This window comes from Homalodisca vitripennis, unplaced genomic scaffold (genome assembly GCF_021130785.1).
Source record: "Homalodisca vitripennis isolate AUS2020 unplaced genomic scaffold, UT_GWSS_2.1 ScUCBcl_177;HRSCAF=1512, whole genome shotgun sequence".
In the NCBI taxonomy this organism is placed as follows: Eukaryota; Metazoa; Arthropoda; class Insecta; order Hemiptera; family Cicadellidae; genus Homalodisca; species Homalodisca vitripennis.
In genome coordinates, this window is record NW_025776321.1 from 218084 (window position 1) to 290172 (window position 72089).

The window sequence follows — 72089 nt, forward strand, 5'->3', positions numbered from 1 at the left end:
TGCACAAAATGTTGAACTGTGTCATTGTTCTTTTTTTTAATGTATACTTGCAACGAAATCGACAAAGCAATAATTCTATTAGGGGTCAATTAGAATGTTTATGGGTGAAGAATTAGATACAATACGTAAAAATTTTTTTTTTAAGAATTAAAGACCGTGAATTGACTCGAAAATTAAATAAAATAAATGTAATTTTATTTGAATACCAGTTAAAAAATTCAATTTTAATACAACTGTATTTATAGTAGTTAGCAGCACTCGGAAAATACCAGGAATGCGTTGATTGCAGTCAAAGATATTTAATTTTATTCAATTAGTTTGTAAATGAATTGCCGCTTGAAATCCAATCTCGGTAAAGCGTCCACTTTCCACTCTTGCCAAAGCGTGTCGTAACTAGCTGGCCACTTCAATTTAGGCCTATGGCGCTTAGTTATTTTTGAACACTTCCAACCCAACTGCATAAAGCAAATTGGTGAATGATATTAAACACTGAAATTTATTTAGTCCAGAAAGTGTGTGTTTTATATCTCTTTATTTACATGTTCTAAATTTACTCTAGAAACATTTCAACTAGATTGATTAGCTTCATAAACAAATTTATCTATGGTTTCATATTGCCAATTTCTTTATACTGCTGATCACACATATAGTCTGCTATAACTACGGATGTAAAATTAAATGTAAGTAACAATAACTTTGCAGACAAACCTATGTCATTGAGTATTCAAAGACCTATGAAACTAGAGAACTATCTAGTCTCACATATATCTGGACTACCATTTACCTTATGACAGCAACATTAATAGAATCCTTTCTGGCAACAAGAGGAACCCAGAAACTAGTTTAATTTCTCTATAAAATTTCTACCAAAAGGACCTTTCTACATAGTTGGACAGACACAGGGAGAACGACACAATTGTAATGTCAACGTTCAATGAAATTAAGTGGTTTTACAAGACAATAGGTGATTAGTGTGACTATTTAAATAACATTATTTACTTCAATACTTGAACGCATTGGAAGTTGCACGTCATGACATCAGTGAACTTATTTATGACGTGAGTAACATTATGTTTCGAGATCTGAATAATTAATAGCTAACCTAACATATAACACCAGTCTAGTTTATAAAAAATAAATCATACCAGAGCATTCTGACGCAATTATCAATCCATTCACGCTCCAATTATAAAAGTGTATCACCTACTATAAATAAAACAGCACATTAATTAATGAAACCGAACCAAATAAAACAGGTCACAATTGAGAAGGGACCTATGACGCAGAACTGATCAAAGAAGCTAATAGTATATGGCGAAGTATTTTTAACACTATATGTATTTATAACTCGTTTCGAAATTTGCAATACGGTCTCTTTTTCAGGTGAACGACTAACCTAACACATAACGTAAAAAATGGACACATAGCAGCAAAAATATAGCTGGATTGGGTTATTTTTTACTATTGATTAATTCGATATGAGCTTCTTAAAACTATACTGTGTCACTTTATTAGTTTTTTACACCTTTTTATGTTTAAAGTACCTTAAGTCTTCTTACAACAAATAACTATATCACTAGTTAACTTAAGATGTCCACTAAAAAATGAATTTAAACATAAATATGTATTTACTCATACAAAATGTAATAATTTTGTTTTAAGGAATCAAAGCTGTTTATTTCTTTAAAAGGGGAGATGTACGCCCATAAGCCCGTAATGTTAAACATATGCTAATATATAACCCATTATCTCAGAAGGTATCAGAGTTAAAAAATTGAAATTTTTACCCTACAATAAACATAGTATTATAAAGACACCCTACTAGTTTCATTGAATTCCATTAACTTTTTGGCATTATTTTAATTTTTTTAATATTTGAAAAATTTTTTGCTTATAATTTTGGATTACTATTTAAAAATAATTTTTTATTGTTGAGCTAGAAGTCTAAATCTAGTAGGGGTAGTGTAAACAGACATTCTTAATAACCTATAAAAATTTTAAATGAATTGGCCTTCTACTTTCTGAGATAATGGGACTTTTGTGTAAAAAAAAAAATAGATCTTCGGGAAATCGCGAAAACATGATAAACATATATTTACTTACATTTAAAAACATTCCAGCTTCGTAATTCTGACCCTTTTCCTTCTCAGCATCGAGGAGTTTCTTCCTGATCATCCTGGTCCTTTTTCTGGCTAGCTTTGTCTTCTCTTCTCATGCTATATCTGATTTTATCATCCGATCTCGATCAATTTCACTAAGGCAGTTTGCACAATTTTTGCCAATTTTGAACCCAAGCCCTTTTAAGACTGCTAATCTCTCCTGATTGCCCTCATTAAAAGTAATAACTGCATCATATGTGCCTAACTTTAGAGTTTGTAGTCCTACAAAGTTATTTTTTGGGACTCTGGACCAGAGAACAGAATTGAAGCTTTCATTAATATTTTGAGTGCGGCTGTGCAGACTAACAACTCTAACAACTCAGTTTTTGCCAGGTCCCTGAATATAGGTTTTATCAGATCAATTATGGGCTGGTCCAGTGAATTTTTATGTTCATATGTTTTAGCATCCCGAATGGCTTGCTTATACCTACATCATGATATGTCGCAAAGCAGCTGATGCTATGGGTTGTCGTCCGTGGACGCTGTATGCAAGAAAATTGCCAAGAAAAAATATAAATTTTATATTATTTAGGATCCGTATATGCATGTACTATATATCATTTTAATCAGAACAAACTAAGCAATACAAAAAAACATTATAAAAATAATAAAAAAATTTAATTTTCGGGCGTAAATCTCCCCGAACAAAGCAAAGTCTGCTTTGGGTATTTATCCAAATATGTATATTTGTAGAATTTCATGTTAAGGTAAATATAAATTTGATGTTAAATGTCAGTTTAACATAATACCATATAATTTATTTTATAATTCAGAAATAAAACAAAACTTTTTTTACAGGAAAGGAAGTGAAATCCCAATAAAATATTTATGAGTAAGACCGAAATTTGTACTTTATTTTATTATACAACCTGATTCTGACTAAGAATAAAACGCTCTCCGTGGAACAGACTGCATTCAGTTCCAAACTTAGGTTATACATCCTTAACTATTTTTTAAATAATTAAATCGGTGCTATATAACCTTGCTATAAACCACCTTCTGCATCCTTATATGTGTTAAAATTCAATACCTACTGTATAGCACAAATTTGATAAGTATAGCATAAATACAGTAAGTAATAAACAATATTTTATTTACTTAAAGAAACCGATACAGTCAGCCTTAGGAATCATCGCTGTAATCCAAATGAAACAAATTAATGGATGAAGTACGACGCAATGTGAAGGGAATTTATTTTTACTTTTTTACCGTCCAATATTTTCACTGTATTAAAATTATATTTTATTTTGTGATAGAGAACATTTCATATGTTAATGACACAAAATTATTAATTTGTTAGTAATATTAATATTTTTTCGCTCAATCCCAGCGAACTTACGAGAATCATACATAATAAAATTAACTATTTGCAACTGTTTTCCTTTACATATTATCATATTTAGAATCAACGTATCGTAAAAAGGTACAGAAAATATTAATTATATATATATACAAGTAGATATGAATGTGAGGGTCCTAGCTCACTTTTGGGACAGTCAGAAAATCAACGTAAAATACTGTTTAAAGGACAATAAACTAATCTGTAACTCACGAATGAAAAATTAACCGAATCTATAGCTGTTTTACTGTTCATTGTAGGCTTCTAATTTCTAAGCTGTTTTAATGAAAAAATCCAGAAATCTCAATGAAAAATCTATAAACGGAAATAATGAAATTTGCTAACATTCGCTCAACAGAAAATAAGACGATTTTTACTGAATTTCTCTAATATCGTTCTTAATCACATCATAGGCTAAAAATTTCTCAGAAACCACAACCACATAACAAATCGCGTTTGTAACAGCTTTTTGAAAATCCATATTGATAATTATATCGTTCTTTGAACTAGAAATATTTGTCAAACTCTTTGTTGTATCAATGACATAAATGGGTCTATTTGCTATAAATTCTTTGGGGTTGTAATACATTTCCATATTTTTGTAGTAAACTTTCTTAAAATCTTGATACATCTGATACATGATTCTGAAAAGACCTCCAGAAATGTTTAAATTTTGTAATTCATCTGGATAATAAGAACCGTTCAATTTTACTCTGATATTTTTTACATCCAAACTATCAAACTTTGAAGGATTTTTTTCTTGATTATTCTGTCTATCTGTTTGAAAACCGATGATAACGAACTTGGGATTGAAGATATTTCTATAAATATTTGTGATATCGAACGAATAAGTTGTTCCGGAAATACCTTTTTGTTCAATACATTGCCAATCTAGAAAATTAAACATAATGTTTTGAGATTTTATAATTTCATCAATCAACTGAATTTTACTCGTGGTTTTGTAATCAATCATCGGAACTCTAATGAAAAACTCGTTAATTGTAATTTTGCCATCAACAGGCATAACATTTCCAGTTGCAGTCTTCAGAATCACATCATCGTCTTCAGCTCTTATGAAACTAATGTAAAATCCACCTTTATAGATTGGAAAATTTACATTTTCAAAGAATCCTAAGCCGAAATGTGCTAAATCACCGACCGCTTCAAATTGTCCAAATTTAAAAGTTGATTCAAAACTGTTTGAAAATACATCACTTTTGGAATAACAAATAGTTCCTTTAATTGTGCTTAATTGGCCACAGTTTTCGACTTCTTCTATCAATTTATTGTGTTTTCTTACTTCAATCTTAGAAAATAAAAACGGTATAAAATTATCGATTAATCTAACATTATCAGTTCCAAGATATGCTTGACCATCTTGTTTTGTTAAAGTTCCAGAAATATAAAACTGGAAGTTAGACGAGCAAAAGTTATCTCCAAAATCAATATTAAACTCAGTTCTTTTATTCGGTTCATTCAAATGTTGTTTACTAATTGGATAGAAATTTTTAAACTCCGCCCTTTCAATATCACTAGCATATTTTCTGTAGTCCGCCATTTAATAAGAGAAAATTTAGAAATTTTAAACATCGTGTATCATTTTTTCATCGATCTAATGTACGTTTTTATAAGAAAAGATATAAATTTTAGTAAAATAATTAAAAAGATTAGAGTCATTTTTAATGATCTACTTCGTCATATTCAGGATTCTCTTCCTTAAATTTTGCGATCTCGGTCACATATTTCAATAAAATCTGCACAGGATAGTAACCGCTATCTATAATATTGTTCCAATCAACTGTATCTTTATTTTCATCCAAAAACTTTATACTCAAGTGTTGATAGAGACAAAGAACAGACATATGATCTTTTAATTGATAATGTATATTTTCTTGAATGAACTCTGGGGACAGAGTTTGATATTTTGCAATGTTATACCAATTCAATTTGTTTACGTATAATCTCATCATATCTTCGGATAATTCATATTTTTGAGAAATATCATCCCAATGTTCTTTTTTTCAAATCTCTTTCGTGTTGCATTATAAAAAGATCGAAAGCACTGTAGTGTCCCGCCATCTCTATTTATTAGGGAAAAATTTCAAGTTTTTATAAATTGGCTCTTTTTAGCGTTACATTCAGCACATTTTCCAGAAATTCTCTTAACTCCGTTAATGTTTGCATAGTATTTTATATCGTTTGTGGCAGTTTTCTCTTTGCACCTCACACAGTATATGAGCGCCATTTATATAAGGAAATTTTATCATGAATAAAACCCTACGCGAATACCTATTTCAGTAAGATCTTCCTCCATATTATTAAGTTTTTCTTCTAATTTTTGAAATTTGACAGCATAAGAATCATTGTATTCAACAAATTTATGACCAATATTCTCAAAAGTTTTCGTGGCATCTAAACTAAACTTATCAAAAGACTCTTTAAAATTAGTAAGTTTTTCATTAATTTCACCAACATCGTCTACTGATCTTCTATTTCTGGCTTCTAACTTGTCATAGACTTCTGTTGTAAAATCTTTAACATGCTGTTTATGATTCTCATAATTTTGTTTTAGTTCATTAAACATTTTAATAGGATCTTCTAATTGAATCATTACAACAACATCAAATGGATTAATTCCTTTACTAACGCTGCTAATTCTTTTTCCTTTAAAATCTAAGGCATTTTTAACATTCGGATCATGTAAATCAACAATATCGATGTTTTCTGATAATTTTAGAGGTTTTAAAATTTGTTCTTTAACAACAACATCGTGTTTGTCAATACCAGGTCGAACACCGACAATTCTTTTCTTATTAGCCAAACTAACATAATTCTTTTCAACTTTGATCGCACCATCAAAACACCATCTTTAAATTCTTTTTTCAATGTTTTTATTTTATCAGCAACTTCACTTGAACTCATAAAATTTGCAAGTTTGTTATCATATTCTGCTTTAAAATCTTCAATCTCGACAGCAAACATATCTGAATCTGGAAGGTTTTGTAATACATTTTCTAACTTGTTATCAAACTCATTTCTCAAACTATCAAAATTCAAACTATTATCTACATTTTGAATAATTTGTGTTCCAAATACGTCAAAAATATTTTGTGAATCCATATTTATTAAGCAATAATTTGTTAACAACTTCTTTAAAATCTTTACCAGTACTCAGTTCATTCAAAACAAAAACACATAAATGACCACAAATTGGGGGATCTTTATAGTCTTGAATCTGAGAATCATTGTAGTAGACGCTTGATTTTTTCAAATATTTAATCAATTCTATAGGTGGTTTGTCCTCAATTCTTCCATACGAATCAAAATAACATGTATTCTTATCATTTTTATAATAACAAACCCAATGCGTTCCACTTCCCATAATCGAGTCTAAATTCACAATTCCACATTCAAATTTCTTAACTTTTTCAGGTAATGTATCTCTCATGAAGATTCCTCTAAAATGTTTAATGTTTTTGCAGATTCCTTCCAATTCTCCGAATGTTAAAGGTTCAAATTTTTTTTCCGATGTTTGATTTCACGTAATTCAAAGTTTTTTCATCTAATCCAGATCCTGTAACATCTTCCAACTCTTTATCTAACCAATTTAAAATGTTTCGAACAATAGGAATCACATCCTTTTTAACGATTGGAGCAGCTTTACGAACATAAGGAACAACATTTTTAACAACTGGAATATTTTCTCCAAAATCTAATAAATCTTTCAAAAGTCCACCATTTTTGAGTTCTTTCAACTGATTATAAGAAAATTCTATTCTGGTTCCTTTATTGTTTTTCTTATGTTTTTCGAGTTTATTGTATTGTCTATTTGTTAAAAATATCTTATCTTCGCCATTTTTTAGTTGATCTATTTTAAATTAAATACTAACGGGTATTTTCTTCTTAAAAGCGGATTTTATTTTTTCTTTCTGATTTTTGCTGAAATTTACATTCACCTCCATTTATATAGTTAAAATTTCAAGTTCTCTTCGATTCCCATTCCTAGTTTTCTCTTCAAAAACATTGCTCCAGCTGTTGGAAGCGCAACAAATCTTTCACCTAAACTAGCATCTTTTGATAAAAATCTATCCATTGCTTTATCTTGCAAAACTTTATCTGCTATATGTCTGGAATTTGTGTCTCTATGTTTTGCATAAAAAATATCGTGTTCCATAGCAGCTTGATCTAATTTATTCACACCAGGATCTCCTCTTTTTAGTCTTTTTTCGAGTTTTGTGCCAGGCCCCAGATACTGATAAGTTGGTACGTGTAATTCAAAAGGTAAATTGTTGATAAAATCATTCAAAAGTCCACTACCCTCAATCATAGATGAACTTATTGCCGGCAAAACTCGTTTTAAATATTTAATTCCATCAGGTTTTTCAATCATTTCGTCAAGTTTGTTCGAAATAAAATCTTTAATCGCTTTCTTTTCGTTCAAAAAATTGTTGTTTCCAGCCTTTTCTTGAGCATAAATATAATTAATAATTCCATCGAGTTTTGTCAAATCGTCGATATATCTGTACTCAATCTTATTATCATTGTATTTTCTTACACCTGATCCTTCGATTCGTTTTTCCCAAATTGGTTTAATTAAATTGAGATATTTTTTACCTTTACTTGACTTTGGTTTCTTAGTTTATGGATCATTATTTTTGTAAATTGAGTCAGATTCCCATAAAATTTCTGTATACTTTTTCAAATCTTCTTCAGAATATAAATTATCTTTTGGAACATCAGTGCCTGTTAATAATCTCCATAAACCTTGAGTTCCTTCATATGTTTTTTCATTAATAATGATATCATTATGCTCAAAATTCACGGGCAAATTTCCAATCATAAAACTTTTCTTTTTTCTGTCCCAATACAAACCAAATTTATCATCCTTTGCTAAGGAAGAAATTTTTTACCAATTTCACCAATTATTATATCCGTTGTTCCAGGACTTATTGGTTCAACTATGGTAGAGTCTTCAATGATTCGAGGTCTAAATGGTGTTGAAGATGGTAATTTTGGCAATTCAAACTCAGATTCTGGTATCGAAATATCAGCAAATTGTCGTACAACTGGAACCAAATTCATTAAATTTTGATTATCGCTTAAAACATTTTCAATTTTACCCTCAACATTTTTTATTGCAGATGTTACAGGTTGATTAATTTTTTGAATAAGTTCTTGTTCTTCTTCATCCATTCGAATCTGTTCTTTAAATTCTTTGATTAATTTCTTTTCGATTTGATCAAGTTTTTTCGCTTCTTCAGAAGTTACGTTCGCCATTTATTTAGGAAAATTTTGAAACGTAAACGTGGAACGTGGAAACGTGAACACGAAACGTAAAACGTGAACGTGGAACGTGAAACACGAACGTGAAACACGAACGTGAAACGTAAACACGAACGTAAAACATGAACGTGAAACGTAAACACGAACGTGGAACGTAAAACGTGAACACGAAACGTAAAACGTGAACGTGGAACGTGAAACACGAACGTGAAACACGAACGTGAAACGTAAACACGAACGTAAAACATGAACGTGAAACGTAAACACGAACGTGGAACGTAAAACGTGAACACGGAACGTAAAACGTGAACGTGGAACGTGAAACACGAACGTGAAACACGAACGTGAAACATGAACATGAACGTGAAACACGAACGTGAAACATGAACGTGAAACACGAACGTGAAACACGAACGTAAACAGATTTACCGTTTTTCTGTTATTTTCATAATGTAAATAAAAAGTAAAGATAATGTAAAAATAATTGTAACAAATATTTTATCGAGACCACTGAGCAGCATTTATGTTAGAAAATTTATTCAAATATTTTCCATTTTTAGGCTTCAAAGTTAGATTAATAGTTAAAAATCCATAGTCTTCTTTCCAAATTTTATCACACAATTCATTAAAGTGGTTAAAACTCATATCAGATCCAACATAATTGTTGTAAATCTTTCTCGAATAGTGATCGTCTTGCTTAAAAACACACAACATATTCAAATTATTTCTAATAACTTGTTTATCAACCTTTGAAAAGCATTGGGAAAGATAGATACAAGATATGTTTTTGTGACGAGACATAAATAAATAAATAAATAAATAAGGACTTATACATTACGAAATATTCCTTAATAATGTCCTGATTTTCCAAAATACAATCATCAAAAACGATTAACGAATTGGGTTTACATTCGCTTAACGGAACTATGTCCTCAGAAGCATTATAAAAATGTGATATTTTTTTGTTTAAGTTTTTCTCAATATTTTCAAATCTTTCTTGTAATTTTTTATAGGCGTCTTGTTCTAAAGATTTACTAAAGACGTACAAATTGGAATAAGGAATCAACCTATTGTAGATGAAATTCAACAATAAAGTTGTTTTTCCACATCCACTTGAACCAACAATTAACAATCTGATTGGTTGATCTTTCTTATTTTCTTCAAACGTTTGAAGTTTTATCTGATCTTTTTGCTTTAAAAATTTCTCCATTTAAATAGAAGATTTTCATCTTGAAGCAACGCTTGCGAAAATTAAGCTGTTCAAGTTGACTTCAGAAAGCTCTAAATTAGTTTTAAACTTGGAACATCCTATACACTTAGAGGAAGAATCAAATTATTTTATCGGTTTAAGCGGTTTTTATTCTGACAATTTTGTAATAAATATTAGTGAAAGTTCTCCTTATTGCATAGGATTTAGTGAGAAGAACATAACAAAATACTATGGTTTAAACAAAGGATATTATACTTTCGATCAAATAAAAAATTCCCTTAAAAATTATCTGAAAACATTCAAACAATCAGATAAATCTTTAAACTTTGACGAAAACAAGTTTGAAATGCAAAAAAATTATCTCTCTAATAAAATTCAAATAAAATCACCAGTAAGAATAATGTTTTCAGCAATTATTGTAGATTTGTTAGGGTTTGTTCAAGAAACTATTGAGCCAAATCAGGTATATTTAGGAAATAAAACGCCAAAATTTAGACCGTTCGATGTAATTGAAGTGCACTGCAATCTCGTTGAACCTAGTTTTGAAAATCATACCGAACATTTACACAAAGAATCTGAAATTTTGTACACATTTTTCCCAAATGTTGCTTATGGATCAAAAATCAGTGAAAAACCGAATGAAATCGATTATATTCCAATTAGAAAAAATATGAAAAGAATTCAAAAAATCGTCTTAACTGTTCAAGACTCTGAGGGAAATTTATTAAATAATGAGAGTAAAACAACAATATATTTAAGATTGAAAAAGGAATAAAAATGAGTTGATGATGATGACAAAATTCAATATTTTTACTTAAAAAACAAGGGGCTATTCGAATGGCCCCTTAACAATCTTCATCCTGACCCTGTTTTTATCAATGAATCTGGACTTTATACTGAAATAAAAATTACTAGTTAAATTTCTTTTCTATCTAAATGGAGTCAGTTGTAGACCTACTCAATAATCAACTTAGATTTAAAAGCAAACATATCTTTACAATTGTTGACGAAAATAATGAATTTTGGTTTAAGGCTAAAGATGTTGCAGAAATATTGGAATTTAAAAATACGAGACAAGCTATCATAGATCATGTTAAAGAAAAATACAAAAAAAGCTTTGAAAACATAGATTCTGACAAGGGTATCGAATCGCGACTCTTACAAAAATTACATCCAGACACTATTTTCATCAATGAATCAGGACTTTATACTCAAAATAAAAATTGCTTGTTAAATTTTTTCTATCTAAATGGAGTCTGTTGTGGATCTGCTCAATAATCAACTTAGATTTGAAAACAAACATATTTTTACGATTGTGGATAAAAATAACGAATTTTGGTTTAAAGCTGAAGATGTTGCAGAAATTCTAGAATATGAAAATACGAAACAAGCAGTTAGAGAGCATGTTGATAATGATGATAAATTATCATATTCTGAAATAAATAAGGTGGGTCATTCGATTGCCCTACCTTCTAACTTTCAAAAAAATACTATTTTCATCAATGAATCAGGACTTTATTCTTTAATTTTGAGATCACATAAAAAAGAGGCAAAAATCTTCAAAACTTGGGTTACAAAAGAAGTTTTGCCCTCTATTAGAAAACTTGGTGAGTACAAACTTGAAAACAAGATTAAATATTTAGAGGATGAAGTAAAACACTTGCAAATTAAAGATGAAATCAAAACGGAAATAATCGCAAAACAAAGTGTAAAAATTTACTTGATGAAACCAGACCTTGTTTGTAAAGATTTTGATAAGAAAAAACACCATGTTTTTGTGTTAATTAAGAAGAATCACATGTGGGAATGGCCTTATTACGTTATCAGAGCTCAGAAACGAGAAATACCAAACCGATTAAAACATCTAAAAATAAATTATCCTGAATTAGAGATTTTGTTCATTGATGACGAACCAAATTCTATCAATCTGTATAACCAAATGAAAGAATCTTTGAATATTTTATACAACGGAAATCATTTTACTACAAATATGGCAGAATCTCGACTGATTTATAGAATATCTAAATTACACGATGAAAATGTTAATAAATTTTATTAAACTCTCGAATTATGATATTTTGTTTGTAAATGTTTTTGAAGATAAGGTAACCATTGAATGATTCGTCCACACTCGCAAAGAGTCGGTTTCTTTTGACTTTCTCGTTTAATTCTTCTAGCACAATCTCTACAAAAAGCCTTCTTGTTATCTTTACTATAATGCCAATCGTAAAATTTGGAAATATCCTTAATTTCTTTACAAACGCAACATTTTTTCTCTTCTAACGTTAATTTTTCTAATTTATCGTATAATTCTCTTGCATATTTTTTATGACAATCCTTACAATAATAGTATAATCCATCTTTGGTATTCTTATTTTTATGAAAAGCTTCAAAATCTTTAAATTCTTTGCACCTTGAACATTTCTTTTGAGCCTCCATTTATATAGAAAAAATCTTTGACTTTCTCAATTCATATTCATAAAACTTTCCGGTTATTTCTTCATTATTTAAATCTTTTATACTATAAGTTACAGGATCTGTGTTATTAATTTGATAAATCACAAAGATTTCTCTTGACCAATTGTTCTTATATTTGTTCGAAAATGTTTGTTTTTTACTAACAATTCTTACATGATCATTGACTTTAAATTTAGTTTTCGTGTGAATTTCAGGTGGAACATTCTCGAAAACTGTCTCTAATAACTCCTTTTCGGCATCCTTATCTACGTCTTTAGGCTTCATTTTGATTGTGCTGTGAACAGTATCGTTATATTTCTTAACGATTTCTTGAAGAATATCGATCCATTTAAAGTTTTTATTAATCTCAAAAATTACTTTCATTCTCTCATTTTGAGTTCTGTTATATCTCTCTACAATACTTGATTTCTCTTCGTTTTCAGTATGATAAATCTTAATGTTGTATTTCCTCAAAACATCGTTAAATTCTTTATTTTTAAACTCTAAACCCTTATCTGTATGAAGTAGGTTAGGAGGTTTGTGATTGATCCTTATAGCATCTTTTACTATATCTTCGAAAGCTTTTGAAACATCCTTGCCGTTTTTTCTTTTGATAGCTCTTGACCAAGCATATTTTGAGAAAGTATCAATAACATTTAACATATACTTGAATCCATCATTTTGATCCGAATAGTTAGACATTATAACTAAATCTGCTGCCCATAAATCGTCAATTCCTAATGTTATAATTTTTCTCTTTTTAAACTTTTTTCGTACTGGTGCATGAATTTCTCTAGCTTCAATCTCGATTTCTTCCTTATTCTTAGATTCTTTCTTTACTTGTTTTTCATTTGGATTCTTTATAAATTTACTCTTGTTTGTCTTACATTTTGAACATTTTGCAGCAATTCTATACAATCCATTTTGAGTTTGAACGATTTTTGAATCTATATTTTTCGTTTTCTTTTTACACTTGTGACAGTGAATTAAATCATCTTCCATTTACATATCAAAGTTTCCAAGTTTATTTAATTCGTCTAATATATCTGTTTTATAGCCATACGGTACTGTATCGATCTTATTTTCTAGGACAATTCTCTTATCATCTTTAGCGTTCAGTGCCAGCTTGTTTATGGTAACAGTGTACAACTCATGTTTATAACTTTTGATGACTGTCATCTCCCTAAATTCTTCTTTATCTTCGAACAAACATCTCTTCAAGTTTTCGATATTTATTGTTTTATTTACAACGCTTCTCTTAATTCCTTTACACCTAACTGGATTTTTGTCTAGATATTTGTACGAGTACATCTTAGACCTTAAACCACAAAATTCTTCTAAAACTTCGCTATTTAACTCATCTTTGAATTTCCCTATTACCTTCTTATTTTTAGTAGTGAAACATTCATGATCTTTTGGATAATCACTTGTATCAAAGTCATCTATATTTTCTTTAATAATTTTAAAAGGATCACGTTTCAATTCTAGGAAATAACTGTCTGTATCCATGTAACACAGATTCAAATCTGGATCAAACTTCTTTAATTTGTTGTAATAAAACTCGTACATTAGCAATTTTGAGAGGTCGAGAACTGAAAATCCTATGTAAATCGGTTTGTTAAATTTAACCTTTTGTTTGTACATGTGACTCGCTATACAGTTGTCGTCAAAGATGTTAAAGCATTTGAAATTTGTTTTCTTAGCTTGTTTCATTGAAAATTCTTCATTTCCTAGTCTAATATCACATCTATTTCGCACATTTTCCATACTTTTTCCAAAAACAGAGTTGTTCATTAACTTGTAAAAGTCCTTTTCAAAGTCGCTTGTAGCTTTGGTTCTCATGTTTGTGTTAAAATCAATGTATTCTTTCATAAAAGGCTTCTGATCGAATGCGATAACTCTATTCACATGTTTTAACACCATTCCTTGTTCCAGATAGAATTTCAAATTTCTCGAATGAACAACGTATTCAGTTTTATCCAGTAGAGTTGTGCAAAGTTTGTTTTTATAATGTTCGGGAGCAAGAGGTAAATGCTTGTGATGTTCGTGTAAATTTGTTGGATATCCAAGATCGACTTCGAGAATATAACCATAATCTTCGTCGGCAGTGAGTTCTAAAATTGTTTCTTGCCACTCTTCTTTTGTATACGTTTTAGGATCCATCCACTTGATATCACTAAACGGCAGTTTTTGCATAAGACCATACCCATAAAGGTTGTTTGCATCGAGATAGAGTAAATAGTTTTCGGTCTTTGTCTTATCAAAATCTTTTAAATATTTGTTATTTGCTTTCACATATCGTTTAATACACTGAGAAATGCCTCCGCGAATACCTTTTTCGATCATCAAATACATATTATAATCACTAATTAATTGTAATTCTATCTTCGTTAATTTTAACATAGCATCCCATGCAAGACTGGGAGCTGTTAGATAGTGTGCTGGATCAAGCTTATAGCAATTCAAACAAATATTCCTAAAATTTTCAAAGATATCAGCGAGCAATAGAACATCTTGAATGTTATAGAGATCAGAGTAATTTCCTAGATTTTTCTCTTTTAATTTGTTCCAAACATTTAAGTAGTGTTGAAAATCTTTCTCAGATATGCTCTCATCTGTCAAAAGTGAATAGAAATCTTGAATTCTCAATTCTTCTGTGTAATCAAGTTTTTCAATACTGTCGATAAATTCGTAAGGAAATATGCCTTTTCCAGATAGAATTTTAAAGATTTCTTCTTCGTCATTTGGTTGTCTATCTAGAATTGCGTTCAGACCATCTTGTATAAAATGATTTGTATGTTTGAAATCATCTTTTTTGAGGTTTTTAGCTAACTTTTCTATAGACGACGCCATAAATCTGAACGTATCTACGAAAGAAAACTTGATGAACTTTCTTGGTTTATCATCTTCAAACTCATACCCATATCCAGAATTTACAGAATAATTTATATATTTTTCGTCTGTGTTTGCAATCAAATCAACGTTTCCATATTGTTTCGCCAATTCTTTTATGTACAAATGAGTATCGTAGTTACTCATATTGTGACAGAAAACTGGAATATTTTGAGGAAACTTGAGATTCAAGTTACAAGATAAATGAGCTGAACCTCTAAATTTACCTGTTAAATGACAATGATCTCGTACTTTTTTTCTTGTTTGATTATCAAAACCCTCACATTCACAAATATGACAAAGACTAGAATTTTGGTACGCTAATTCTTCTTCTTCGGTCAATTTCATAGGTTTTTTGTTCTTAGAATTATACTTTTTAGCTATGTATTTTGATATTTTATTGAGCTCTTCAAACAATTTTGCAGGAACATTTGGCAAATCTTCTTCATTTTTTGCTCTATAACATATAGGTTTGTACATGCGATTTGTCACATTTGACACTAAATATAGAGTAAAACCATAAGGAACGTGCTTCTGAATCTTGGTTGTAGTCGACTTTTGCGGATTGTTTTTGCATGTGAGAATCTTCTCTAATATGCTTTCAAAATCCATATAAATAACGTAAGGATGAGAAAATTTCTTTTGATAATTAATAAATGTTGTTGTTTGACCTGGAAACGGCATAATTGGCTTACAAACTTCGTGATTTTTACAAATTTCTAAATGGTCTGTTAAATCTCCAGATTTGTAGAAATGGCTTAAACATCTTCTGCATAGAAATTTTTTATTTTTACACTTAGATAACTGAGAGAAAACGAGCTTATTTAAATCTGTTATCAAAACATAATGAGATTTGTCATCTTGTTTAACATACAATAAATCGATTTCTAACTCGGCATCATAAATTTCTGAAATTTGTAACGGAACAATATTGAGTTTTTCATCAAAACTATAGACATTTACAGACATTTTCGGATAATTATACTTTGCTTTACTGCTTCGTTTTTCAAATAATTGTATATCTTTTAAGGACATTGGATACTCGAAACCTGAAAATATCTCGTCATTTACAAATTTCTCGTATTGCTTTGCTCTGTCAGCATTCTTTTCAGGTTTTTCAATAGCGCATCGGATAGAATAAACAAAACAGAAATCATCTTTATTTTTGATATTTACACAAGCTTTCTTATCTTTGATTTTCTTTGGCAAATCGATATATGATCCTGCGTTCATTATTTCGTGTTTATTAAGGCTCAAAACTAGTTGTTTGCAGCTTTTAAATGTCCATCCAGAACCCTTATTTGGATGATTTGTCTGTTCTCGATGTGTTAATTTATTAAATTGCTTAGTAATAAAGTCGTTTACATCAAAGATCTCGTCTGCTTTTATAGTAAAGTACATTGGACAAGTTTGTGTTTCACCGTTCACTAAAGTTCGTTCGTATTCGCATTCTAAAGAGAGATATCCTTTACTATTTTTCACAGTTTCTTGAAATTTTTCGATTAAACTTTTAATTTCTGGGCGCAAAATAGAAAGATATTTGTAAATTGACATGAAATTGTCGTTCAAATTTGTTAAAATGTATTGCTTAAATAGACCATGTATTGAGGATAAAACTTCTACATCAATGATATTTTCAGGTTTCTCATTAAGAGTTTTGTCAATTTCTTCGATCATTTCAGACTTAGTTTTATCGTTTGTTTCAATGGACAATTTCTCAGCGATTGATTGAATTTTTTCATCTTTAAATAGATTGAGATCTTTTTTACTTTCCTTAAAATTTTTCTTTAGTTCACGCAATTTTTCTATATTGTACATCTTCTCGTGACCATCGATTTGATTCTCTTTAGCCCAAGTCCTCAAATAATTTAGTTCTTTATTATAAATTTCTTTGTTCTTCAAATGATTTTTCGACTTATAATGTCGGGTAAAATGATGTTCGAAAACATCTTTTTTGCAGTACGGGCAGGATATCTTTTTCCTTTCCATTTAAATAGGGAAAATTTGAATCTGCCAAGTTTTACTTTTTAGTAAAATATATTTTTATTAAGCTGAAAAATAGCAATAATTCAGTAGATTTGTAAGGATTTTTATCAAAATTTGATAAAAATCAGCACAATTTATGGTTGAACAGCCTTTGATTCTTCTATTTATATAGAAAAAATTTTATTTAGAGATTTTTTAAATTTCAGGATTTTTCAAAAAAACTCTAGTATATATGCACCTTAAGAGCTGTGGTTTTGACCCTAAAAACACGTTTTTAGGGTCAAAACCCCGGTTTTTTGTGTATTTTGGAAGTATAGTGTTGATTTTTCACCTTAAAAGTGTAGAAGTATTAATTTTTTTCTATGTAAATGGCACTGTTACAAGAGTTGAATAAGGTTGGTGATTTAACATTCAAAGAATACAAGAAATTAATAGAATTAGAAGAAAATAAGAAATACAAAATTGTGAATTTGGAGAAAATGAAAGATAAATTCGGGTTTACAATAATTGCCGAGTTGGAAGATTGTAAAGTACACTTGCCAAACAGATTTTTGACTGTTTTGGATGAAAAAAAGATTAAAGAATTGAACAAAAATGAAAAATTACACTTGGTTGTTACTGGAAAGAAGACTATTAAAGATAAAGACTGTGTTACAATTAACTTCGTGGAATAAAGATTTCGAAGATTTCTGGATTTTTTCATTAAAACAGCTTAAGAAATTAGAAGCCTACAATGAACAGTAAAACAGCTATAGATTCGGTTAATTTTTCATTCGTGAGTTACAGATTAGTTTATTGTCCTTTAAACAGTATTTTACGTTGATTTTCTGACTGTCCCAAAAGTGAGCTAGGACCCTCACATTCATATCTACTTATACATATATATATATATATATATATAAACTTTTCATAGCATTTTTATATATTATTATATTTACAAGTACCTAATATTTTATTGTTCGATACCTAATAATGAGAAAAGAGGTAACTAGTTGTTTGTATTACATGTTTCCAGTTTATATAATTACATATTGGGTAATTATCGGATTAAATAAAGAATCATACGGTACTTAACTTGAGTTTAGGATCCAGCTATGAAATCGTAAATAAAAAGACTATTAATAACATATAATACGTTACAATAGTTATTTTAAATACCGAATGAATGAATATAAAAAAGTATTTTCTTTAATATTGTACAGACGGAAAATCTAAATTGTAGATTCCGCACTAAATAGTAAATTAATAAAACTCCATATTATTTCCAAAATAGATATATTCTAAAGGTTTTGATGGTGAGTGAAATTGAAATAATGGTATCTAAAGTTAATAATCCATATATAATATAGGAAGAGAGTTTCTATGACCAAACTTTACAAAAACAATCTTTTTCATGCATATGATTTTGACATATGTATTTGTATTAAAAACCTTTTAAAAAGTAAGAGTGTGCCGTGTGTTAATGTAGGTGGAGTATCACTTACACTTTACTGTATTGTGTTTCATTGAAGTCAGTAAAGTTCACATGTCAATAATACCCCCATTGTCTGAACTTTAAACCCCTGAGGTAATGATACCCAGGGTAATATACACACATTACAGTGTACCAAGTGCTTCGGCGTAGCACTCCCAGTGGTACATTCGTTAAAGCAGTTTCTACAAGATGTTAAAAATTATTAAAGCCATTTATGGTTACACTATCAATGAAATGTAACATAAATTAATTTTGATTGTATCGCGAAATGGAAAACAAATGTTACGATAATTTAATTAAAATAAAAATCTAATAATAACCACCGCAGTTTTACTTTATAGTGAAATTGTTTTAAGTTTTAAGAGTGCATGCTGGTTTCCAAAGTTCGTAAAAAGAATGATGATTTTATAGTTTTAGTGAACAAGGTACAGTTGTAAAAGATTTGGTGAGACATAATCAAAACGATCGTTATGTTTTTAACATAAAAATTGCTATCGTATATTTAGTTCAATATAATAATAAAGTTTTAACACCTTGCTGTGATATTTAACCTATTTAAAATCTTACAACAGTACTAAAGTTGCAAAGTTCCTTGATATATAAGGGATGATTGCATTAAAAAGATGCACATAACTTGTCATTCGAAACCAATAAACATTAATCACGGTAATTATTTAGTAACTCAATCTAGTTTATTTAAATAAACCGGGATATAACCATGCGGCTATGGAAACTATAGTTACGGATAAAAACGGTACAGCAGTGAAAAAAGAGTTTTGGGCTCAAATAACAGAACAACTCGTAGGTTATATTACACTTAATACATTTAAACCTCTATTAAAATTCGTGGTTGTCATTTTGAGCCAGCTCTGCAGTTCACAGAAAAATAATATTGTATTCCTTTTAAAATATGTTTGAAACTATTAATTATGACATGAACATTGCAAATCATAGAAGACCAAATACATTGGTTAATTGTGTAAAAACATTTTTACTTCTTTGTGTTTTATGGGTTACTAGATGGCTAATTCTATTCTTATCCAAACAAAATATCTTTGAAAAATTCATAATGTGTTGGGGTTTATTCACTTTCACAGAGGCAAAGTCAACCTGAACATCATTGGTTCAGCATTGAGGATTTTACACATATTTTACTCATATAGTTACAGGTAATGGCAGCAATAAATAACAAAATATACTCGTATAAGTTATTTTCTAAAAACAGTACCATTATACTAGCTTTTAAAATTTTTTCATACAGTAAAAATAAAAGATAAAATTTGATTTCAGTGCACTCTGTAATCGTATTACCTTCCCTAGTTCACAGGAATTTATTTCTAAACTGCTATAAAAATGAATGTAATGAATATTATTATGAATGTATCGTATGGAATGGTATATTGAAAAAGATTATACAAGGTGTTTGAAAAGTCTGGGTACGGCTTCATATTTTACAAACCATAGCAGATAACATCTATAAACTTTGCACAGTGCCATATGGCTATGTCAGCTATTTTCCCTTGCTATTATCATGACATGCAAACCATGGGGGGACGGCCCACGGAGGAAAACATGGAAATCTTAAATTAAAGCATGGGTCGAGTGATACCTCATTTCAAAGAGCTCACTTAGCAGAGTTTAATGCCTCAAACCGCATCTCAAAAGGTTTATCCAATCAGAAATGGCGGGTTGTTTTAGGTACACATTGTGAAGTACATTATGCGCTGCCATTTCTGACTGGATCGTCGTATTCTGATGCAGTAGGCGTCATTTCACTGTACTAACCGATGTGTTTTCACTGACTTTTTTAATTAGCAAATTATGTCATAAATTTATAACACAATAAACAAAACTAAAATGCATTCGTCGTCTTTATGTTTATAAATTAACATAGTTACACACAAGCAATGCTATTTTATTCACTATGTGAAAATATAATCTTAGAACAAAGTACTTACTTATTAATAATTTGCAACTAACTTTCTATTTACAATGAATGTTCAAATTGTTCTCCCATTGCAGTTTGACAGTGAGATAGCCGGTTGAAGTAGCCATCCATAACATTGCGTAGCATTTCATGATTCTTTCACGAATTCATTTTTCATTTAAGATTTCCATGTTTTCCTCTGTGGGCCGTCCCCCCATGGTTGGCATGTCATGGTAATAGCAAGGAAAAATAGTTTACATAGCCATATGACACTGTGAAAAGTTTATATATGTTATCTGCTATGGTTTGTAAAATATTAAGCCGTACCCAGACTTTTCAAACACCTTGTATATCTTACTTTTTAAACTTTGCCTAAAGGTCATTTTTACTTGAACAAAAATGAGTTTAAAGATAGTGCGTGTCCAACCATAGAGGTTGGCTCAGAATCAGTTATTAGTATTAATCAGTACACAATTTATGTTTTATATACTGCTGGACATAAAAATTTGTTTCCTATTTTAGTTTTTTATGTGCCTATCCGACAGCAATAAATCTCAAAAGTGACAGGAGCTATCGATTTTAAATCCTGCATGCAACCTCAGCAAAGGCTGTTACACGACACATGGTGTGGCTTATTTCTACCTTATCATAGTTATCGGTAGCTTTTTTATAGAATAAATTTAATACTAAACATTATTTTACCTAATGGTAAATTTTTTATGTTTAGTTTTAATATATGATATTTATTATATCTCAATTTAAATTAAACTAAATACTCCTTTAACTTTATCTTCACACTAAACACTTTTATTCTCAATCTTAGATCCAAGCCAGGTTGAAAATTTAAAATTAAAATAATAACTGATAATACTTTATAAAACAGACACAAATTAAAGATTATATTTATAAAGATTATATTGTTGTTAGTAAAATATGTGTTAGAGATATACGCGCGACCAATGAATAATTTCATAATAAGGTGGTTTTGGAGAATACCCGACAATGACTTCCAGTTCAATTTAAGGTTTACTACATAAGAAATGGAATTTTTAAGTAATACAGTGGAGTCAAGGATCATAGATCATTTTAAACTTAGCTACCCTACTTCTTGCCAAATGGCATCCGGCCAGTGATTGGAAAAACTTTCGCTTTCTTTTTTTCTTATCGCTTTGCTCCTGACATTTTCATTACAAGAAGAAGAGTAATGCACCGCGATTTTACTATTATATTTTTAATGTACAATTTCATCATTGCTATTTCAGTAATTTATTTAAACTCATCTAAACTCTACTACATATACATACAAAATGAAGTTTTCTTACTCCACTTAGATTTCAGAAATGTCTTGTAATGTTATGACATTACTAAATTCAGTAATTATATAATGGTTTAAACATTATTTTAAAGCAGCATCAAACAGAGCAATCTAATACATTTCGTCAAATACGACATTTAATTATTTACTAATTTTACGGAAGAGCAAATAAATAAATAAAGATCCATATATTTTTTTCTTGAACTGGGAAGTTGCGACGAGAAGCTCTGAACTAACTTTGCTTATGGAAGGTATTAATAAAATATTAATATGTTGACGTATTTTTTTAGTGAAGAATTCAATTGTGTGCTTAGCTGCTTATGATAAATCATCGGATGAAGACATGCATGTAGAAAATTAAGGATTCAAAAGTTTTTTTGATTAACTTAATCATTTCAGAAGATATGACAAAGACAAAGAAAGAAATCATAAATTCGAAGCGTAGCATTCAAGGATCTGTCAATATCTAATTTGTTTCTTCATTCGCCTTTCAGAAAATTTTTAGAACAAACTGAAGTACAGACTTTAAAAACTTCATAAAGATAATCGAGGAGCAATAAATGTTTACAGCGGTGATTTAGCTTTATTTGATGAGCAATGATTAGTTATTGATGAAAGAAATTAAATTTCCGCCTGCACGAGCAATAAGTTCAGAAATTAACCAACATGTTTTAAATGTGATATAAACCTTTGCCTCTTCTATGTCTACATTTTATATGTTTCATATGGTTAGCATCAGTCTGTTGGAAGTCCTGATTTTTAATAAAAAAGTAACTTTCTTTACATTGGTATTATAAGTGACCGTATCGGTAACGAGGTACAGACTAAAAAAAAATAACAGGTAAAGGTTACAGTTTGTCACGTACTTAACGATAGAGAGCCATTTTACCGCTTAAAAGTGACGGGGATTACAGATTAAAAATAGGATTGATGAGGGATGGATTTCAAAGTAATGGTAAATACTCTGTTTTTTGTATATAAATATTATATTAGTTGTGAATGATATTTGAAACACAGCTCAGGACATGATAACCGTGTAATAATATTCAAATTACTGCTTAAGATAGAATCTACTCATATGTATTTAAACGAGTGCTTACACGTTGTTAGAATAGTGCCCTTATAACAGAGGAAATATTTCCTATCACTTGAATATCAAAGATGTTTATCACTGGAGAATACTGTTCCTGTGAATAAGATGTGCAATGAAATTAATTTATTAAATGTAAAGTATAGTGCTGTAATATCACAACGAATTCATAATAACGAGGATTAAATGACATAGGTTAAGTTGATGGAGAAAGCAGAGTTCTTTATGTTTGTTTAGCTTACTGCATAAACGACGCTGTTCTAATAATTAGTTTGAACTGGTATAAATTTGTCCATTAGGAGTAAATCTTCAAGCCAAGATGTTGTCCGATGTGGATCGAACGATAAGCCTCCCACGCTTACAGGAGATATAACATTGTATTTCCCCACTTTATTAAAGTTGTTCTTAAAATATCGTTTAGTCGTTGACTTTTCCTACTTTTGTCAAGTGTTTCATATCATATTTTTTGGGTTTGTTTACCTTAAATTTCAATCACCTTTCTATAGCAAACCCAATTAAACTTTCTGTCAGTGGAAGCTCCCAAGCAGTTTCGTCGAGAAACACAGTCAAAGTAAGTAATGGTACAAGTAAAAGATTGCTACGTTAAATAAAAAAAATTATAATAACAAAAACAAATAAAAACGAGTACAGAAACTCTTAATTTTTTATATAATTACAAAATTCCCTACCTGTAGGGTACATATCATAGTGTCTTACTATAGACCATGGAAAAATATGTTATCAATAACCGGTTTCTGTAGATCATCACTGTCACTATTTATTGGAATTTTAACCCACTTACCTGAAACGCAAGCGGTTGACACGAGTTGCTCTGAGCTGTTCTTTGTTAATTTCTAAGATTGATAGACCTGACAACACTCCTTGTCTCTTAATATGGAACATTGTAGAATTCCGTCTCAGTGTATAATACCCATATATACTCCACTTAATGGAATTCTCTTCAGGCTATTTATTTTAAATCAGTGTGTTTTAAATTTGTTGGCTTCCTTTGTGAAAATTTATATTCTCTATCTTGCTTTAATGTCCTGTTTAATTAATTAGGCTCTTTGTCTTTCCAAATGTATATAGGTATTTAATGCTTCGATGAATATTAATGAAAGTAATTCCAAGTCTAATATGACTATATATACTGTATTCTTAACAATGCACATTATAAAGTAAAAATACTTTAAAATAAATAAGTTTAATCATTTTAATCACTTTTTTAACAATTTAAAAAAAAGATCATTAATTTATTTTGAGCTACAAGTAATCGTTTGGATAAATATGAATCTATAAAAATATCAGTAAACGAATTTATAAGGAAATTTTACAAGATAAAGTTTATTATCAAATATAAGAAATGCTAAAAAAAAAACTTTTGTGAATAATGCATAAATGTTGATACTTGGTAGTCACAATATCTACATGGATGAATCTCACACAATCAAGGCCTGACAAGCGAGTCAAAGGCTTCATTACCCTTTTTAACGTACGGAGGTATACAGGACACTGAGGGTGAACATTACCATACCTGAAGGCTTCGGTTGAGGCACTAGTAGTCCAAAGTCATGCTACTGGAAACTTCAGGAAGAATATACTTTTATCTTAGGTGTTGTTTGGTGAGATTTCCAGGAATACATACAATTCAGTTTGCATTTCAAACAACTACATTGCTCTTATTATTTAAAAAAAAACTATACTGTAAAAGGCAAATTATCAAGTCTTAACAATTAGTTAATTCATAGCTTTTAAGAAGATTGGACGTCTAATGTAATAAATCTTTGTGGTTAAGGTAAAGGTTATTACAATTAGTTTATTGAGAATATTGTTAGAAAACTTTTTGTAAGGATTGATAAGTACTTAAAATGTAATTTCTTTGAAATTATGGATTTATTTATCACTAGTGGTTAACATAGATTTTACCACTTTTAGGATAGAGCATACTAGTTTAATAAGTGTAGGCGTATATTTGTTTAAAGAGACACAAATATTATATTGTTAAATGTTATATTGTTTGAAAATTTATTTTAATAACTCTTTCAAACCAGAATCTATATATATAAAAGAAAGTCGTGTTAGTTACACTATTTATAAGTCAAGAACAGCTGCTCCGATTTGGCTGAAAATTGGTAGGGAGTTAGCTATGAACTGGGAGAAACACATAGGATACTTTTTATCCCGTTCCCGATTCAGGATTCCGCCCCAGTGGTCTCTAAAAGTTACGGAAATACCCGTAAGAAATGCATTACAGCAAACATACGTTTTTAAGTCAAAGAGCCTGTTCAAATTGAATCAGCTGTTCTTTGTAAACATATATAATGCAACAAAAGAAATATATGTTTATATCATTTAATTACCATTTAAATTTCTTTACATTTATAGTTTTAAAGCATAGAGTAAGCTTAAGAGAAACAGCAAATTTTGTTTCAACTGTTTCTGTAATCACTGTTAAGCATAGACTTTAATATCCAGATAATACAATTCAAATTTAAATTTTTTACAATTCAAAGCAGTTATCTCTGCATCTCCAAGTCAGATACGTACATTATTTGCTATCATCATTTCGACATGCTTTCCATCGAACCCATCTAACCTGTGGCACAAATACAAGGATAATATGGCAGAAGATATTTAACATCAAATTCGTGTCAGTTCAATAAATTCCGATCATAAAATGAATGAGGAGATACATAATAGGGCCTTACTCTTGATCGAAGACATGTGTTATCTCATGTGTGGTAGTTTATTAGTCATGTTAGGAATGCCAGCGCCAAATCGTAAAATGAATGGCGCATTTAATCGAGAATTGGAGTAGGAACGTGAATATGATCACCAGGAATTAGATTTAGTAGTTCAAACAAATGTGCCCCTGATGAACCCCAACAAAAGGAAGTTTATGATACATTAATGAAGGCAATTGATGATGGAAACGGTGGTTTATATTTACATGGTGGAACTGGTAAGACATTCCTCATGTCAGTAGTTTTAGCCACTGTTCGTGCAAGATCCAACATTGCAGTTTCAGTTGCTTCTTCTGGAATAGCAGCCACATTGCTAGAAGGATGTCGTACAGCACATTCTGCATTAAAATTGCCGTTAAATCTTCAATCTGTTGAAGAACCAACATGCAACATTACAAAGCGCTCCGCTATGGCGAAAGTTTTATCAGAATCGAAGATCATCATCTGGGACGAATGCACAATAGCGCATAAACGTGCATTGGAAGCAGTTAACGTAACATTGCAAGATCTACGTAATGACTCAAAATGTTTTGGAGGCGCAACTATTTTACTGTCTGGCGATTTCCGCCAAACATTGCCAGTAATTCCCAGATCGACTGATGCCAACAAAATAAATGCTTGCCTCAAATCATCGAATCTATGGCGCTATGTTAGGAAACTTCAGCTGACAACAAACATGAGAGTTGCATTGCTGAACGATACATCTGCTGACGATTTCTCTGAGTTTTGTTGACTATCGGTAATGGTCGAGTACCTGTCGACGAATCGAGCGGATTGATTTCATTTCCTCGGAATATCTGTAACTTTGTCTAATCGAAAGACGAACTCATCAACAAAGTATTCCCAAACATCATTACTAACCTCAAAAATAATGAATGGTTGAGTGAGCGAGCAATTTTGGCAGCTAAGAATAAAGATGTAGATGACTTAAACTACATAATTCAGAATGAGATCATTGGTACACTGCATTCTTTCAAATCTGTTGACTGTGTAACAAATGAAGATGATGCCACCAACTATCCAATTGAATGTTTAAACTCCTTGGATGTACCTGGCACAATTTACAACTAAATATTGGTTCCGTAGTAATCATGCTTCGAAACTTATACCAACCAAAACTGTGCAACGGAATAAGTTTGGTGGTAAGTAAATTGATGAACAATTTGATTTACACCACAATACTCAAAGGTGAGGAAATTCTCATTCCGAGGATCCCGATGATCCCACCCGACATGCCATTTGAGTTTAAACGGTTTCAATTTCCGATCCGTCTTGCATTCGCCATGACTGTAAATAAGTCACAAGGCCAATCGTTGAAAGTTTGTGGTCTTAATCTCAAACATCCATGTTTTTCCCATGGCCAATTAAATGTGGCATTTCCACGGGTCGGAAGACCATCCGCGTTATTTGTTTTCGCGCCTAATAAAAAAACAAAAAATGTAGTTTATCACAAGGTGCTACAATAAATGGCAAATAAAAAATCATTGAATAATTATATTTTTTTATTTACAATTATCCTAATTTATAAAGTAAAAAATGTGATCATGTGATATTGCCTTTAAGGCGGGACAAAGTTCGCCGGGTCAGCTAGTATCTATATATATAAAAGAAAGTCGTGTTAGTTACACTATTTATAACTCAAGAACGGCTAAACCGATTTGGCTGAAAATTGGTAGGGAGGTAGCTAAGGACGGCGAGATGGACATAGGATACTTTTTATCCAGTTCCCGATTCAGGATTCCGCCCCACTGGTCTCTAAAAGTTACGGAAATACCCGTAAGAATTGCATTGCAGCAAACATATGTTATTAGGTGAAAGAGCCTGTTCAAATTTAATCAGCTGTTCTTTGTAAACATATATAATGCGAGAAAAGAAATATATGTTTATATCATTTAATTACTATTTTTAAATTTCTTTACACCTATAGTTTGAAAGCATAGAGTAAAAAAACTGTATCTTGAAAAAAACAATTGCCTGAATTCCAAAATGTAAACAAACAACTGTAAATTTGATTGACACTTTGACTGCCTGTGTCATTTTTCTGGGTTACTCAGTCAAACAAAATGAAATCATGGCTACTGACATATAGATTGTCCTTTCAGTTTTACTTAATAATCAGTCAATCATGAAGTGATTTTTTTACCTTTGCAATAATCTGTTGGTTTTTAAAAAAGACAAACAACTTATTACTTCGATTGCTTTCGGTTCGGATAACTTTGTTTCGCACGAAATTAAACGATTTGCGAATGTTTTTGAATATTGAGAGAATTATTATAAAGATGCCGCGACACAGAAGATCAAATCTGTCTCAAAAAAGCCGCAATGCAAGAAGGCTTCGTAACGTTGTGAACAATTCTACTGAAGAAGAACGTGAAATCGGACGACAAGAGCGTCGTGTTGGTATGGCCCGACTTCGTGCTTCTCAATCTCAAGAGCAAAGAGAGGAAGCCCGTGAAACAGCTCGCTTGGCTATGCGAAATCGGCGAGCTAATCGTACTGATCAACAACGAGATGAAGTTCTAAACGCAAGAAGGAATACATCAGCTGTTGATTTGAATAGAGCATCATTTAGTTATGATTGCACTTATGATTACAGTTCGCATGTATCTGTACTTATTGGTCCAATGGATGTTGTTTGTGGGCATTGTAGTGCATTGAAGTTTGTCGGAGAGTCACTTGGATTGTGTTGTCTTAATGGCAAAGTAAAATTGCCAATACTGACTCCCCCTCTTGATCCATCACTAATTACAAAAATAACAATTGGTTGAGTGAGCGAGCAATCTTGGCAGCTAAGACAACAAGGATGTGGATGACTTGAACTTTTTAATTCAGAGTCAAATTGATGGTACTCTGCAAATATTCAAATCTATTGATTGCGTAACAAATGAAGATGAGGCCACTAACTATCCAACTGAATTTTTAAACACTTTAGATGTGCCCGGCTTACCACCCCATAATTTACTTTTGAAGGTTGGTGCAGTAGTCATAATGCTTCGCAATCTAAATCAACCAAAATTATGCAATGGAACGCGTTTGGTTGTAAAAAAATTGATGATAAATGTGATTCACGCGACGATTCTTAAAGGAAAATTTAAAGGTGAGGAAGTTCTTATTCCAAGGATTCCGATGATTCCTACCGATATGCCTTTTGAATTTAAAAGAACTCAGTTTCCGATTCGTCTTGCATTTGCCATGACGATCAATAAATCACAAGGCCAATCTTTGAGCGTTTGTGGACTAAATTTAGAAGATCCATGTTTTTCTCATGGACAACTATATGTGGCATGTTCACGTGTCGGCAAACCATCTGCTTTATTCATTCTTGCACCTAATAACAAGACAAAAATGTTGTATATCACAAGGTACTCAACTGAAGAAAGAAAATCAATATTAATAAATTAATGTATCTGTGGCTTTGCTGCTTATTGCGATTTAAATTATTTTAGATAACTTACAAATTGTGTTTTTTATTTTGTTTTTCTATTTAAATTTCAGATTAATTGTGAAGGAAAAAAATCACATAGGACCTAATTTGATTTATTTTTTACTTTTTCTTTTATTCTGCACATTTCAAGCACCAATGTGGATGCTGTGGACCCTTTAAGGCGGTACGAAGTTCGCCGGGTCAGCTAGTATTAAATAAATTAATAACCATGTAACTGAAAGAATGAACAGTGATCAATAATATGTTTTGATTTTCTTGCAATGTATCAGTTATATAATTGAAACAATGATGCAGTATCTTAAGGATAAGGAAAACATTAGAAGCCATTAAATTAGAAGCCAATTATTGTGGTCTGGTTTAATTTCCGTAAAACGGAGAGACCAGATGCAAAGCCTCTCTCACGTAAATGCGATCAGAGAAAGGCCGAATAATCCTATGAAGAACTCTCACAGACATCAAGGATCCTAAACGCATTGAAGTAGGCTTACATTAAACTTCATTAAAGGGAATGGTAATGTTAGTATGGTCTTTTAGTATCCAGTATATATGTAAAACAAATTTAAAAAATTGTCAAGCTAAAGGAGTAATTAGTTTTTTTTTTAAGGGGAGTACAAATCGAACCATAAGTAACTACTGTCAGAGCGTTAGTGAATCCAATCACTCAAGCAGCTGGAATATTTCTGCCAGTGTGTATATCCTTCCCAACAAATCTTGACAGCAAAGTGAAGTATGGATTTTAATTGCAAGAATTCAAACAAACAAGTTAGGGAATGATCATTTACATGTTTCTTTATGGGATTTGGCAGAACATTGAAAACATTTTTACTTAAACCTATGTTTAAATTTAATACTCCTAGCGTAACAAACCCCTATTTAAAGTAACCTGTTAAAACATGTATGGTTGCTGTAATACGTACTATTTCTAAGATGTACCGCCAATGTTGGTTAAATATGTGTATTCAGTACATTATTAGGTACAATTATAGTCGTCCACAAAGCTTATCACACTAAAAATTTAAACTAAAACCATACAAATGTGTATAAAAAACAACCACACACAATCCACTAAGCACCATTTTACACGAGTTGGTACATTGTTTTAAGAGATAGCAGAATATAAGTTTAAACCATTCCATTAATTTCTATCAAAGGAAGTTACCAATACACATTCAGTTTGTGAACACATTCAGAGACGCTTGCTACGTTTCTAAAGAACCCATTTACACAAGCCTGTTTCAGACAGGTTGGAGAAAGGACCACTTCTCCAATGTAGGCTATATTACATTTAAAAAAGGCTATTTAACAAACTCCTTCCAAAAGTTACTGCAATTTGTAATTAAATAGCCTATTGTTTCTTGGAAATAACGCAATTTCATGGATTAAAGGACATGCATTCTATGTTGTTACCAAATATCTGCATTGAAATAACATCATAATATATATTAAAATTCTTCAAAGAATCTGAATATATGTGAGACGTTTTAAAATCTCAAATATTTATTAGATTACTTTCAGTTGTTACTAATCTAGCTGGAAAACTGTAATTTCTACCTGCCTGTCTGTCTGTCCTCAAGATATTCTAAAAACGAACTGATACATAGGCTTGTAATTGTGAAGCTTAATTTCTATATGAGGAACATTTTCTAAGGTTCAATAATAATGTATAGCACTTCATTGTACGCCCACAATGAGATATAAGCAGCGTAAATAAAATTGTAAACTAACTCAATATATCTTTTAGCATTAGTTGCACTTTTACACAGATATTAGTTTACAGACTATTTGTTTTAGATATTAAAACACCAAGGAGTTGACAAATTAGTCGGAGGTTACCAACTGGACTGCTAATTGAAAGACTAACTTAACTAAAAGAGGACTCGGTTTACCTAAAGAGTTGAGGTTGGTTCGTTATCTCTTGTACGCGTCTCAGGCAGACTTATTTGACTGTTTTCTCCTTCGTTCTTGGTGAAGATCTCCCTGTTCGGACAAAGTAGAGTTCATTAACGTAATTATCTGGTCCAATGCAAGAGTCCACAAATCTAGGACTACATGTGCTTGAAGAAGATATTCCCGCAATAACACAATTGCGTCATACTTCGTTAACACTTACCAAGGTTTATTACTTACAAGTCATCTGTGATTGGTTAGTATCATTGAGATCTCTATTACCGATGTTTATTAGTGCTTCTGAGACTTGTACCTTATGTTTTTCATTATAATTGCTTTCAATATGACCAATCTTGGCAATACTTATTGCATGGACTGGCACAAAGCTTTTTTACGGTTTCAAAATAAATAAAGGGTGTCTCGTTGATCATTTCGTTGAGTTACAATTCTGTAATTTGTATTTTGAAGTCATAATATCAGACAATCCATTAACAGCAATTCTGTTATTATATATGACAAATATGAACTTTATAATCAGGGTTATTCAGTTTGAGTTCTACAGCAAATGTTTTACTGTCAAATCGGATAAAGTATAAATAATATAAATGAAATTTAATAATATAATATAAGTGACACAAATCTCATCATATCCACCTTGGCAAGCTATTGATAGCGACTACAAATAAGCTTTAAAGTAAACTTTACAAAGTCTTATCGGTTTGATGTTTATTTCACACGATAGAAGAATCAGACTACAAGATAAAATAATACAGGTCATAATATTTCCGTAAAAAAACATACAACTTAACAGTTTATTTTAATGATTTTTAGTGTGCTTGGAGTTGACACACAACACGTTTGTTATGATTCCTGAACAACACGTGTCACAACGCTTAGTATAATTTGATTACTTTAACCAAGGTTATGAAGTTATGTTTTATGTTATTTATTCATCTGAGGAAGAGATCAGATATCAGATCATGAAACGTAGTGTTACTTATTTGTTATACCACTAATGCGTGGCAGATGTCCAGAATAGTTATATTCCTTCAAAGCGCTTTGGAAATCTTTTAACGTATGCATAGATCGGATATATTTTTGAGTAATTCCCCATTGAAGATAATCTACACGGGATTACTCATTAATTAAGGAAAGTAGTAATAAATTTATAACAGTCCCGGAAATCTATGCTTATAATTTGTAACTGTAGGGCTGTGTAATAGTGAAAGTAAATAGCGTTTGTAGAATGTCTCATTTGACATTATGTAAAGTATTCATTTGAGGAATGATATACTTCGGGTAAATTCTGTCTGACGTATTAACTGAAAAATCTAGTTTTTGTTATAGAAAAAATTTTGAAGTTTTTTACAGCATCCTTAAAGAACGTTTATATATTTGTAATCATTGTAAAAAATTGGTGCTGGAAGTTGTAATCCAGGTGTTAAATAAAACAGGTTTAGGATTCTAAAGAATATTCCAATTGTGGAATACTTTCGTGGTAACAAAATATTACATTGTCAGAACTCCACATGTGCTTAATGACAATGAGTGTAAAAATAGTTTACAGCTCAGTATCACGTCTCATAGACTAAAAGTTACACTGAAAAAGCGAGTTATTGCAAAATCTGTCATATCTCTACAATTTCTTGCTAAACATGTGCGTAAATATATTGCATAAAAATTTCTCAAACCAACGAGTACACTGAAATCGTGATTTATTGCTTACGTAAATCTGTCAGATCTGCCCATTTGCTAGCTGAAAATGAAAGTTATATAGTATATTAATAGTTAATTTTATCACTCTATGTAAAGTGTTGCGAAGCTAACTGATGGTTTTTTTACAGTGAACACATTTAAATTTTGACTTTTCATTCTGTAGTAATATTAAATATTGTCATTAAATCATAGACAATTGAAGGCAGGTTCATAAATTAATACTTCAGAGCTTTTTTTCAATTGAATATATTTCTTTGAGCATATGCATATAATTATAAATTCCTAACTGGATATTTTGCACCTGTTTACGACTTTAAGTGGTATTCCGTTCCATTGATCCATATCAGTGGAAGTTTTAATGATATCATCAAAAGCTGAAGGAAATATATAAAGTTTGATGAGTTTACTTACACATGAATTGCATTATGACACACATAAGGAAAAAGGGAAACTTTAATATGTTCCGACCAGATAATTTTACTGTTACCATTAATATAAAGTTGTAAGTGTGTTGTCAACAACAATGTGGGAAAACAAACAAACAGTTTGTAATATTAAGAAATAAAAACAATATATCACTGGCATTGCATGACAATTTAGTTAACACAAGATTCATGCACATTATAATATACTACACTTCTTTAAAATATACTTTTTTCAGTCTATCGTTAGGCTACTGTTTTAAAGTCACGACTTTCCGCATCATCTATGAGGACAATTTCCTTAACGATGGCATTAAAATTAACTGCCATTAACGTTTTATAATGAAGACAGACGACAAGATGAGCCTGCTAATTACATTGACTAAGAGCTGTTACAAAGAACTTATTTGGTAAACACATTTAGTACATTTTCATGCATATTAAAATACTTCCTTCTATTGGTTTAGGAATAAGGCTATTTTCCATGCGTTTACTGAAATTATGACATACTATAAATGCAGGTTCAATCATTAAGGTAATACTAGGAAATCAGATTGTTTATTTACAATTTCTTACGAATGTAATTGTTCTGTTAAGAATATAAAGTGATGTCTCAATAAAGTGACATCAATAATAATATATCAATACTGTTGATACATGAATTGAAAGAACTTATTTGCTTCCAGTTGTTAAGCTGTCATATCACAATTTCATAAGCAGTTATATTTTAAATTTTTAAAGTGAAGAATGTAACATTTTATAAATATTTAATTTTATCATTCAAAATTGTTTTTAGGTAAGTGTTATTGAATTACTACATGAACTGAAAGTCATGGCTATCTTAAGTATCTCTTTCTGCGAGATATCTCTGGAAAAAATTAATTGATTAAATTGAAATTTGTATTTGATAAATATATTTAGCTAATATTTAATAAAGATTAAACATCATACGTTTTCGAAGTGGTAATATGTAGTGAGCTACAAAAATTTCTCATATCTATTATAACATATTATCATATAAAATATTGTTTTTTAAGAAATATATATATTTTAAGATTATACTTTTCTTAAGTGTATTAATCATACACTACGCAGCATATTTTTATACTATGAAAAATTAATTATAAGCATGGGACAGCAAACACGATGTATATGGGTTTAGCTCCATTTCACCTCCTCTGACTGCAGCGTGACACTGTCAGAATTGACTCCTCGAATTTAGAGTCTTTGTCCGTTTAAAAACATAAAAAGGGCGATGTTCAAAACAAACTGGATATACCGTTTCCAATCGGAGACTTATCGACTATAAAAAAGCTCTCTCTGGTTTACCTAGTAGTCACACATTGTAATATGAGAAGAAGAAGTATTGTAATTGTCTCATCAGGTGCACAACTAATTGCACAATAAAGTTTTACGATTTTTGTTTAATGATACGATCAATAAGCACGATGGAGGAACCAATTTTACTTCAAATAGCTATGGCGTGTAGGGTTGAATCTATTTAAACGTTCACATTAGGTCCTTAAACACATGGCATGGGGATTGATCTAAAATATCTTAGTGTACTCAATTATGCGCCTGTTGAGTAAATGACAAAAAAAAACTTTAGAATACCATTAAAAAAAACTATCAACATATAATTTTACCATGAATTCTACCAAAGAATTTGGCAATAGTTTAAAACATAGTACTACAAATTATACCTCGACTTGAGTTTGGTTCTTTATAACAAATAAATAAAATATAGTGTGTTTTTATACAAAAAAGTTTTCCTTTGATTGTAGTGATTCGTTTTACCAACAGAGTAAAAAGAGCTCTGTGATTGTGACGTCTGGCAGCTGTTAGATATATTGTGACAGATGAGCTCTCCGTCAATACTGAACTCTGATATCTTGTTATCAGTGGATTTTCTTAAAGCATCTTCTGTAGAAACACTTGACACATACAATTTCTTAAACAATAAAACTAGACGTCCTTTGAATACCGGTGCTTAAACAGTTTCTTTAGATTTTCAAGTATTCACGGCATTTCTTAACGGCGTTACTTACAACACTGCTGCCGTATGACTATTTTACCATAAAACCAACAAACTTCTACCTTTTAGACCATCATAACCCTGTGCACCAAGTATAAAGAGTGATCAAACAGAGAGACTCATGGAAAGCAAAATGTGTTTATTTTATGTACAATTAAGGAAATTAGACCAGCTCTCCTCACTTATGATTAACCATCAAGAGACATATTTAAGAAGAAATTGTTTACTGTATTGTATCTCTAGGTACACTATGTAATTGAGATTCGCAAACAAACCATTAATAATGGTAACCCGTACCAAAAGTGTCTGCTCCATTCCACTCTACAGCCCGTGCCAGATATTGTTCCCGGTTTTACATGTATAAAACCTAGCAGTTACCCATTGGTATGCACGCAGTTTTATTTGGAAAAACAAGATCATCATGAGGATGGTCTATTAAACAGCCCTCCAACCAATCATGATATACGAAGTTAAATTTACTTAAGTTGTATGATTTTAATTTTATGTAATAAATGTTTTACTTTGCAGAAGTGTTAGCCATAAAAGCATATTCCAATCCCTTGATCCATTTTAGATTAAAGTTTGAAAATTGGATCCTGAAGTCGACCCTAACTATGTTTTACTAGTACATCTGAGTTTTCATGTATTTTTCTCTAACAATATATTATTGAAACCCTTTTGATTTTTGTAACAATTTTAACAATTGTAAGCCAATGTAGAGGAATTATAACTTCTTAGCTTTTCAGGTAACACACCTAAAGTGCCGTAATGATAGCATTTTACTGTATTTGATAAAATTAAAATTAAAACAAACACAAAGAAAGAAGAGCATAAATAGAAACAATACCTGTATTAACAAAACATCTTTTAGATTTACTTTCTCTAGAACAATAAATTTTATGGTAAAACGAGGGAGATAAATTTTATATTTTAAAAATGAATGTTTGTTAGGTTAAATGCATTTAAAATTATTTTTTATAAATTTAAACTATTCTCGACCTAGTATTAATAATAACACTGCATAAAATAAACATATGTAAAGCGAAAAATTCTTTTTTAATATAAGAAAGAGCACGGAAACATAAGATGATTTTAAAGTCTTTAACTAACTTTGCAATCTACTAATTATAATTTAATTAGGTAATTGTATAATTAACTTTATTTCATGTGATACGTATGTAACAAAGTCTATGGTTGGAAATATATTATAGTTGACACAATCGTGAATTTTCTGCGTTCTACGAAGAATAACTGATAATTATGTTTCAAACATAATATACAAAATTTATTAAAGTATATCCATGTAAAATCAGAAACTATTTCCGATATCATTAGGAAATTTTACGTAACCAAAATACCTTAGAATAACAAAGATTTATACATAAAAATTATAAGACAAAATGAATTATTGCTTTGTGAGAATATCAATTTTGTAAATTATTCACGATTTAAGAATATTCATAAAAAGCACATTTGCGAGGAAATATACGCTTTTGTAAATGTTTAAAGCCATATAACAATAAAGTATAAAGTACTGCAGGGAGGAGGTGGCTTTCTCTATAATAGGGCCAGAGGGATTCAGTGCCAACTATACTGTCTACACCACAGTCTTTATTTCATATTTTCAAGTAATTTCTACCACATTCTTTATGTAGGAATTACGGGGGTAAAATCAGATTTTCTAAATGCTGATACTGTAATTTCCTCCATTTTAAAACTTATCCTCTTACATGAAAGTATTCACTTCACAAAATTAAAGGTTAAAAAATGACAATACGAATTATTTTTACCCATTTAAGGCGCATACTTAAAATTTAATCTCAAAACTAAGTTCAAGTTTTTTTTTCTTCAAATACAGTAGTGCAATACTGCTATTAAATGAGAGATGATTGAGTTAGTTGAGGCAAGAAAAAACAATTAGAATAGCGTTAGTTTTATCACTACAATATTAAAATGGTTGTAGCTGATAAGTGAGTTGAACAAAAGTGTTTTGACATATCTCTGTCATCACTTGTGATTCATTTTTCAAGAACAGTGAAGGAGTTTCATAAGTTTCCCGTGACTTGTCTGTTACTGTTATTAGATTAGAGAGAAACTCTTTAATGTGTATATAACTAGTTTTTTCAAAGGAGATTGTTTAATATATTTATCTTTGAACTGTGAAATAATGTCAATATTTTATTTTGCCCTAAATAAAATAAATTAAAACAAAATGTTTTGGTAGTAAATAGATGCTTCTAAAGGACAGTCTATTTTAAATATTCGATTAATATGTACTAAAACTAGATAAAAACTGTTTTAGAAATGTTTATAACTATGTTATCTAATTATGTAAGGATAGTAAAAAAATATAATTCAATTATTGTAATGTAGAGATAAAAATGAACATAGCACCAAGGAAACAATACGAATCTTCCATACCTATCTTTAGCTAAACGAAGGAATTAAAGTAAAATAACGAGAGAAAGTTCAATACAATTCCATCATTATAGCTAAAAGTGTTAGTTATGAATAGGTGGATAACGTGAGTGTACCCTCAAACATACTTGAGGTTTCAATGGAAACTCACATGACAAATTAACCACATGTGTATCTTTTTTTATCAAACTTTTATTCGGTTTTATTTTGACGCAATTTTCTAAAAGGAATTTACTTCAGACTAAATGAATCTTCCTCCAAGGATAACTGTGTCTGCCTTGCTGTCTTAAATTCCTCATAATGAACAGGAAAATACATTCTGTAACGAGCTTAATAGGAAGCAAACCCATTACATACAGAACAGTATGAGAGTAGGTTAAAATTGTATAGCGTCAAAAAGTAAAATGTAATAAGGGACAAATAATCAAATTTAAATGTTAGAAAAATTCTCTAAAATGTTTTTTGCATTAATAATTTCAACATTTCTAACTGTAAATGTGTTTTCTCACAGACGACTATCATCATGACATAATTTTGGTAATGCTTCCAACAAAGTAAAATTAAAGACAGTGAAAGTCCTAACAGGTCGTTACTTTAAAAATAGGTTTACTCCTCCTTTTAACATATGATGTTTATGCTGAACCTATGTACTATAAATACTTATGGTAACGGTATGTATGATGTTAGTCAGAAAGTCCAAAAGCTAAAGAAAATAGAAATTCTGAAGATTAAAAATACGCCTATATTGGAGAGTTTCGTCTAGGACACAACTTTTTAAAAGAAGAATAACAAATACTAGGCCACTACCAGATACTAAATCTGTTAGAATACACCATATATCCAATATCATAGCTGCAAGGAGAACATTCTCTCAAATAAGCAGACATCAATTAATTATTCTTTTCTGCAACACCTTCGTATATTCGATCTACTCATGTAAACTGTACATATGATAAGAGTGATGAGATATAATATAGTAGGATTGCCGTATAAAACCTAGTCCTGGTCAGAGGAAAATTATATTGCATCCAGTCTTCCACGTTCTCTCCCCTTTATGAGTATTTGTTTGAGAAATCATTCCCATTTTGCGATCAATCCTACCCGCTAATTGACGATTCCTTATTTTCATTTATTCAGTAAACGTTGATGAAGGTGAGGCATATGTGGGACGATTGAGGGATGATTTTCTAATGAATGTTGTCCTACCCATATGTTACTTCTCATATGAAATCTGCCTCGTTGATCTTTATTGCATAATGATGTTAAAGCAGATATTTCTTATTGAATTTTTTAATTTGAGAAAGGTCCACCTCATAACTATATCAGTAAGTACTTACTAAAAATATCTAAGTTTACTAAAATTTTACTAAAAATGATACAAAGTTAGCGTGTAGGCAAACTTTGTAAAAGTTAGCAATTGATTCATCGATAACACCACCAGAAATGTTGCAATTTTAATTAAAATTGTAGAACAGTAAAATTTATTGAGAGAACTATTGCGTAATACAAGTAGTAACTATACCGTTTATTCCTTAACAGAACAAAGCCTGAGTGTATCACATTGAGTAATGACAGTTATTAATATTTATTCCAATTAAATTTAGTGATATAATAAATAATTCAATAATAAGTAAAGTGTAACACCCCGATTTCCCCATAAAGACAGTTTGAAAATATTAATACAAGTTATATTATTTAAAATAAATATCATGTATAAGAAATTGGTAGTAATAATAAACTATATTAGTAATTAAGTAATTGGGTACCTATAGGTTGTGAGATATTTAAACTAAAGCTTGGTTACAATTCATTGAATAATACAAACAAGAATAAACTGCAATATAAAATAATACAATGATTACTGCACAGTGAAATATTCAATTTATTGATTTTTTCCTTATCCTACCTATACGATGTACATTTCAACTTGTTATTCATCTTCAGTAGATCATCTACAATCATTCTTAGAATTTGAAATCTACATCGTACGAAAAACAAAATATATCAAAAGTGTTAAAATGTTTTATTATTGTATATAATAAATTTATAATATAATATGTGATATACGTATAAATTAAACTTATTTAGTAGTCTGATTACCAAATGTGGAATTGAAGTATATTTAAATCATTTTATCATTATTTATACGAAAGAGTTGAGTAGTATTTATCTCTTGCATTATAGCTAAGAGTAAGAAATTATCCATATTGCAATATTGTGCTACTGCAAATATTGGCATGTTGGACCTTGGTGACAACAATATCCTCTTGTTTGCTTTGGTTCTATCTCAATTGCAGATTTCCAACGGCAACACATTCAAATATATGGAGATTTAACTACATCATGCTTAGCAGGTCAGCCTACTGGACTAAAATTAATGTTATACGGCAAAACAGTATCGGACAAAACTACAGAAGACTAACTACTGTTTTAAATAATAAGGAATGTTGGATCTTGGTGACAACAATATCCTCTTGTTTGCTTTGGTTCTATCTCAATTGCAGATTTCCAACGGCAACACATTCAAATATATGGAGATTTAACTACATCATGCTTAGCAGGTCAGCCTACTGGACTAAAATTAACGTTATACGGCAAAAGAATATCGGAAAAACTACAGAAGACAAACTACTGTTTTAAATAATAATATTTATATTTACGTTATATTTTTTATCTAAGAACTTTTTGAATGATTGTAGACGTTAAATTTGCAACAAAGTTGTAGAAAACAATATTAAAATGCAGTATTATTATGTCACAGTTCAATACATAACATATAAGCCCTCAACGTAGTTTTGGTGGGTATAGTTAATGGTATAGTGGAAGAAGCTGAAGACTAATATAAACATTTTACAAATCAGAGACACCTAAGATACAAAATATGGTTTTATCTAGGTAAAGAGGTATTCTCATTTTATCATCAGGTGCAGAATTGAGTGCACTACGATTTATTTTAACGATCCAACAACACGGAGGAGCAACCGAGTTTTCTACACACTTTAGTTTATACTTATAGTGGGAGGATTGATTCAATGTGAATGTTGAGTTTAGCCACAGTCTGAAATTTGAAGCTATCGCAGACTTGACTAAGAATGTCAAGTCCGAAAACATTAAGTCTAGGAAATGGTTGCTGAAATCTTTATTGTAGTTTTCATGAAATCAGTTCGTTAATCTTTCCTTTCTCGCCTGCATGAAACTAAATCTCTTGGGGTTAAGCAATGTAAGTTTTGTGTAACTATTTTGTGTTATGTAATCTTTGAATTATTTTATCCTAAAAAAACTTCTATAGGAATATTTTCCTTACTATGACGTTTCGTGACTGTAAACTAATGACCATTGTTGTAAGGTCATCAAGATACAATACAAATGATTTAAAACTTTGTAGTGTAATCGGTAACAACGAATGGTATTTAGTTTCTGATAAACATAATAACTAAATTGGTAATATATTGTCTTGTGTATAAATGAATAAGATTTGCAAATATTAAAATTAAAATGTCTGCATTGATAAATTAGAATTTTAAATTTAAATTAAATTATAAAACCAAGTAATTCTTTGTCTTAGAATCAAACTTTGGGAGCGCGACGATGAACAAGACAACAAAAAAAAAGAGTAGAAGTTTTACCAATTACTGGGCGGATGTCATCTGACAATTGGGAGCGAGGGTAAGTTCATGTGATCGATGTCTCTTGACCCTCACGTCTCTTTTACAACTGTACTTCTTCAGTACTGAACACACATGATGGAGAAGTGATTTCACTATGTGCTTAACATACAGCACAGGGTGTTATGGTACAACATAGATTTTATGTCCAAAAAGTTACACTAGTTAAAATAAAAATCTACGTGCATCTCATTAGTTTTTAGAATTTACTAATCATTATATTTTAAGTAATGTAATAAATTACCACATATTCATTTTCAACGTAAATTTTATAGAATAGTATTTTGTTTCATCAGACTCCAAGAAAACTACATGCATTGGGTTTAGGCTCCATCGTTTATAGTATTATTATAAACCATACGAAGGTTTATAAATATCTCTAAATTCATATTTATTAGTAACGGACCTATAAATAATCTGACAACAATTGGATTTACTATTATTCTCTTAGGTATTTCCTCCCATAAAAACAATTAAACGCCGTTTTGGGAACTGTTCCTTCTAAATCCTCATATATTTTTATTTTTTAAAGGTATTAGAATATTTGAAATAACTAATGTTTCACATCAATACTTTATGTTTCAGTATAAAGAACTACCTAATTTTACTGGTAAATCTTTTTTACGTCACATGAATTATTCAATTTGTCTTATTTTTGCTATTCAGTAATTGTTGAAGGAATAGTTCTATATCATCGTATTATAACTAATTTGTAAGTTATGCAAGTTTAAGTAATACCGTGAACTACTCGACACATGGTTGAACAACACACGTACAGCTTGTGCACCATACAATATATTGTGATGTGAACCATTTTACCATTTCCAGGTATATCGCATATTTACGAAGTGAAGTGAAAATATGTGCAGTGTAAAACTCAACCCAATCAACTCTCCAAAGTACCACATTTACATTTTTTGAACCGTATTGAATCGTGGTTTAGGTACAGTTTTGTTGATTTTAACAACAGTACACATTGATTAAACGAATATTTTGCAAACTGAAACCTATGATATTTGTTTACTACAAATCGCAGTATATACGGTTAGTATATTTTTATCATGGTTAATTATAAACCCAAAATACTTGGTCATATTCTTGGTTATTACGTGTAGTTTTTATTAGGTAAACGATACTCATCACACCCGTTAATTTATCACCATCTAATTTTTTACACGAATCAATTATTAACTACCAAAATGTAATTATATTGTTAGACACTTTGCTTTACAGTATATCAGGTGTTTATCAGCAATAAACGAAGAATGCTTATTATATGAAACGCACTATTAATCCTCATAATGTGAATGTTGGTGCTACTTCGATGATAGTATTGAGATTAACGCCCTACTGTCTTTGGTCTGACCACCTCGCAGATTATCTTGTAGTGATAAGATAGTGGAGCTATATACAACTTATCAGTTCCAAAATAGATTAAAAGATAAAAAAAGAGTAGAGTCAATATCAATGTCATTACACAGAGCGATAGAGAGATTGATTTATTTATAAGAGGTTTTACTACAAATGCAATAATAATAAGTAACATAAAAAAGGAAGAAGATTCAACATTGAAAGCAATGATTAAAAACAGATTGCTTTTGTGAAAATACATAATGTGTCAAACATTGTGCGAAACAAATATCTGTTACGACAGAAACAGAAGTGCTGTGGAACAATGTACAGGAGAGGGATGGTGCTATATTGCAGCTGTTTACTTATATTGGCCAGCTGGTATCAGTTCGCTCATCTCACTACAGGCGATTTAACAAGTTCGATGTTATAATGCTAATACAATTTCTGTAGATCTGCTTTCAGTTTCAGTATTCCTCTCGTTTTAGTAGAATATATTTGTTGTTAATTAATACAAATTTGTGTTACAGATGTTCAAGAAATGTCTCGAAGGCTATACAACAATTAAAAAATTATTTTATAAAATAATTATGGAGGTTAATAACATCAAATTCATAATGGATATGTATTTTATCAAGTGGTCGTAAATTAAAACTTAAATTGGTATTTTAATACTATTATTTTTAATTGTCTATAGCATTTACGTATTAGATTTATTGAAACAACGGTAATTTAAAAACACTTTTAATGCGTTATAAATTATTGATGTTTAGTGTAGTGTTTACAAAATTAAACTGTCCAATGTAAATCTTTATAACAGTTAAACATTTTTGTAAATTAAACTTCACTATCAAATAGTTACTGTAATTACAAAGACCTTAATGTGTTTTAGCTCATGTAATATGTGCTTGGACGTCTTTCTCTGCATGAAAGTAAGGATTTACAAGGATTGTTAGACCAGATAAATTCTTCTAGAATCAGCTGTTTTCAGGACCACTTATTTCTGGAGGTAAAACCATAATATGCTGTAATGTCTCAATAAATCTTCTCCCTAATATAAGATCACAATGGTGCAGAACTCTTTCGCTTAAGGTATAATGCACTTTAGAATATTGCCAAAATGTTCTGACTTAGGATATTGCACTTCTAAGTTATAGTGTGAAACTCGTCGGATAAACTGTGGGTGCCCTTTAACTTCGACGAATATCGTTATAGTATAAAAGTGTAATCTTTTGTATCAAATAACGTATTGTTTTTAAGATATAAAATCGTATTCAAAACACAAGTTCTTATTTGTAAATTATACCTACATTGTTGAATGACACTTTTGGAACAATTATAATCATTAGCGTCTGGTGAGGAGATTATGTCTCTGTAAGTGTTCAACGTGCTATTTTCCTGACCATCCCATTAATGTCAGTGACCTAATGCAAAGTGGCCGATGATTTATTAGCGCTAGTCAAAAACATTCTGTTTTCTCTGTAATATACTTGTATCTTTCATTAATGAAGTTGATAAAATTATAAATAACTCTAAAAGCATTCAAGTTTCAATTCTATTTAGGACGTCGAGTTAAAAATGAGGAATTATGCCTGTGGTAAACTGATTTACCTTTATGGGCTTTTAAAACTGTGTTAAAATAAATTAAATATAACCGATATTCTTTAATAGTTGAGGGGGAGCATATAAATCCAGATTCCTTGGTTTAAATCATCTCCAGTGGAGTATACGAGTATTATCACTCGCTAAAATATCTATACTAGCCTAACCTGAAGTAAGTATTCAAAATAGATATTCAGAATTTGCATGATAAATAAAAATAAAATCAATGAGATTGAAATCAGGTGTGAGTATTTCTAATGCAAATCATAATATATTATGATTTTAATAAAATTGATTAAATTTTAATTGATATACCTTCTAGTTGGACCTGCAATTAATGCAGTAAACATTGATGTGTTAAAGATATTTGGGAAAAACGGTGGATCTTATCTACTGCGGTGGATGACTGTTGCAGTTGGTAGTGCACTAAGACTTTAAGGGCATTTTAGCGTAAAAAAGAAGGAGTACCTTCACCTACTTGCTCTAACTGGAAGATACTGGAAGAAAGAGGTAGTCTCGTCCCTTCTTCCATGGTGGCATTATTGGGATTTGTCCATTATTCATCATCATAGGATATCAACAGAAGGTACCCTTAGCACCAACCTTACTTGTAATAACAATAATCACTCCAGAAGCAATCGCAAAAACATACAGGAATAAGTGTAATGAGACTCTCAAGCCCAGCTTCCTCAGCTTTTCGTTCAACGAGAACCACGAATCTGATAATAAGTAAGATAGCTTCTTCATGTAATCAGCAAAAATATCTGGAATGAGGAAAAATGGTTCCCTAGTACAGCAATGAACAGGATGGAGTAAGCATTTACTACATAATTAATAAAGCGGTGAAAAAAATAATTTTCAATCATCCCAACACCAATAAATGGAACCTAAACAGAAATAACTTATTTGGCTAAATGAGGGAAGGAAACGTGACTATACAGTAATATTAAATTCAAGAGTAAACTTACTGTGTTAGTTAACATGCTACACAGACTCGTCGCACTGTTTATTCTGTTGTAGACTCTAAGCTCTATATTTGTTTTGTATTGCTAAACCAACTCAACGATGTATTATTAAAGTATTTTTTAATTTCTTTATACATATTTACTGAAATATTATTTCATTATTACTTCCTGTACGTTGTTGTAGAATCCAATTTTCAATGTCTTTAAGACGATTACTGTTTTTATTTAAGTTACATAGACAACAATGAAAATAACCTAAACAGTATCTAAATCCCCCACGCCAATAAACAGCATACTTTGGAATAATATTTATTACATAATAAATAAGTAGTACATTAAAAGTACATCAATGGTTTTTTTCTCTCTTTTCTTACTTTAGTCATCAGATAAAAAGTGCAACCCAAAATAACATAAACTAACATTTACCGAAAGGCATATAATTGGTATTGCTTTCAAACCTTTCTATTAGTAAAATAAGAGGTAGCCATTGAATCAAGAGTGTGCAGACATTGCTTGCTTAAAAACACACAGACACGGCTGTTTTGTAGCTCATTCCACTTCTGAATTTATTTTGTTCTCTTAAATACAAACAGCCATGATAACCCATGACTTAGACATAAAATGTCTTTAAGTGGATGAATCAGGACCAAACTACTTTTATTTGTAGTTAAGAAGCTAAGAAGCTGTTACAGCCTCTAAATAATAATTATATAACTATAAGACACTGTTCAACATAAAGAAATATAGACTTTTTAAAAGACTGACTTCTTAACCCCGGCTATTAAATAGGAATATACCAATAAGTCTAAATTTAATCACTAAAATATTGTTTTAAATATTACGATTTTAAATTTTAATATAGTATACTTTATAATCTTGGATAGGACTTGAATACGTATTGTGGAGGAAGGCAGAGAGATGTAGATCTTGTAAGTTCTGATCAAAGCCCTTTGATAAGCCACAACAAGACCTGACACTGGACCACTTAAGCACTGTGTGGTTTATAGGTTTCATTGTACTCATATCATACTAGAGTAATTAAAGGGATAAATACATCAATGGCGTTAAAAACTGCAAAAAAAAACTGAAAAAGGAGAATGGAAACTAGGTTTATCAACTCGTATGGATATGACTTGTTTTTTCGAATCACATTTTTCAATTTATTATTATCTAAACATATTCGTCTTGTAAATAACCAAATGGTTTGTATAGAGATAGACTAACAGTACACTTGAAATACGACATTAAAAAGAAGCTGATAAGAAGCAACTTTACGACCAAAAAGACTTGAAAATAGTAAACAATACAGGCTGGATTAGGGAGGAATAAAAAGAGGTAAATATAGTTTTAAAATTATTAAAAAAGGAAAAAAAGAATGAAGTTGGCCATTGTATAATATTGCTATTTAACATCAATATTGTCAGTAATATTCTAATATAACTGTAATCACAGTTAAGTTAATAAATGACTAGAGATACCTAGCTCTCCATCAATTGAATGGCAAGTAAGACCTAAATTACATCAGCGGAAGTGAGCTATTAGAGTAGGAAGGGCAGCCATGAATGCAGCAACAAAGTAGTACGAGAGTTTACCTTCGGTTTGTGGTTAGACTTGTAAGTGTTAGCTAACAGGGAGAAATATCGCGGTCCAGATTGGAGGTTAATTTCTCTGAAAGAACTGCTCAATAGTAGATACACACACTTACATATACAATACATAAATAAACTCGTTCTAGCACTTCCAGAATAAACTCACAATTCGCTGTAAGGCAGGTTTACACTATAAAATTTAATTAGTGTTTTTAAGTTGGGGTTGACAATTGGCACTGATACCATCAGAATTCAATCAATTTAATCATTGAGTTTTAATGATTTTCATTTACAAATTTTGAATAGTTTATTATATATTTCCTTGTTAACAGGAAAGTCCTTGTAGTCGGTGGAGTGGTTTCCTTTACCAAGTAAGGTTTGACTTATCCTTTGTGTATGAACTTGACCACATTTGACATGTATAGGCTTACGTATAGGTAACTTGACATTAATTACTCTACACTACTTCCTCCTTTTATTGAAGGGTTCAAACAGTGATTTTATGTATCAAACTGTGATATTATGAACGTTTTTAATGTTAGGGGTATATTCTTTTTTCTTCTTTATTAAAATAAGTATAAGCAGTAGTATGCTCATAAGTACGTACGGACATTGATGAAACTAAATATTTATCTTTAATGAAGTTGAATGTATTAATAATAATAATTATATTAAGTCTGGTTTCGAATACAAATTTCACTTAACAAAAAAAATGTACACTTGTAAAATACTTTTAATACTGATTTCTACATAAGGAAAATTAAAAACTATCTTTCTTTATACCTTCTTTCTATGTTTATTACTATTTTGATGAATATATTATAACTTTTATTAGCACGATGATACGTCTGCAATATCTTTGCACATTTGATTTCATACTGTGTTGATCAAGAACTACATACTTGTTCTATGTTTGCTTATTATTGATGGATTGGATTATTATTTTCTACCTAATAAATTAGAGATAGAGATGATGAAGATTTAATATCTCAGGATAACAGGATAGGTTTTACTGTAATACATTTTTCCATTTTTATACTACACCATTGTCAGCTTTTCCATTTAAATTAATTATATTGAGTATACATTATATAACTTGATAACAATATTAGCTAAGTCTGTTTAATTGTTCCAGGCATTCAAGTCTACACCAAGAGCATAGTGGAAGCTTGTGAGCTTGTGAGCAGTCAGAGACGAATTAGCTCTGAAGATTTATGTCACTTTGAAACCCTCGTTCTGCGCTAAACCCCGCTCAACCCTTGACTGTGAAGTGTGACACAATACATATGAGTGGCTATTTTAACAGACGAGAGAAATGTTTTAGTTATAACCTTCTGAAACAACTCCACTCTAATCAAGAGGTATTGTTAGGATTATTTAAAACAATCATAGATTATAAACATGTACACTCTAAATAAGGTGTATTTGAGAGAAATTCTATATTATGCTAGGGAGTTTTCTAAGATAGGTATATGGTGCAGGGAATAGGCTGCAATTTATTCCAAAGCATATTTAAATTAAATTTGAGATCAAGCCTCAATTTTAAAGGTCTTTGCTAACAAAGATCTGAAGTTTTATTCAAATTTAAAAGTCGTAAAGTGCTCTTCCAGAGTATTATTCGTAACTTTTTATATTTTTTAAATAATCTTCATGTAATATTACGTAAATTTATGTATAGTTATACACACAGAGTGCTATACTTGGAATTCTTATTTATTTAACAAATTCCGGGGTTATTAAACCTTGTTTGCAACAAAAAGCACATTGAAAAGCCTGTATATGATCATCCAAACTACAAAAAACATACTAGTTAAATAATATATTGCTTCATACACAGGTGTTTCGGTCTCAAATGTCTAGCGGTCAAACGGCTAACCGTAGAGGTAGTTTAAACAGATTATATATATTCCATATCTTCCAAATAATTTGGGGTATGAAGCTATACGTCACGTGCCTGCAGAGAAATCGGATGCGTTATTTGATGGAGTAATACATCTAGGATATTTATATGCTGATTGTGATAATCAGTTCCCAAAGTGCTATATCAGATAAGTAATCATTGTCATGTTGACACAATAACACATTTGATATTTATCTTATGTTTCACTATTAATTATTTTTTCAACTAATTCAGGAAAATAATTTAAACGTGGTTGCATAAAATACAGATAAGATATACAAAATGTTATATTTTACTATTATTTTATGTATACAGTAGTAGGCAATATAATACTATACCTTTGAGATTAAACGAATTTCATTCTTATTTAATATAAAAATTGAAATGTGAAATACAAATATATCTCTAAATTGCTTCCTTGTTAAAGCAAAGCAGATATACACCACACCACGTATCATCATCCTTGAGTTTGCATGCTGAATTTCAAATCTATAGCTACATGTATATACCTAAAAGCTCAGTCCTTATACAAATTTTCTGCAACTTTCTCGTTCCAATAATAGCTAACCATAACACCAAAGAAAAAATGTTCACTCACGATCATTAAAATCCTACAGCCATATATACATATTAAAATGAATGCTTATCTGTATGTCCTTTAGAGAATCGTAAACCATTTGACTGATCATTATGAAAATTTGTATGTATATGTGTTAAATCTTTTCACGGAAAATGTTTATATGCTATGTTAATTGATGTAACTTTCCACCAGACAGCGCTACAATGACATAAGGTTTAAACTTGCCTGCACATTATAAGCTGCAACTATGTGCCTGTTACGTATATTAAAACGCCATACAGTATTTGAAGGCGGTAAGTTATGATGTATATTTCTCATAATATAAATTTCTTTTTGAACTTAAAGCAGGAGTGTTTAACCGTTTTATAATAAAGTAGATGTATCACTTGATTGTGAATTTTTATAATTATTTTGTTGTGGTTGGCAAGACACCTCAGCCTACACTAAATTTTAAACTGTACATAATTCAATTAATAAATGTACATCATGAAGTAATTTTCATTATTCATTATTTCAGTATTTCGTGAATAGAAAATAGACGAACAAAAATAACAAAACAAAATTAAATTTGATTAAATTACACTTTTTAACACGTATTTTTATAGGGGACAGAAGTCAATCTCAACATTAGCGTCGGTAATATAATTCACTCAAATCAGAAGTGCTCATACGGGTGCAAAACCTACGAAATTGAGTGCGAAGCCTGCTAGATCTATATTTACCATCATCGACCTTGATATGTTTTATATGTAACTAAAGCTGTATGTAAAAAGTCAGTTCAGTCTCGAGATATCATGCGGACAAACAGAGAGTCAGTAATGTACCTTTTACATCTCTCAGTGATAGACTTCGCTGACGCTCAGACAATGCTCACATTTCTTCGGAATTAGATGTTAGGTATTAGTATAGGTTATTTTTATATATTCATTTACCTTTATAATGTTTATTTATTACAATATTATGTCGATTTGTATAGCGCAATAAAAAGCTACCAAAGAATGCCGAGTCATTATCATTGTATAAATACGAATATTATTGCCACCATAATTCCATTAGCGTGTGATACTGTCTATCACAATGACGAGCTATTTCAATGGCAATCACGTAGTCAAGCTCGTTTCTCGGCTCCTATTATTGAGGTCTGTACAAGCGATTACAATGACAAGCACGTAACTATCCGCACGTACCCCATGTTAGTCTGGCATGATCCTGCTATTACGTTGACAAGCATGGTCATGTTAGTTTTTCTTTCACTTTTGTAAGCATTGTCACTCGCTCAGTACACTATCAAATACAGAGTTTTGGTGAGACTAATTTCACGATTCTATTTCTACGTCGAAACATGTCTACGTTGGTGTCGTAACGAGTGTTTTTGATAGACTGCGTAAGGGTTGATGAAACAAAAAAAAAAAACAAAAAAAAGAAACAAATCAAGTAAGTAACTCTTACTGGTGTCAGAGCACACATATTTACGTGTATTTTAATACAATGTTATTAACCAGTAAGACATCAGTTTGGCTATATGGACACAGTAGTATGCACAGTATTTACTACCCATAATCTCATTTTAAAATCTGGGGTTATTAAGGATTGATTTTGTAATAAACGCTTGTATTAAATATACTTTTAAATATAATAGTCACATGTTAAGGTAACGTGGGATGTGAAATATCCTCAATCAATGGAACAGAGTTGAGTGTAAAGTCTGAGGTGGATTTTAAGAAACAGTTGCTTAGGTGATAGTGGACAAAGCTTTCCTCTAATACAGAATACTTGCTTGTAAATTCCTTTATTTATTACTAACAAGTCAATACACAATGCTAGGATTATATAACAAAACAGCAAAATATTTGGTAATACGTACGAATGATGTAGTGGTGTCTATGTCACGACTCTGTATAGTAAAGGACATGACAGGCACTTCTTATATCACTGTTGCAATATTTCTTGATATAAGGGCGTAAAATAATTGAAATTTGATACTTTCATCTTGGTCCAAGGAAGAACCTGGTCGATTTTGGTATTAAAAATTCACAATTATTATTGCAATATAAATTTCTTACATTTTATACTGATCTTATGGTAATTATGATGGCAAAGCATATTACAAGCATATTACAGCATAACACGATAACACGTGTTATATAACGGTACATTCTTTCTCGTAAATATTACATGGAATTATTATTATAAATTATCAATAATTAATTATTATTATCATACTTTAACATACATATTTTATCGGATAACTTTGAATTGAATTACTTTAGTGTCACGACAATTAATATTTTACAACATATAAAAAAACATAGGAAACGTTGGAATGCGAAGTGGTTCAGATTGGTTTTTATAGGTTTCTAAAAACGCTGAACTGTACATACAGGAGTGAAAGTTATTAATAAATAGTTAAAACACAACCGGTACATACGCAGCATATTCTTTGCGCATTCGAACAAAAACTAGGCATTCAAAGTATACAAATCCAATATACGAGTATATTGTGTGTTTTTCCTTTTTGTGGCATTCCAATAAATTCCAAATATATTTTGTTATTGTCTTTTTATGTTCAAATTCAAATAATTTATATTGAACTTATAAATTTGGTTCAACTATTATTTTAAAGGAATTTTAAGTCTCGTTTAAATGCATCATGTAATATAAATATCTTATAAAGTACAGACGATTTACATTAAATGAAAATTAATTATTCCGTTTTACGAGTATTTCATGTTGGTTTGTGTGACTGGCACATTTAACACCATGTTGATTTTGGTAATGTTAGCATGCTTAAGGTAACGCTGTAATAACTGATATGTTTAAAATATAGATACAATTCTGAAAATGTTAAAAGTTTTTAGTGGATTTAACGACACACTCTTATCTAGATACCATATTCATTTGCCAAAATATAATCCTGACATATAGAATGGTTTTTTACCAATAGTACTCAATATCATTTAGCTAAAAGTTAGCAAAGTATGTAGGTTGATGGGCTGGAAGGTTTACATGCTTGTCTTTAATGCTGCGCTCTACCACTCTGGTGAACGCTGATGCAAGGGTTTTGAATCTGCCTCATTGTAGGCTCGTTTTTTGAGCTATTACAAAGATAATGATGTTATTTAAGTAACTAAATATTTGTATACGTGCATTAGTTTTTGAAATTTCAATTTCGATTCAACTTAAGCTGCACATCAGGTGGAAAGTTTTTAAAAAAGGGTATTTTCAACGTTTCATAAAATAAAAACGTGAATTTTTATTAATGAATAAAATACAGACATTCGTAGATTGGAATATAGTAAGAGTAAAACTTCAAACGGTTTATTAAAAAGTTCTGAAGTTAAGGTACAATAAGGCTGACATGAAAGGTCTCCAAGCGCTATTCAACGCTCTGTTAGGTGGCGCGCGTGGCGGCTACAGCCGGAAACTGTAGGCAACTCTCCCACCACTACCTACCTGGTGGATATTTCCCCTCACCCGCTCTCGCTAGGTTATAACGTGTGGCCTTTCAGTGTTGGTGTTCCTTCAATTTATTGATTTATAATATCTATTCATACATTAATAATCAAGTTCCTATCTTGCACAAATGAAAAATTGTAGTAAATATTTTGTTTTCAAATAATAATGTATTATGAACAAGTATGTATAAAGTATGAACTACAATATTTTTATTTATTCGTCATCCGATCAGTGTGAAAGGATAGGATTGCATACGATCACAGGCGCCACTGAGCTCACGGGCGGCGGTGTCATAGGACCGGGTCTTTCCAAGGCCATGGACGAAACACTACTTACGCGCCACCGTTGCGCGCCCATTCTATGGATGATCGTGTCGTGTGGAAGCTCTCATATACATCTTCATATCACTGAAATAGTGTTGGCGAACTGTTTCCGTAACAGTAAATTCGTAACGTGTAACAACTACCTCTACCTCCTGGGGAACAATAAATTATTGATTAATGTCAATATTTTCAAAATATGAGTAACATACCTCATTATGAGGTATTTTGTTTAGTGCAATTTAGTCTAACTATAATAGGTTTTATTTGACTTAATGTATGATTGCTTCATTTGATTGTTAAACAAATCTCATTAAATGAGCAGCTATTACCCATTACAAAATAAAGGAATAAAAATTGTAACATTTTTAATTAAAATTCCACTTTTAACTTTTTACTACAAATGCATATTGCCAGAACTAGTTGATCCAAGATACCCTCGAGGGCTTCCTGTGAGAGACAGAATAGATGTTTTATAACTACAATTTTATGTTAGTATAATGCAATAGACGTGACAAGAGCAGCTGATATAGCAATTCATTTAATTCACATGTATACCTATATTATCCCTTACAGTCATGGAGACTACTGGTACCTGTTAAAAAACAAACTACACAATTAAATATGACAGATAGGTCCGTATGTGTTATTAGTTTCAATGCAACATTAATATTTTTGCGTAATGAGGGTAATAGAAATTGTATTTTTATAACTAAAATGAGTTGTTTCCAAAATTTTAGGAAAGATGTTAGAGACATTTAATTCATTTTGCATCTAATCCAGTATACAGGGTGAGTGGCTCTTGGTGTGATAACATTTTTTTTGGTTATAATGCAATGTAAATGTGATTCAATGGTGGTTATAAAAAAGTCTAACTCCAAAAATTAGGTCTGAAATGAATTATTTTCAGTTTTTCTAAAAAAACCCATGTTTTTGTACGTAAATCTGATATTTCTCAGCAAAGTATGTGAGCAAACTACATCATTTTTAGATTCTCAGTTAAATTTTCAATTTGAAAAAGTTATCGGTTCAAACGGTAAGAAAAGAAAATTAAGCTTCAGGTCGATTCAAATGGCAAAGTTGCTAAGTTGAAGAAAAACTGAAATATCTTTTTACCACACCCTGTACACAAGAATGTGTCAAGTCATATTAAAAACTTTGCCATTTAATAGGATTTAAATTGGTATGCCATATGACCATAGTTAAATATTCTGTTATCTACCTTTATCGGTTTGAATATTAATAACACGCTAGCTTCAAAAAGATTAAAACAATTTAATAACAACTGTACTTAATTTTTATGTTTTATAAAATGCCTCATAAAACAAGGAATTGAAGATTACAAAAAAGTAAAGCTCTTAAAATAATTTTGTGGATGCTAGTTACGGATTAATGGTCACATCCTTTATCAATGTTTTAATTCCTTATCTTATCACTTTCACCAGTATTGTACATTCATTCCTTATCTTTTTTTGTAAGACCACTGTCCACATGAATTACTTCTACCTCCAATAAACTATTTTTCTGCTCAATTTAGTCAAGTGTGGGCTGCCATGGAGTTCACTACTGGAGAATACGCTGATATGCACTTTATTTACGGGTTTTGTGATGGAAATGCGCATTGAACTCCATGACAGATTTACGTACAAAAACACGGGTTTTTTAGAAAAACTGAAAATAAATCATTTTAGACCTAATTTTTGGAGTTAGACTTTTTTATAACCACCATTGTATCACATTTACATTGCATTATAACCCAAAAAATTTTGTCACACCAAGAGCCACTCACCCTGTATATACTCAGTGTAATATACTGTACTCAGGTAAATTTTTATCCTATACAATTTGCTAAGTAAAAACTGTAATTTCCCTCATGTTGGTCATGTGATATTTTGCTTGATTGTAATTTTAATGTCTTGTTGTGACTTTGTTTTTTGTTGCTGAATTTTGTTATGTTACTATTGTTCAATTCTGTAAGTTTATTGTTGTTACAAAGTTATAATTACATTCAAATTTGGCAGACACACAGAGAGTGACATGTAGCTGTGTGTATTAAGTCGTAAATATATGAACTGAGCTCATAAAATATGTAATTTTTTAATATACTGTTGCTGGTAGCGTGGTTAGTTAGTCTTAAAATCTTATGTGATCTGATAATTTTAAAAAAATGAAAGAATGATTATATTTACAAGAAAATGTGTGGGTTTACATTATGTATCAAAGAATTAATAAAATTATGTTAGTTTTGTTGATAACATTAAAATTATTTAAATTTTATATGGTTTTCATAACAATTCCTGCCTTGCTCAGTTTTTCTACGTATTCCAGATCGGTAGACACTCTGACCTGACAATATCACTGGATTGATTACGTTTCTGTTCGTTTTCAAATATTTCAGTAGACCGAATTTAAATTAACAAAAATAATGTTGTAACAACGAGTAACGGTAGGAAAAGTACCGGTTACAGTTTAATACTGATTTAGCCGATCTCCATTGTTACGAGCCGTACGCCACTGAACGCATTTTCTTTCGGCAAATAACTGAGATGCTCCGTAGTCCCGATACTGCGATCTGTGGCCTGTGGTACATCGCAGTCTTAACAAATCTAAAACATGTACTGTAATAAAAGTGAAAGTGTCATGTAATGTTATTCACATGTAATATTTGAAGGAAGCCACTCCCAGTCTGATTTTTTTATAATATTTTACGTATCATGTTTTGCCTAAATTATACTACAATACAGGTATTTTATATATGTTTAGCGATAGTTTTCATGTGTATCTTTGTGTCCATTTACTGTCAGTATATAGGGGCAGACTAATGTGAATAAAGCATAGTCTGCTTTATTCGCATGTGGCGTGGGTAAAGTGGCTGAAGAGTGAAAGGCCTACTAACCCATTCCTGTTAAAAACGAAGCTGTGCGCGTGTGTGAGTCGGACGTCGAAAACCTGGCTCGGGTCCCCCGCTCGGTAAATGTCGGAGGCGCTCGGTAAGTTCCGATCCCTTCCACAGCAACTACTCATCGCCCCTCCCTACAACCGATTTTGCCAGCGCTCCAAGCGGATTTTGAAACATCGTACTGCGATTTCTGGCATGTGGTAGAGCGCACCCTTAAGTGGCACACAATATCGCGAAGGTGAAAATACCAGTCAACTTGAAATTTTGAATGAAGCTACAGTTATATAGATGAAACTTGATGATATACCATGAGTTCGATAATGGTACCATGGTACATCTAACTCCATGAGGTTTGACTAAGCGTTAGCCAACATTTTTTATATTTTTATTATGAGTAACTTTGATGGGAACAAAAAATTTATTGAATATTATACTGAGTATATTCATGTGACACAATCTTTTGTTTGTATGACTGTATTTACACTTTACTGGATCCTTTAATAATAATTCTTTGTGTAATATTTTTTTAATATCCCAAAGTCAAACCTCCCACTACTCAACGGCTTACCGTTACTCTGACAAGCCACGTGCAAATTACGTAATCCTGTTCCACGTTGTTTTGAACCTTACTTATTGAATGTTAAAGTCTTAATTCGCAAAAAATTTTAATTATTTAAAAAATTATATCATTACAACACAAATATATATATATATATATATATATATATATATATATATATATATATATATATATATATATATATCGCTGTTTCAGTAAGTATATAAGACAAATATTTTAAATGTCTATCGAAATATTTGGAATAATCTAAATTCAATTTGTTTCTGTGAATATATATTCCGACTATAATAAGAGACATACCATTGCAAGGCTGTCCTAGAGCAAAAATAGTTTTATTTAAAGCATTTACCCCTAATATAATATTAAATATTAGTTTTTTGAAGTAATATTAAAATCACGGTAGCAAGTAATATTGATGTCACATGCAATACTTGTTGTTTTAGCTATATACCTATCTTTTCCATAAAAGTTTTGTTAGGTTAGTTTAAAATTCAACTTGTGTAATTTATCTACATGAATTAAATGAACTCTATTTATAGTTTTGTGTTCAGAATTTACAATAACCTATAGCTTTAATTAGAGGGTCCACTTAATGAATAAGGTAGTAACTGAATTAACGGGATCATTGATTAGATTACATTGTAAATTAGGCTTTTGAATTCTAATCCTAATTACGTGCATTAAATTAATTAATATTGTCCAATTTAATTTGAACTACTTTAATTAAATTGACATTGTTGTTATACTCCCAGATGCTTTTGAGAGTAGAGTAATAATTTAATATTTTAATACAATAATTGTTTGTAATTGTAAATCGTTGATCCAATTTTTAACATTGTTAGTTGAAGACAATGAATTAGTATGAGAATGTCAAATGTAATTAATCAATAACTAAATAATAAATCAATTACTTTATTATTCACGTTAATTTAGCTCATTACTACATACAATAGTATGCCATTTCAAAGTTTGGAAGAGTAATACGTGTAATTAGATCATCGAATTTAAACAAATATAAAGACTTTAAAATGTGTATTTTTTAATTTGTAAAGGGACAAGTTATTAAATTACCTTTTTAACAAAAATTACCAATGTTTTTGAAATTACTTAAATTAGGAAAGTACTGAATTAATTACAACACTTTTTGCTCTGAAAATTCAATCAGCCATTTAATACGCGAATAAATGTATCCTCTTAAAAATGAGACGCAAAACAGCAAATATAAAAAAATAAAACATTCGGTCTTAAAACCAAGAAATAAGAACAGGTAAAATTCTTGGGTAAGCAAAGGGCTAACTGTGAGAATAAGTGGCACAAATAAATAATAAATTATACCTATTTGGTTTATTCTGTAAAACAGTTATCTAACAATTTGTTTAATCAAATACATTAACAACTAAAGTCATCTGTAAAAGGAATAACTCTTAGCCTATTAATCTGGGAATATGAAAAGTCCACCACTGTCTATCTTTTTGTCTGTCCGCAAAATATATGAAGAAGAAAGTAACAAACATACTTGAATATCTTTATTTTTATTTAAGGAACATTAAGTTCTATAATAATGCATACCATGGCTGAGCGTTAGCAAACGTGTTTAAATTTGTCTCATGACCATTATAAAACCAAAAAACAACGCAAAGCAGATGGTGAAACAGTCCCACATATAGCCTAACGAATTGAATAGACTTGAAATTTTGCATCCCACTTCAGTGAAACCTGCTACACGACACGTGGGGTAGTGTACTCCTTTATTGTTCATATAGTTTTAAACAATAATATTAACAGTGTGATTATATGTTACCTTTTCTATTTATTTGCAATTGGTTGTAATGTTCCCTTTTAAAATGAACAAAATTAGTGTTTCGTAAGTTCTTAAATAGGTCATTAAAACTTGTCATTAACTGATGTGAATAAGTATAATGGAGTTCCTTCTACTCTAGAGTAAGAATGCATACATTCAAGAACCAAAAATAAGAAACGTTTTGAACACACCAAAATAATGTTTGTAATGAAGGTTAAGTAAAATACGATTTCGGAATTTGTAACTAACTGTTAACATGCACATGACATGATCAAAAAGTAAAGGTTCATTGTTGACACTTGAGGTGAGTTGATGTCAGCACTAAATAACATAGTCAGTCAGCTAATTGGCTTGTTAGATGTGACTTTGTGTGAAGTATGGATGTCATCCAAATATGATACAATCGGAGTATCATTGACTTTACTCGAGGAATTCTTTCATCTTTGTGGTTCATTGGCTGATTGATTATCTTTTACTAACTTAAAGGTCAGAAAATATTTCATTTTTCTCTTTCCTCACGATAACTCGTAAATAAACTGACATACAGACATATAAATGGGATTCAGTAATTTGTTTATATTGTTTTGCGTGTAACCATGAAAACAACGAAAGGCTAAAAATAAAGTTTCCTTTACATTTCTAAGAAGTTGTAATTATTTATCTTCTATAGTACAAACAAGTCTATAAATTTTTATCTCTCATATAATAAAGTGATATATGTTTGCAGAGAGAATCCTTGGAATGATTTACTATGCTTATATAGGACCGTTATACTAGCAAAACAAACATATTGCAACTGATACGATTTTCTTGAATAATATATATAGTATGGTCAGACTCATACGTTATTATATATTGCTTACATATCAGTATTTCAATAGGTTACTAATAGATTTAAAACGTTGTTTGTAGAATCACTTTGGGTTTAGTTGTTTAAAACGGGAACTTACGAGTTTGCGGCAGTTTCCTGTAAAACGTTTATATCTTACGAAGTTACGATAAACGATATCCTGTTCACATTTACTTTGAGAAACTTCTAGAGCACTGCACTTTGTATAAGTTTCGTTTAAAACTTCTTAAAAGTTGTAATTATGAATCTTCGATGGTGCACACAAGACTAACGATATTTGAATTTTATATTTTCAACTAATATATTATATTTGCTGACAGAACATTTGCCCAAAAGATGAAACGAAAGATATTGCTACTAAATATCCTTAATAGTTGAATTTATATTATCTATGATTGTGATGTATTAAGGTCATCATAAATTATAATAATCTAACATAATATAGCAAGTTCAGCCTTAAAAATAGTATATGCACTAATAAACTCAGATTTTAATACGTGTTAACCATTAAGTTATTCCGGTTTGGTAATATCACGATAGAATGTAAATATTATGTAATAATATTTTCCGTGGTCAGAGTGTTTCTGTTTAGTGTTTGTCACACCATATAAACCTAGAAAGTTGTAGACATACATTGATTGATTTAAATATGAACAAATTTTAGTAGATATATTTAAAAGGATAGTGGGATCTCGGACAATTCCCTTATATATTAAGAAAATAGAACACTGTTGCAATAACTGCAATCCTTTCTATCCATCATATGGAAAAACCCCTAAAGGTATCTGAATAAAAGCAAAATTTCTGGAAATATTTCAAGCAATTTAATGGAGTTTTTCACTTAGTACCAGCTATTTAATTATTGACATTGTAGTTACTGACGTGACGTGCTTTATTCAACGTGCAGAAAGATGTACTGCCATATGTCAATCCTTGATGAACGTAACGATCAAACACATATGTTATTGGCACTGTCTAAAACTGTAATAAAAACTTTTAGAATTCGGTTATACTTTAATATTTTTGATACTTTTCTGTTAGTTATTCTATGAGTGGGTAGTAAGAGTAGATGGGCACTGGAAATTAAAAATATCGGTTAGCTTTTGGTTAATGGTTTAGCACTAGAATGTTTGCAGGAAGGAGTGATCATGATGCAAAAATTTACCATAAAATTAGAAAGCCGAAGAAAATGTTGAGTTTATATTTTGGTCACCTTTCCCTTAATTCAGGGTCTGAAATATGCCACTATCACAGACTTCACTCGTGGATTCTGGGAGTTCGTCTAAAGAGATCCAAAGGAGTCGGCGACAAAGGTTTTAGACACAACACTAAGAGGAAGGTGAACTGGAGGTAAATCCGACATTCACGTTTATTCAATCTTTCCCACCATAGCTAAGTTACACGATGAAAGCCACAGTCAGTGCTTCTGAATTGAGATTCAGATTATTTTTCATAAAACGAATGGGCATAGTAACACGAATAGTAAAGTGTTTATGCGTGTATGTAATGAACAAACAGGTTGTAATTTTCCAGTATGTTGTTCAACAATAAGTTGTTGAAATGTTATTACTCTACCAAATAAATGTATAACGAAATAACGTGCCAAATATACGGGCGTAAATGAATTGCTTGTAAATAGTAAACCATTGTTTTGTTGGCAATTCATTTATCGCCAGTCGACTCATGTAAACTAGGCGTGTTTGTATGCCATTACAATGTACTTTCAGAAGATTGACGGGTAAACTACAATCAACACCAAATCTGTCAAATATTTACCTCTATGTGGAGTTTTAGTCACTTTGTTGTTAGTATTCTACTTTATGTTTATTTACATTTCATTACTAAACTATTTTACGTTTAATTTGAAAACAATAACAATATTTTCATGCTTTTTCAAGGGTACGTATAGTTATTTTATGTATTTGAATTAAAGCACTAGAACCAAAAGGTAACAACATTATGCGATACATGATTACCAAGATGTTCTTTTCAATCTGGTATTTGTGCTCTAAGTATTTGTCCGCAGTGAAAATTAGAAAACTTTTGTCACAATATTAAATAGTAACTATTCTATAATTTATTGTACCAAGAAATCATTTATTCATTTTTTTGTATCCCGTAATTAGAATAAACATACTAAGTGAATAGAATAATTTAAAAGTACTGAACTTAAAGTGTTTCAGAACTACTTTACGATATCCAGCATACATTTATGTGGTTTACATTTGATAAAGAAACGCACCATTTTGTTATAACATGGATTTTGAGTCCATACTAAAGTGGAAATATAACATTAGATAAAAATATCATCTCATTCAGTTCTCAAAAGACCATCAGATCGCCAAGGAGTTACGGATCCCGAAAGGGTAACCGACTCTGTGTGACTTGGATCATGACAAAGAATCCGAGATTTTTAAAATGTTATGCTTTAGTAAACGTAAAGTGATTGATGTTTACCTTAGAACAGGATGTGGATAGTAAACAATAATAGTAGTAGTATTTCTTTATTGCAGTAATGGCTATCGAAAAAATTTTATTGCAAATGTAATTTAATAATACTAATTAAAAATTTATAAAATCTTCATTAAGTTATTATATAAATATTAATGTGTGAGCATATATATATTTGTGTTCTTAATACTTTTGATATCAGAAGAAGATAAATAAAATAAAAATTTAATTCCACCAGCACATCACAAACTCATCAACGGAGTAAAATGCCTTTGAGAGGGAATATTGCATTAATCGAGATTTAACCTTTTTAGGTTCAATGATTCGTTTGAGATCTCCTGGAAGCTTATTGATCATCTTGACACTATATTGAAACGGCAAGTGTTCGAACATAGTCGTTCTATGCTGTTCAGTTCTGAAGTTGTCCCTGTCTCAGGACTAGTACTGGTGGACGTCCCTGCTCTGAACCAATTCACATTTAACACTACGGCAGTACAGGGAAATATCGAGAATATAGAGCCTAGGTAACGTTAACAATCCAAGCTTCCCCATGGCTATTTCATGCCGCTCTCTGCGTTTTAATTTCGAAACTATCTGACATCTTTCTTTGGCAGTATTTAGTATAGCATAGTAAATACAGTATTTAGAACAACTATCCCAAGGTAGCTCTTACAAGGTAATATACAGTTATATATAATTCACCGTAACATTGCATTGCATTGCTCACTCTGTTTCTAAATTGCGTAATACGCCATCGGATATGAGAATTCCTTGCAAACAAGCATTTATTCGAGAAAATATAAAATGCATCATTTCTTTTAGATTAATTATTTCTACGTGTTTATGGCATACTGAAAGTTAAATCTAGAGTTCACTCTCTCATATTGCTCTTATAAACTATGGACTACGAATCTATTATGAACTTTACATTTTATCTGTAAATCTCAGCAAATGTTCGTTACTGCATAAATATTACTTTCTACTTTATTAGTATTTACAGCTGATGGCCAGTTTATAACTTTCCTGTGTTTTACTGTAGTGATGAACTAAACATAGAACAATATAGTTTCATATAAAAGAATATAGTATATAATATACTAGAACATATTATGTCCTATACTTATTTCATTTATGTTGTCCTTTATTTACCTTATACCATGTGGCTTTAAACAGGCTTAAGAACGTTCTGTTATTATTAGATACAAATGTGAATGGCAGGTTTTAATTGATCCTTTTTAAGGGTGAATTAAATTTCGTTAGAATTCTGACTCACACCAGGGACATACCGCTTATAGTAGCTAATGGTGAAGATTGTGAAATTGGATTTTGGTTACACACGATGATTGCTTAACATTTGAAAATCAGCCTATTTTGCGAGCAGGCCAAATAATGATTGCTAAAGACAAAAAGTGAAAAGTCTAACAGTTTTTATATAAGTTAAGTTATACATTTCTCGAATACAAATTTAAGTTCTTATATAAAATAATAAAGCTCTCTCTACTCATATTTCGTGTATGGACTTTAAACAATAATAGCACTGTATTCATTCATACCACTGTTTGTAGAGTAATACAAACTTATATTTCTTCCCAGCAATAAATATCTCCAAAAGTCCCATTTCATCACCTTAATAAAATCGATAAGCACAGATATATTTGCGTAAAAAGTATTACTAGCACCAAGCTTTATTCGGGGTTTGACTATGGTTACTATGAGGTCATTTAACTTATAAAAGGGGCACTATGTGTGCGGAGTCCATTGTATTTGTGGAACTACCACAATATATCTCCCAGATTTCACAGTGTGTTGTAGGGTAACTTATGTCAAGCAATATAACGCCCCATAGCACAAAGGAAACGTTCTACATTATTCATGGGGTCCAAGAGTTTCCTTCAACCTTAATAAAATTCTGATCTCAACAGAAAAGAGCGATTAATTTGATTTCTAGCGTAATGTGTGTTTCTTCTTTGTGCTGAAACTCGAATAAATAGGATATTGCGTATCACATTTATTGTAATACAGTTTAAAGAAAACAAATTTTAAACTTTGTAATATAGGTATAGTTATAAGAGCGACAGTTTGAAATTTTGGACCAGACCCAGTTTTTGGAACCCATCGAACGAAAGACACACCTTACTAATAATCAACTTGACCACGTTAATCAGTTTTATTCATGCTCTGAACTTTATAATTTCCAACAAAAAGAGAACATAGATTATTGATATGCGTTTCGCCTTAAAAATAATGCAACCTACGTGAAACTATAATTTGGAAAACTTGGCCTTAGCATCAACACAATATATCCCCAACCATTCTGTGGAATCCTTAAGTGCCTATCCTTAAGAGCTATCCTTGAAATATGCACATTTGGTACACTAAAAGATAGATACGGGCATATAAATAGACATTCTTCATTCACCTTCCCTTAGAGTAGCGTCTGATATTTTCTCAATTAGCAGATTCTCCATATAATATCAATATATTACTAATACTAACGAATACAAACTACTACTATTAAAGATGAAAATATATATGTCTTGTAGTAATAATATTGGTAGTATTTTAACAGTGCAGTATATTAATGGTTGGCCTAATGAAGAAACGTGTGTGGCTTCTGCCACTTTTATTTTTGTTGGCCTGTGGTCGGGCCAGTAGGTGTGCCGATCCTTTTCTCTATTTTCGGCCACAGCTGGTCTGTTCGTCTGCGATGGCTTTGGTTGTTAACCAAGTTGCTAGATCAGCTGTTTGATTACTGGTCGTTACCTGCTGCTTTTAGAGTGATTAGAAAGAGGGTTTTACCTCCCTATAGCTCCTGGCAGTATTACTTTTTAAGTCTTTGCCTTCCAGAAAAGGTCCACGTACCTCTAGTGTATAGTGAGGCCCAGTATACGCTTCTAAATTCTGTGAAACAAACGCCTAAATCAACCCCTAAATGTTGTATTTGAAAAATATCCACGCAATAGGTATCTTTTGAATTTGTAGCTACAAAATAAACTAGGCAACACTATGGAACTCTTCATCTTTCACTGGCTTGTGTTAGCCAAGGATAACTTAGCCTTTTTTTCGCTTCATAGAGATGGCAATTTATTACTCAGTAAGGTCAGTTCAGCAAGATGTCTATCTCATATTTTAAGATTTTTTATAGACCCTTGAAGCTAATAGTAACAGAAGAATGGCTACCTTTTAAGTAGTAATAAGTAACCAAATAGTAACTCTTAGACAAAGAATACAGGAACATGTTATAACGCGTCTTACAGGAAGAACGGTTATGGGCATTTTACTTACATGAAGGCTAACATAGTAACATAAGCCTAGAACAGAAAATTATAATAAAACGCAGTTTATATACTTAAATTATTGAGAAAATGTGAGCAAATGTCTACCTGTTTTGCACTATTTGCGTTATATCTTCCAATTAACAGTGAATACTCCAGCATAAAGTAATGTGTTAATTAAAGAGCGTATCGCACCTCTCATAGCAACCACGCAAAGCGGGTTTACACAACGGATAGTGAACCAGACATTCTCAACCGAGGATGTTGTGTCTTCACCGGTCATCGCGTGTTGGCACACTAAGCTTGGGTTAGTATATAAACCGAACATCTCCCTGACCAAACCAGACCTTCTCTTCTCTACCACCATGTACATCAAGGTAAGTGAGCCCCAGCATATGCTGTACATTGTGTAACACGGGAAGTAATAGTCTTTCTACTTAAAATACGCTATTAGTTAATCCTTTTTTATTGGTTATAATCAGCAATAGTTATGAACCAATTATTGTGTGTTTGTTCTTGATTTGCAGATGTAGTTTTTTATAGTAAACATACATGATAAAACATTAATGTATATTATAAGAATGAATTATAAATGTAGAGTGATGGTAAATCTTCCAAAAATAGAAGAGCATGTTTAAATAATAATTAAGTAAAATAATAAAATATCGACATTTTATTTTTTTATTTGACTTTATGACCAACTAGATATGTATTCACAAACAGTTTTACTAAGTAATAGATTTAATACCAAATTTAATAATGCAAGCTAATAATTTGTTGGTAATTTATGATCTTCACAAGCATTAAAACTAACAGTATTAGAATTGGCGTTTTGCATAAGTTAAAAAATATATATAAAAGATGATATTTTAATGTAAATACAAGAGTAAAGAAAAATTTTACATACGGAAAAATTAAAGCTTATTTTTATATAAAATATTTATAAAATTATTTTTCTAATGAATAAATGTATTAATTAATTAATTAATTAATAGAGAAAGATAAATGAATGACTGTATTACTTTGAGATAATAACTGTACAATGTCTTAGGCTGTTCTCGCCTTTGCTGCTCTTGCTGCTGTGGACGTGTATGGGAGCCACAGTCTTTACTATGGACCCATCGCCATCCCACATGTCCTCCACAACGGCTATCTAGCAGACACACGTGAAGTAGCAGCAGCCAAGCGCACTCATCTTGCTGCTCTGGCTACAGAGTCTCACGGTCAGGGGTATGGAGGAGGCTACGGTTATGGTGGAGCCTATGGATATAACCAGGATGAAATATACAGTGGCTCTTATGGTGGATATCAAAGTCATGGAGATTTCAGATACCATGGACCCATAGCTGTACCTCATGTACTCCATGACGGACACATCGCAGACACTCACGAGGTTGCTGCTGCCAAGGCTGAGCATTTCGCCGCCGTAGCCAAGGCCAAGAATCATGCAGGATACGGACAAGACTACAGCGGACGTTATGCTGGAGGATATGTCGGGCATTCAGGAGCGTATCACGGATACTCCCATCATGTCGCTCCTTACCACGGACCTCTCGCCAAGCCTGTCGTGCTCAAGTCTGGATACCTGGCAGACACTTACGAGGTCGCTGCTGCCAAACATCACCATCTTGAAGCCCTCCACAAGGCCAGTTAGTATGGTCATCACGATTATCATTATTGATTCTCTGATCTTAAATTGTTCTTAAAAAATAAATTCATTTTTCATTATTTTAATTGGTTGTGAAACATTAGGTCCAGGAAAATTTGTAAAATAAATTAATACACATCTTTATACATAGGCTAGTAATAATAATTATTATTACATTTAGCCAAACACCAAAAACTTTTCTGATTTACAATAAATTTGTAATTGGTGATAATAATATATTTGTCTCTTTATTAACACTAAACGTTACAATGCATCTATGAATTTATGGTGCTATCTTTAATTTTCATTTGAAACTCTCAAGAGCAAAGAAACATATTAAATTTTCTGATTTTTGAGATCTATTTAATGTAGATAATCGTAGACAACATACAAACTTCAAAGAAAAGAGTATCTTTAGTCACTGTAATAAATACCAAATTTCTCAGGTAAAATAAATCATTAAAGGCAATTCAAAAGGAAGGTTAGAACTAAACTTGTAGAATATCCGTTTTAAGTGTGGGACCTACAACAAGACGTGAAAGAGTTTATCTTGTTGTAAAGGGTTAGCCAGAAATCAGTTATTCGCTAGTCTATATTATTATTGCGCCTAATACATGAAATATAAATACTGTACTAGGTGGTATATCTGTATTTCTTTCTTTAAAGTTTGTTATTGACTAAGGAAGGTTAGAAAAAAATAATAGGATTCCGGACGTTTGCAATCGATCTATGTTACAAGATGTATAGCACAACGTTACGATGATTGGAATCTATATTCTTAGTCAGTTGAGAGAGGTTTTTTACATACATTAAAAAAGAAAATAAAGAATTGTTTCCCCTTATTTTCTAACGTAATCGATATATATATATATATATATATATATATATATATATATATATATATATATATATATATACTGTATATATATACAATGATGTTCTTTCAATTTCTCAATATTGTGCCCTAGAGTTATGAGATATGCACAATGATTTTAAATTACTGTAAAGAAATTCTCTACCGATGTTGCAAATCTCCCAAACCACTAATAATCGATATGACGTATTCATCGTCTAGCCACTAATAATAATGGCACCCACGACGCCCATTCCGACCTGGTACAAAAAAAGATTGCGATGCATTAGTCGGTCTATACCTTAACTCGCTGTTAAAAACCCCCAAAGATTGTTGAGAGTCAGAATAATAGTGGCCGATATTGTCTCTTTTTCCTTACTAAACTTTTATACAATATAATATAATTTTATAAAATTTTTTTTTGTTTTTAATATTACAATAGTCTCGTTACAAGTAGCGCAAGCATAAAAACTATATTCAGTTGAATTATATTATTACAAGATTTTCGTTGCTGTATTGAATTACGAATCGGTAATGAATGAAAGGAAACAATGTCTAAAACTAATAAAAATATAAAATAAATTGCAGTAATTATTTAGCAAACCTTTTGATGTCAAATTATAATAATAATAAATGATGTGTGAACCCAAATTAAAAGTGCTGTTCCGTGCTGAGTCACGAAGGTTTTAACAAAGGACGGAATTAAACATGGGGAATCGATTATATTTTGTCCCTAAATAGACTTTTTGACTTAATTACATGCAATAAAACTTGATCGCTTCCCTATTCGCTGTGCATATACACTAGAATAGAGTAATGAAGTGTATAATAATAACAAATACTAATTAACAGTATTTAATTTTAACTAATTATAATTAATAACAATATTAAATGTAAAATATTATTAAAAAAATATTTTTTTTTTCCATTTGTAATGAAAATAATTGAACCATTGTAGATGCAGTTATTACAAATATATCGTATGTGATCACGATCAGTGCAAATAAGCAATTGGTAAATGTTGTATCATTAATAGTGTAGAATAAAATATAAGGTCCTCTTCATTCTCTTCTTATAACCATGTCTTCTTCGTTCTCTTATTGAGACCATATATGATATCCCGTTTGTTCATTTTTCTGTATTCAGATCAGGACATCCTTGTACAGAACGTCCATCAATCAGCGCTTTGTAACTTAGAGAAAAAACCCTTCGATTGGTCTCTTTCGAGTAAACTTGCGCTGATTATCTAGTTGAAGGCAAATTCATGTATGGACAGCGGTCACTTGCCTCAAATTGATGAAATAGAACCTGAAAAACAAATGTGAAGAACACAGTTAGAAGAAATGTGGTACTGCTAGGATTTTAAAATTTCTATCATTGTATAAACTTGTAATAAGCCCGGGCGTGCTTTGGGAGTAAACTTACACTGATTCTGCATTAGCCGTCTAGCCACAAATAATTATAGAATTCAGTGGCCCATTCCGACCAGCTATAAATGGGATTGGCTAGCCAGTTCATTTTGTAGCCAGTGTAATTTCTAAATAAATTTTTTTGTATTTTTTATAAAATATAAAAATACATATTAATGTCGCAGTAACGTTGATAATTCCACTTCACAGTTTTAACAACAAACAAATTAACCCTCAGGGATTAATGAACGGTTTTTGTAAATAATTATTTTGTCTTATTGCCATGCAATAAAACACGGATATATCCCTACTCGCTGATCAGCGTAGTCTATTAATAATTTCGGTACCATGAGTAATAACAAACAGTATACATATCGAAATAATTTCTTCTATTCTATTACATAAAATTAACTTTTACAACCAACTCTAGATAAATTTAACGTTTGTTACATATGATCATAAATTTTAATAAATAATATAGAGAAAACAAAAGATTGCTTATTAAAAATAAAAATTATTCATACGAGTATTTCGAAAAATAACTAAACATTAGAAACTGACATCAGGATTTGAAGTACACATTTTGAAGTTAGTTATATATATATTTATATAAAATACAAAATTATTTATATTATATAATATATACTTTTTATGAGATTTACGAGGTTTTAGCCTGTGCACGAGTATATATAATGCAATATTATAAAAATTATAAACGAAAAAGAACATGGACTAATAAAAACTATTTATCAAATTTAATTGTTTTACTCCATCATGGCAAGTGATAAGTTGCTTTTCGTCCTGCTTTAGGACTCCTGGATGGAACCTTCCCATTGACATGAGCACCAATCACTACTATTGTAGGCTTACAATTAATGGCTTCCAGTTGGTCTAAAAATTATAGTCGTCTTATGTTGGACAAACAGTTGTTACTGAATAGAAACTTTTTTTAGTGGATATGGGTTACTTGCTTGGAACTTTATGAAAGATATATAATTTAATAACACCATGAACAACAACAGTGTAAGAACCTTTACAAGAAGATGTAAACAAGTCAAGAGATTGTCGAAGAAATATCATTGTTTAAATATTAGGAACAATAATAAATATATTTACCGCAACGCTGGAGATATTACCGTATCTAGGAATTCAGAAAAACGTTTATACCAAAGCCAATCTGAAGCCACACGTTTCACGTCGTAACCACAATCAATAAACAGAATTAGTTATTGTACTCTATTTCCATACAATCAGACTCAATTTATATTTACGAATTTTATGTTCTCAGTTTCATTCAATAAAATAGCTTTCATCATGTAATTAATGAAAGGTATTAATTACTTTATTTAAAAATATATAATTTTAAGTGATTAAAATGAAAGTTATTTAAAATTTACTTGCAAGCAATAACTATAAAATCATTTGAATGTATTTAAGAAAATGCATGTCAATGCATAAAACTTTATTTTTGTATATTAATTAATATAAATATCTTGTAATGTTTTAAATAATTATTGTGTCTACTGTTGTTATATATTTTAAAATTTCGTTGAAAGGCGATTTTGTAACTTAACAAAGAGATTTCAGTCACATATTGTTATTTGCAGCAGAAATAAACTTAGTGCAGCATACCTAAGGGATTTCTTCTATCACTTTATACTGTGCTTAGGTGTAAACAAGGAAAATGGATGTCTGATTTTGAATCAGCCGGAGTGGTTAGAAGTTTACCAGCTGTACTTTCGTACTTTTATGTAATCCGGTGCACAACTTTCTTCTTCAAATGGATCATACTGTAATTTGTCTCAAAGAAACCGGTTTGAAAGTTGATTAGAGGATTAAGAATAATGATTAATCAACTGTTTTAAGCAAAGAAATAAAAAAGAAGAAGATTATTTCTGGATCCTTGCAACCAAATAGCATTCTTTTAGTTAGGATTTATTGTAATTTCATGAAACGCATCTAAGTACCAATCACTCATACAACATAGACCTAAAATAACAGTTTTTTCCCCAAATAGTACCGTAAAATATTCAAGACATTCTGTCGAGGATTTAAATGTTTTTTAAGCTTAAAATATTAACATATACATTGTATTCCAACATGAAACCCACAAAGTATTTAATTTGTGATGTTAAAATTATGGCTAGAAATCATGTACTAAACAATAGCACTACCATTATAGTTTTGTTATTTATCTATTTTCTACCCAATCAGATATTAGGGTTGTATTTTAACCCTTTTCTTGCATGTTATATTTGTTAGGAGTCTAATTTTTTCAAAGATGACCTTAATGGTAACTAAATAAAGCAAAGAAAAACGGCATAAAAGACTTGCATTCATAATTAAATAATTAATGTAATAAGCAAAATATACGTACACAGAAGACATATTTAACTATAATCTGATTACAAAATATGGAAATCAATATATTTAAACTCGTTTATCGTTCTTTATTACGAAAGAGTGGAAAAAGGATTTATCAGTAAAGTTATATTACATATTATTAAGATATTTTCCATATGATGACATTAGGTTGCTTCAAATATAGGCTTGATGGACCTCTGTGACAACAATATCGTCTTGTTTGCTCTGGTTCTATCTCCATTGCAGGTTCCAGTGACAACACATTCAAATGTATGGAGATTTAACTACATCATGTTCTGTAGCTCAGTCTTTTGGCGAATATAGGATTGTATGGCAAAAACCCCTCTATTAAAACTTTACAATTATTTATTTATATTAAGATTTTGAATTTAAGATTGCATCAATTTATTAAACAGTTTTTGTAAAAAATATCAACAGTCGATTACTTTTTGTATATGCATGTAGACTGTACATTGAAAAAAATACAAAATATACAATAATATGCATTTTGGACTAAAACCCTTCCTCAAACTACAATTTTATTTAAAAATTCTCAAAACACCGATATAAAATAATGTACACACGAAGGTACCTTTGCCCATTTCAATTTTGGAAAAACTCGCGAATTGTATCGGTATAATTTCACATGAACATGTTTCAGTAGCAATTAGTATAGTGCCGCTACTGGACGCCATTTAGAATTGTTATAGAGAAAAAAATATTTTTTTTAAAC